At 40.2% G+C, this 60948-nt stretch overlaps 1 protein-coding gene across 2 annotated transcripts; it reads left to right on the top strand.

Moving 5' to 3' along the window:
* Positions 1–7920: 7920 nt before the first annotated feature.
* On the top strand, positions 7921–38558 carry SLC18A1 (solute carrier family 18 member A1). Of its 2 annotated transcripts, none has more exons than XM_020969638.2 (16): positions 7921–8055; positions 9724–9838; positions 10685–11048; positions 12128–12186; positions 19267–19350; positions 19989–20081; positions 21232–21321; positions 21539–21582; positions 25418–25478; positions 25561–25656; positions 30091–30169; positions 31468–31519; positions 32840–32903; positions 33356–33475; positions 33794–33927; positions 34657–38558. In XM_020969638.2, the coding sequence occupies exons 1-16, from the start codon at positions 8044–8046 to the stop codon at positions 34729–34731; spliced, it is 1542 nt and encodes a 513-aa protein (XP_020825297.1). In that variant the 5' UTR covers positions 7921–8043; the 3' UTR covers positions 34732–38558. The 2 variants fall into 2 exon arrangements, with proteins under 2 accessions (XP_020825297.1, XP_078005752.1); XM_078149626.1 differs by lacking the exon at positions 7921–8055 and adding an exon at positions 8397–8490.
* Positions 38559–60948: the final 22390 nt, after the last annotated feature.

Raw genomic sequence — 60948 nt, 5'->3', positions numbered from 1 at the left:
CAGAAGGGTCTAGTTCCTGCTTCTGGAAAGAATTTAGACCTGTATGTGTGACAGCTCCATTAAAAGAGGGTTCACCATGGTTGTTAGCTCCCTGTACCAGAGTGAGATTACATAACAAGAGTGGGAAAATAGTGGGCCATGATGTTCAGCCCCTGGGCAGAAAGCCAGGGAGTCAGGAGTCAGGAAAGAACTATGGCTTCATTGAGGGTGCCATGATATTCTTTGAATCATTTTGTGCTTAAAGAACTTGAGGAGAAAATATAATGAGGATACTCCATCAGTAATGGCAGTTGGAAACCAATACCAGGACTTAGAGAATGGATCAATGAACTGGAAAGGGCTAGATGTGGGAAGTGAAGTCAAATAGGAATGCTGATGGAAAATTGAAACTCATCACAAATCCAAGTCTGAGTTGTAGGTTTCAAAGGGTTCAGCATCAGGTGACAGATGATGTGATGCATGAGTTCAACAAAGAAAATGGATTCAGTTTATTGAATCCAACTGGTGTGTGGATGCATTTGATTTTCCAGGCTAATTTTATGCTGGCTAGCTCTGTTCTCTATTTGTCCATTTCCCACCCAAGTGGCCCTCATTAACCTTCATGGAAACTATATCCCAATCCCTATCAGCTAGGAGATAGATTAGTGATGGACTTGGAGGACAGACCCAAATTTAAATTTCTGTTTTGTCTACTTATTTACTTAGCTGTGCAATTTTGGGCAAGTAACTTAACCTTTCTCAGACTCAATATCCTCATATGTAAAATGAGGGAAATAATATCATGGACCTCATGGGGTTGTTGTAAGATTCAAATGAGAATATATGTTATGTGCTTTGCAAACCTAGCAATTCATGGAAGGTAGAGGACTACAAGCTGCCCACACACAAAAAGTCAGAAGCTCTTACATGTATCTTCCTAGATCCCTCCCACTACCTATTATCTAAGCATGTCTATAAAAGGAGATTTCAACCTAAACTACCACCTTCTTGCCAGTGTTATGGTGGCCTGCTCTTGCCAGCCCCAGAAAGGTTGGAGACAAATTCTATGCTCTATGGAGGATCTGGTAGCCTCTAGTGGATGGGTAGGAGGATATTGCCTCCTTTTAGAAGCTGATTTTTTATGCAAGAAACAGTGATTTAAAGCTGGATGGGGCCCCAAAGGATGAAACTGAAGCCCAGAGATGGAGAAGAAATTTGCCCAAAGTAACATAGGTTGTGATCTGACCTGAAAAGAAGGAAGGAACAGAAATTTAGGAGTTTGTTAATAAGAAGGGGGTAGATAGGTTAGTTAGAAAAACAGGCTGCAGCCAAAACATCAAGTGTATTTCTTGGGGAAACCCAGAAACATTCACTCATCCATTTTATTTCATTGCTAGTAAGAAGTCTTCCTTCTCACTCTTAAGGAAATTAACATCTTTTATACAGCATGAACATGACTATTTGGCTTCACTAAGGGTGAGGACATATACCAAATAAGGGAGTTAAAACAGATAATCTCTAATTATAGGTCATATTTACAAAATACTTTACGGGTTGTGAGGCACTTAACATACATTATCTCATTACATCTTCACAATAACCCTGTGAGATAGTTGCAATTATTATTTTGTTTTCCTTTAAATCTTTTTTTTTAATTAACAAGCACTTATTTTCTTTCTCCCACTCCCAATTAAAAAAAGCAAAACAAAGAAAAACCCTTGTAACATATATGCATAATCAGGTTCCTATTATTATTATCCTTTTGTTATTGTTGTTGTTTAGTCATGCCTGACTCTTCGTGACCTCAATGGCTCTGTGACCTTCAGTCTGCTAGGCAGCATAATACCTCTCCTTCCCACAGCTTCTTTTGGAGCCCACCAAACACTGGGCTAGCTGTGGCCATATAGCAGAAAAAGGTAGGGCAAAGAAGTCAAGAGTGAGGAGAGGGCATAATTTTCTCATTCTTTTTCTTAGGCATTTAAGTCCCACTTAATTATAAGTCTCCTTTAGGGTCTCAAAATTACTAGTCTCCAGAGACTTTCTGGGAGGAAAGGTTGAGTCACTGATATCAGTCATGATTGAGTACTTTCTATTTACAGAACTCTGTGCTTGGTTGTGGGGGACTCTAAGCTTAAAATAAGATCTTGACTTGCAGGTATTTACATTTTAGAGAGGGTAGACGCAAGTTTTAACTAGCGACTAGTGTTGCTTGTTTTGTTTTGTTTTGTTTTGTTTTGTTTTGTTTGTTTTCACGCAGAAGGCAAGTATGTGCTCTCAAATCAAAATTTTAAGATACATTTCCTTGAGACCTCAGGATGTGAGGTGCCAAGAGGGGAGAGATAGATATCCCAAGTCACCAGTTTGTGTGAGAATCCCAGAGGCTGGGAATCTGCTGTGGTTGAGGCCTCTTCCAGCAAAGGAAACAGGGAGAGAGACCTGGCTATCTCAATCATTAAATAGCTAAGAAGTCACAGGAAGCAAAACATGGACTGTCATGTTTCAGAAATGTCAAGGAGACTAGTGCAACTGGATTCTCACTTATATGGAAAGGTCGGTCAGTCAGTCAACTAGCATTTATTAAGTGGTGACTGGGAAAAGGAATAAGTATTTATATAATACCTACTATGTGCCAGGCTCCATGCTAAGTACTATACAAGTTTTGTTTGGTTTGATCCCCCAACAACCTTGGAAGGTAGATGTTATTATTATCCCCATTTTATAGTTGAGGAAACTGAGGCAAAGAGATTTGCCCAGAGTCTTACAGCCAGTAAGTATCTGACACTGGATTTAAACTCAGGTCTTCTTGACTTGAAGCCCGGAGTTCTATCCACTGTTCCACCAGCTGCCACTGTTGGGTAAATCCATCAACTTAGTCACTGTCAATAAGCCAGCACCAGTCAGACAGATTTCGCTGCAGCTTATTCAGTCAGTAAATAATGATCACTATACAGCACCCCACAAAGATATCACAGCCTTTTTATACCATTCAGTTACATTAAGTAATGTTCAATGGAATTTTACAGATAGGAGGAGAAGATTAATATTTCCACATCATGAAAAACAGGAAACTAGTCAGTTAAAACTGGAGCTTTCATTGAGGTCTCAAGCTTGATTTTGCAAACTTCAAAAGGGTACATGACGTGTTCTTTAAACAAATTGCCACAGGAAATTCGAGGTGGAGCCTGAGTCAGAGTTTTTCTTATTAAACTACTTACTGTATTCTAGGCACTGTGCTAAGTACTGGGGCTACAAAGAAAGGCAAAAAACAAAACAAACTAACAAACAAAAAAGCACATTCTTTGCTCTCAAAAGCTCACATTCTAATGAGGGAGAGAATGTGCAAACAACTATGTGATAATAATAATAATTATATGGTGCTTTAACCTTTGCAGAGTGCTTTGCAAATATGATCTTATTTTATCATTACAACAAACCTGGAAAGTAGGTGCTATTATTATCTTCATTTTATAAATAAGGAAACTAAAGCAGACAGGGAATCTTAGAGGGAAGGAACTAAGATTAAGGACTGGGAAAGGCTTGTTGCAGAAGGTAGGACTTTAACTGAGACTTGAAGGAAGGTAGGAAGCAGAGGGAAGGAGGGAAAGATTCCTAGGCATGAGGGGCAGTCAATATAAGAATGCTGGCAAGGTAGGAAAGGACCAGGTCATAAAGGCTGAGGACTTTAAAAGTTAAACAAAGGATTTTATATTTGATCCTGAAAGAGTAGAGTGATTAGTATTTATTGAATAGACAGTGACATAGTCAGACCTGAGTTTCAGGAAAATCTTTTTGAATGGAGGATTGACTTTAGGAGGAAGAAACTTGAGGCACGGAGACCAACCAGAAAGCTGTTACAGTTATTCCTTCCACATCACCACTTCCCTCATTGTGGTTTTGATATATGGTGGGTGGGCATACGAAATCAAATAGGAATGTTGGGGGAGTTTTGTGGAAGCTGCAGATGACACATGAAGGTCAGCAGATTACACAGAGCCCATGACTAAATACTTAATCCAAATTTTACAATAAGACACTATAAACAGCCCATAAAAGAAAAAGAAAAAAAAAATCAGACTTCTTCTCTGGTGTGAAGGGAGGGCCAAAAAGATTTACATAGATTTTCTAGATCCCTAACCCCCATGATGTGGAAAGAATAATTATGTATAGTCTAACCAAAAGGTAATGAGGGCCTGCACCAGGATGGCGGCAATGTCAGAGGTGAGAAAGAACCATATAGATCAAATATTGTGAAGTTAGAATTGACAGGACTTGGCAACAGATTGTAAATAGAGGCTAAAAGAGAGGAAAGATTTGAGGATGACACCTACATTGTGACCCTGGGTGACAGAAGGATGGATGGTGGTACCTTCTATAGTAATAGGGAAGTTAAGGAGCAGGGAGAGTCTGGGGAGAAAGATAACCAATATACCTTTTGACATGTTGGGTTCAAGATGTCTATGGGACATCCAGTTTGAGATATCCAATAGGCATTTGATGTGAAAGTAAAGGGCAAGAGAAAGGTAGGGCTAGAATAAATAGATCTGAGGATCATCTGCATAGAAATAATAGTTGCATACAGGCTTGGTGCCTCAGTTTCCTTATCTATAAAATAAGTACATCATCGGTTTCAAGTCTATGATCCTCCCAAGTACATATAAAGTCCTGTCATTATCTTTTTATTTTTTTGGTGACTTTTTGTTGTATTTTCGGTCTATCCACTGTCCTTCCCTTCCCCAGACCAAAAAATCCCAGATTTCTATAATGAGCTCTGTTCGATTTGCTCTGAAGTACTTAATTCACCTCACAGCTCCCTCTTCTCCTTCTGGTACAGAACCACGCCCATCGTGTTGGTGCAACTCATGTCATGTCACCCCAGTCCTCTTTTTGGTGGTCAAAGAAGGAAACTATCTTTTGTTCCCCACATCCAATGAGTTTGGGACATGGACATCTGCTTGATGATAGAAGAGGAAATCTGAGTTGTGGCTAAATATTTGACTAGCCGCAGCAGCAGGAAGTAATAAGGCACAACAGTGTAACTCCTGATCTAAGCAGTATAGTCATTTACTCAGTAAGGTCTGGCAGAGACTGTGTCAATTAAAGCTAGAGGTGAGTGTAATCCAGTCAAACCCGTTGCCAGGCTTGGGAGGAAGAGGCTCCTCTGAGAATACCATGAAAATTACCTGAGCTGTTGAGACACCCAAACCACTCCACCTGTGTGGAAGACTGGTAACTGAACATCCGAACTTCCTCTTCCATGGACCATAGAGTCCCTTGCTCTTATAGCTAACCCTCATCCAAGCAAATGGTTCAGTATGTGTTGTTGAGACTGAGCCTTTGAGCTCAATGTGAGAACCACTGAACAATAATGAGAACTATTCCCAATATTAATGCTCTAAGCCTGTAATGCAATCCCTCTTCACCTTCACTTCCTAAGCTTTCCTCAAACCTTGACTCAGGGGTCACTTTCTAAATTAAGCCTATCCCGATGCCACTATTTGCTAGTATCCTACTCTCCCTCAACATTATTGTATATTTAATTTGTTTATGATTTGTGTTCTTCTTCATACATCAGAAACTGGCATGATTTGATCAGTGGGAATGACATTAAAGAAAAGGTATTTCTGTTTTCTTTGCTGCTGCGCCTTAAGGAGCATGAGACCATTCCATCTCACTTGTGGCTGAAACCTTTCCTACGTGTTGTCTCCTCCATTAGAATTAGAGTTCTGTGTGTGTGTGTGTGTGTGTGTGTGTGTGTGTGTGTGTGTGTGTGTGTAGGGGGAGGGCTGTCTGACTTTCCTTTGCATATAGTAAGTGTTTAATAAATGTTTTATTCATTCATCTGCCAACATGTTGTTTTTCCACAATAAAATGCAAACTCCTGGAGGGTAGTGATTGTTCCATTTCTGTCTTTTTATGCCTGGTGTCTAATGCAAAGGTCTTGGCACATAGAAGAGTAAGGGAATAGGCATTTGTTAAGCACCTACTATGAGCCTGATGCTGTGCTAAGTGCTTTAAAATCTTCTCTCATTTGATGTTATCTCACTTGGTCCTCACAACAAGCCTGTGCATTAAGTGACATTATTATCTCTGTTTTTTTTCTCAGTTGAGGAAACTGAGGCAAATAGATTAAGTGACTTGCCCAGGATCACATCTTAGAAGTGTCTGATTCTGGATTTGAACTCAGGTCTTTCTGACTCCAAGCCCAACATTTTCTGTCTACTGTGCTACCAGCTACTGGGTGGTTTGTTAAACATCTAGATCCTTAGTTATTGCTTATTGAGTGAATGAACTATTGATACCTGGAATCACAGAAACACCTGCAGATGCTACTGTGAGCCACACTCCGCACCACCATTTTGAATTGATGTCTTAAAAAAAACAATTCATGGCCATTTTCTGCTATATGCCCCTCATTTCCACATCACATTGAACCCTCCACTGTGACAAAGGAAAAGTTAATCCCGAAGGAACAAGAAAGGAATCAAGTCAGACAGTGCCTGTAACATTCTTCCCCTACAGTTCACCACACTACCAAGAGGAAGAATATATGTTAAATATTCTGTTTTTCAGAACCATGAGTGTTCATTGCAATTAATCTAAGTTTAGTAGTATTGCCATTTGCTGTCTCAGCAGACAGGCTAGACCATGTGGACGCTAACTGATAGGCCTCAAACCTGTGGTGAGTTAGAAAGATGTATACCTCAAACATGCAAAGACTTCCTTTGGTGGAAGGGATGAATGAGAACAATTTGTTCCAATGGTCATGAAGGGAGCATCTAGGTGGTACAGTGGATAGAGTACTGGCCATGAAGTCAGGAGGACCTGAATTCACTTACTAGGTGTGTGACCTTAAGCACGTCACTAGACCCCAGTTGCCTCAAAAAAAAAAAAAAAAGAAAAAATGGCCATGAAGGTGGCTGAAGCAGGAGCAGAGGAGGGCTTAGGGGTTGATTATATATCAAAGACTCCAAGGTCATCTACTACACCCTGGACCATCACCAGTTGTTTTGATTGTTGTCCTACCATTGGATTTTGATGACTCTGGAAGACAGAGTGAGACTGATGACTCTGTGTAACTGTCTCACTTAAATCCAATTCATGTGCAAGTCAAGATGTCACCTGGTGATGTCATTGATCCTCTTAAAAAATGAAGGATGAATGAAAGAATGAACAAATGAATGCTTGTGTATATTATTTTCTTGGTTCTGTTTTCTTCACCTGTGTGAAGGTGACTAGGGATTAAGCTGCTAACATTTTTGAAGAAAAGACAGCAGAAACATAATAACTGCCTTCAAATATTTGAAGGACTCTTAGATGGAAGAGGGAATAATCTTATTCTACTTGGCCCCAGAAGGCAGACCTGGGTGCAGCCTTGAAAGGTGCAGAAGTAGAGTTAAGCTCAATAAAAGGGAACACTTCCATGCAATTAGTAATGTTCTAAAGTCCAATGATGCTTTGGAAAAGCATGAGGTCTTCAAACTGGTGTTGAAGGACCACTTGTTAGACATGTTGCAAAAGGGATTCCTGTGCAAATATAATTTGGACTAGATTATCTCCAACATCTCTTCTAGCTTTGGGTTTTGTAAATCATATCCTGCTCAAGTATTCTGAGTCCACAGCCTGAGATAATTGTAGGTGGGCAATTATTTGAAGACCTTTTTATTGTTCTGCAGAACTGTGTGTAAATTAATTTTTCACTGACTCAGAGATTGCCTTGTGAGGGCAGTTGAGCCTCTAAAACATCTCATCTATTCTAAAAACCTATATAAGGAGAGACTTGGGCAATAGTTAAGAGTCTGATGATAGATAAATATTGATGAAAGCCAGCTGAGAGTCAGTGTATCTTTGCTTAGGATAATCACTCCTTTTTTTTTTTCTTCTCTTCCTGGTCCTGCCTTCCTGCCTCTGACGTAGGATGCTGAGAGTCTAAAGGGAACCTGTTGGAGGTTCCAATTAATTCTTTGCAGGAGAAAGACACTCACTGTCAGATAAAATAAATCCATCTATATTGCCAGTTTCATAGAACATAGTTTCTGCTATTAACAGCTAGTACTTCAGGTCACAATGTGCTTTAAGGTAAGAATTTTATTCTCTTGGATATAACATGATCCTTGCTTGTGATTCCTCATCCAAAATACAAGAAGGATTTGGCTTAAAATCTATGTTACTCTTTTACTTGTTTCCTAATTCCCCCTTGTTCCCTTTATTCAGGTATTTCTCATCTCTTTTCTTTCTTTCTTTTTTTGTGTCTCTCTGTATCTTAGCCTCTTTGTGGCTCCGTTTTATGTTGCTGTATCTCTTGGGCAACTTTTTTGAAGCCTGATCTCTGCATATGAATTAAAATCATAACTGAATTCATGGAGTTCTCTGCAAAATTATTTATTAAATTTTATTTTTTTATCAGGGAAAGGATTCTGGTTCTGGCACTGAAGTTAATGCCATCATTGTCGCATAGTGGATATAGACTGTTGGACTTGAAGTCATAACAAAAGTTCAGATCCTGCCTCTGAGGTTATTAGATGGATGACCATGGACAAGTCACTTAACTTTTCTGAGATTAAGTTACTTCTTAGACGAGGGGGTTGGACTAGATGTCTTTTTAGGTCTCTTCTAGGTCTAAATTTATGATCCCATGTCAATCACTTTGTAAATCAATTGATCTAGTAGGTATTCTATAGTTTCAAGAATATTCTACTTTCCTGTCACTTTTTATAACAGAATATATATTAACATTTGAGGAAAACAAATTATTGTTGGGATCTTAGAGGAAAACTAATGCAAATTTGAGGCTGCTTTATTCATTTGGATCCCTGCCCAAACAAATAGTTGGTATAGAGTCCCTGACAAACCCTAACACTGATCTTATTTTTCATTTTTAAAGTACATCTTTGATGCTACCTCAGTCATTAAGACAAAAAGACTCACAAGGAAAACGAAATTTGCCCCCAGAAACTATTCAATCAGCAAAGATTTAACGTGATCATGAGCCAGTGCAGGATAATTACATGAAATCTACTTACATTAAAAAAAAAACTGACCATGGAATTCTGTAGTTTAACTACACCAAATAACAAAATCTGTCTGAGGAGGGTCTTACAGTAAAAACAAGGAGCTGAGATGCTTGACCTCTTCTTGTAGCTTTCTTACTGCTGCATAGAGAAGCACCATGATGTAATGAAAAGGGAATTGGGCCAAGAGGCAGAAGCCCTGGATTTTTGTTCTAACTCTGCCCCTAAGTAGCTGTCTATCCTTGGGCATATCATTTCCCTTCTCTAGGTCTTAGCTTTCTCACTTGTAGAACGGGGTGGGAGAGTGGTGGATGAGACGACTGCTGAGATTCTCTCCAATGTTCACATTCTATGATGAATTTTATGATTTAAGCCACTATTGATTTTGATATCTCAGTCTCCCCAGTGTTGTTGGATTAGTCTGTATCAATTGCTTACCAAGAGGGTGCTCTGAGATTCAAATAGAGTAAATGGTACTTATGGAGGATAATTAGAAACAGTAAAAATTTAGTTTAGTTAGATATTTAAAAGCTAAATATATAAAAATAAAGTCAGACTAATAGACTTGGAGTCCATTATATTTTGGATAGCTATCTAACAGAGAATTTTGGCAATAGTAGGTTTCTTCCCATTCCCACAAATGAAATGGGAGACCTTTAGCTCTGAGAGAATTAGATTCTGGGGTAGGGGTGAGGGGGAAAGACAATAGCAAGCTGGACTTTCTACCACATTCTAGGCTATCTTCTGTACTTCCTGCCGATGGCTGAAGGAGGGAAGAGAGTCCCAAAAGCTGGTGCTGGTGGTGGTATTTGTGGCACTCCTGCTGGACAACATGTTACTGACTGTGGTGGGTATGTTCTGGGATCATCCATGGGCAGGGTAAAATTGTCCTACAGTTTCATCTGTGCTGGTCACATCTCTTACCACAGGAATACTAGCTCAGAGGGTGATGCGGTTTAGGAGGGAAGGATAAATACTGGTGCTTCTTAAGCATTCCAAATGGAGGGAGTCAGCATCAAGGCAAATGGATGTGAAGGGAACTTCAGAGAACAGAGAAGGAATTAAAGCAAATCCTGGCACTAAGGCAGAATTGCAGAGTTCACCAATAACTCCATCCTCATCCTTTTATTCCCCCTTCATCATCCTCCCAACGTGCCCTGTAGGTTTATACTCTCTCCCCAGCCCCACCCCAGCTGCCTATTACTTCCAAATGTGGTACCCTAACAGAGATTACCCTTCCTGTTGTCTGGATTTTCCCAGCTTCCATCCCATCAAATTGTTTGTCTAGTTTCCCATTCCCTTTGTGCTTTGTTTCCCCACTCCAGACTGTAGTCAGATAATCCAGTTTGACTTAATCTGTTCCCATGCAGTAAGAAATGCCAATATGTTGTCACCTCTGGGTAACATACTTTTGAACAGTGACTTCCTGGATGTTTTATTAAAACATCTTATCTAAGTCTGAAGGAGCAACTTTAAAAGTAGATGCTTTTAGGCACAATGACAGCCAGAATGGTTTTAGGTAGGCAAGCCCTTGTTGCAGGCACCCTTTCAAATCTCATCACATAGACCTACTTTACATGCACAAGTAGCCTGCTTTTCCAGCTTTTTATCTGGACCAGATAGAGGCAGAATCACAACCTGCCCTGTCATCGGTCACCTACCCTGTCACTTACCATCTGTCTTTAATTGGATTCTAGTGCCCATCGTTCCTACCTTCCTTTATGCAACTGAATTCAAAGGCGCCAGTGTATCAGAGACTTTGCCCTTTGGCAGCAGTGCCCCAGGGATTCTCCACAATGCCGACTTTTCTTCCATCTTCTCCTACTTTGATAATACTACAATGGTGGTTAAAGGAAGCAAACACTCAGAAAATGAATGGATGAATGGTACCTTTAGCACCCTATCTCCACAAGGCATTGGACCCAGCTCGGCACCTAGGAACAATTGTCTGCAAGGTACTGAGTTCCTGGAGGAGGAAAATCTACGAGTTGGACTTCTGTTTGCCTCAAAGGCTATAATGCAGCTTCTGATCAACCCCTTTGTGGGGCTCCTCACAAACAGGTATACTTTAATGGGGATCCCAACATCCCAAGGTGGTTGGGAGCTCAGGCACCTATTTCTATCAAGAGATATTATTTTTAAGCTAGAGGAGGAAACTGGGGAATTTCAGCATTTCAGGTCCTTGTGGGGAAAAAGAAAACTTTGAATATTTATAATAATGAAATACTCAAATCACAGTCCTGAGTCCCGGATCTGTTTGCAATATCCAGTGGCTTGATGCCTTCTAAGCCCCTAATCAGGTTTGAACCAAGAAGGGAGAAGACACAGGATGTGCCCATATCATGTCAATGCTCTAGAGCAGGGATGGAGAACCTGCAGCCTTGAGGCCACATGTGACCCTCTAGGTCCTCCAGTGTGGCCCTTTGACTGAATCCAAACTTCACAGGACAAAATAAAGTTTGGATTCAGTCAAAGGGCCACACTGGAGGACCTAGAGGGCCACATGTGGCCTCAAGGCTGCAGGTTCTCAGCCCTTGCTACAGAGTATGATCTTTAAACAACAAGGGGTTGGGAATAGTCAGAATTTCACTGTCATGACCTGGAGTGTTGGCAAACATGAATAAGGTTATTCTGAACTTTCAAAGATACACACATACACACTTTTATATATAGCTATATAAAAGTATACATGTGTATGTGTACATATATCTGTATATGTAAAGATAGACATAGACACATGTGACGATAGTGAGGCAAGAATATGTAATTACACAGCTATATACAAAAATTTGAGGTTGAATCTAGATTCATGCACTGGATGGTCTTTCATGCACAAATACACATGAACATGCTAACCCTGCCTGGGATATGAGTGCATGAGTATGAGAAAGTACATAGAATATCCTCAGACTTTGTTATCCCTCTATCCCCAAAAGGTCAGCATGACAAGGTGGCAAATATAATGTAGACATAGATATCAATAGACAGTAGATATAGATATCCCTCATTATTATCCTACTTTCTCTTTTCCTTCTAAATGTGTATGTGTGTATGCATGTACATACCTACAAAATATCCAAACTCCCTCTAATGCGAAACATATAAATCTCTTAGAGTTGCTGTTTTTGCTTCCCTCTTAGGATTGGCTATCACATCCCAATGTTTGCTGGCTTTGTCATCATGTTTCTCTCTACAGTCAGTAAGTCTTGAGCTTCTCTTCTTTGACATCCTTCAATTCTATCTTGTGAGGCAGGGTCAGATTATTTCAAAGGAGAATCAGAAATTTTAATTCAGGGTCCTTGAACAGGCACATCTGAATTTTTTGCTGCTTGTGTGTGTGGTGGGAAGAAGGGATGGAAGGTAGGGTCCTGGCAGGAAGAGAATAGCAAAGGTTTGCCACCTCTTCAGATCCATTCTAGCAATGTAGCATCCTGGGATTTTGGAAGGAGTTACCCAATTCTGAAATAAAGGAGAGACACTGGAGAATGGGAAGTAGGAAAGGAAAGTGGGGGAGGGGGGAGGCTGTCTAGGTGGTGTAGTGGATAGAGCACCGGCCCAGAATTCAGGAAGACCTGAGTTCAAATCTAGCTTCTGGCACATAATACTTACTAGCTCTGTGACTCTGGGCAAGTCACGAAACTCCCATTGCCCAACCAAAAAAAAAAAGTAGGGAGGGGCAACAAGGACTCTTACCTTTGCCTTAGGAAATCATGATCACCGTTAAAATGTGGAACCTATGTGTCGGTTGACTGTGTGTGCTCACATCTGTCTATCTGTTTAATACCCTGGATGGGGTTAATATAAGAATATCACATTTTTGAAAAGGGCAAGTTACAGGTTTATGTTTAAAGTGAAGGTTGGTGAACAGAACATGAAATTACAGCTAATGGTAAATTTCCAGAGAGTCTACCAACAGTCAAAATAAAGTTGATAAAGGTTATAGGCAGTTAAAGTTCAATAAAAAATGAAAGAGAAAGACAATTAACCTCTTAGAAGTAAATATGGTATGTATTTCTAATAAAAAGGAGATTCGAGGAAGACAAATAAAATGAAAGAAATGAAAAGAAATGGTAAAGGTCAATGCCTGGGTGATTAATTTGTGAATAGCCAGATTTTAATAAAGGTACCAAGAGGCAACTGAGGTTGTTGTTGGTAAGCTTGAAAAGTGAATGAGGTGTAGTGGATTGAGTGCTGGGATTAGAGCGCAAAAGACTTGGGTTTGAATCTTCTCAATTTAGCAGTTGGGTAATGCCAGGCAAGTCTCTAAGCCTTCTGGAGCCTGTTTCCTCATATGTATGGTGAAGTTAATGATAATAACACCTACTGCACAGAGTTGTACTAAAGATTAAAGGAATGAATGCACCTAAACCCCTTTACAAGCCTAAAAACACTATATAAATGTGAATTAATATTAGCTCTCCCTTACCCAATCCATTTTCTCCTTTCTCTTCTTCCCACCTCAGCTTCTTATGTTATTTCATCCCCCATTTCACTTTTTCACCTTCCCTCAAAAAATCAACTTTCACAAATATTTGTTGCTCACCTACTATGTGCAAAGCACTTTAACATTTCTACCTTTTTGTATCCCTAGAACTTAGAACAATATCTTGTCCTCCTCCTTATATTTATTTTTTTTAATTGTAGGGACCTATGATTTCATTGACATGAGGAACTCCTGATATAGAAATTACTTTCACTAAAGCAGATTGATATCACCTGTAACTTATAGTCTTAGATAGTTAGTTACCTGGGGCACTGAGCAGCTAAGTAATTTAGCCGTGTTCAGTGATTCAGCCATGGTTAACCATGTGGTTAACCATGTTCAGCCAGTCAGTGTCAGAAGCTAAACTTGAACCCAAGTCTTCCTAATTGCAAGGCTGATTCTTTGTCTCCTGGTTCTCCTGTCTGCTCCATGATGTCTGTCTTCTCACACACACTAAGTGCTTAGCAAATGTTTGTTGATTTAATTGAACATCTACTGTGCCCTCAGAATTACAGTAGTTACTATAAGATGAAAGAGTATATCACTAAGCCTCATATAAATTTCAAATTCATATGGTGAGTATTTTGGACAGATAGCTTTTATTTATTGGTGCCACTGATCTCTTAAGCTTTATTTCTCTTTGATTTGCCAATGCAATTACATATTAGTCTGAGCAAAGGCACAGATAATGTACCTTGGAGACTGCAAGAAGCCTAATTCCCCAGTAGGCAGTGGGATTGACAACCCTGCCAGATGTTAAATGCCAATGGAGTTGAGAGAACCAGATAGATAAGAGTGAAATGGAAGAGTCAGGGGGAAATTTCACAGAGAAGATAAAACTTAATCTAAGCCTTAAAGGATGGGCAAGATTTGAAATGCGGGCAGAGAAGGGGAAAAGAACGTTCAAGATAGGGTGAAGATGCAAGTGAATAAAGGGACAAAAGCTATGTTGACTCTTAGGCTTTACATAATGTCTATAATAATAATAATGATGATGAATATATTAAGCATGATGAACAAAGAGGTTAAAAATGTATAGAAATACTTTTGGATCAAATAGATCTAACTTCAAAAGCAATAATAACGACCAAAACTAGGTATTTGATGAATGTCAATCATTAATTAATAAGCATTCAAGCACTTTGTAAGTGCCAGGCCATGTGCTAAGCACTGGGGATACAAAAAATTTCAAATCAAATTGACAAATATTTATTAAGCACCTACTATGTGCCAAGCACTGATAAATGCTGGAAATTTTTTTAAAAGGAAAATAAATAAATAAATAAACAATCCCTGCTCTCAAGGAACTCAGAATCTAATGGGGGAGACAACTTTAAAAAAATGTACTAACAAAATGTATACTGGAGAAACTAGAGATGATCTTAGAAGGAAAACACTAGCATTAAAGGGGATTGGGTAAAGCTTCTTGAAGAAGGTGGGATTTTAGCTGAGACACAAAAGAAGGTGGGGAGGCCAGGAAAGCCAGGAGCTAGAAAAAAAAGAAGGGAGAGAAATCAGACTTTAGGGAACAGCCAATGAAAATTCTCAAGGTTAGGAGATGGAGAGCCTTTTAGAGGAATAGAAAGGAGGCTAATGTCACCAGATTAAAGAGTAAGTGGAGTGAAATAAAATATAAGAAGCTTGGAAAGGTAGGAAGGGGCCAGGGTATGAAGGGCTTTGAAAGCTAAATACAGGCTTTCAAATATATATAAATATATACATATACATATACTATATATATGTATATATATATATATATACACATACACACACACATATATGTATATATGTATATATAATATTTTATTTTTTATTTTATTTTATTTTTCCCCAATTATGTGTTAAAAACCATTTTGAACATTTTTTTTAAAGTTTTGAGTTCCAAATTCTATTTCTCTCTCCCTTTCTCCCCTCCAGCCTTCCTGAGACAGTAAGCAATCTGATATAGATTATACATGTGCAATCATGTAAAATATTTCCATATTAGTCATTTCATAAGACTCAAAAGAAAGAAGGAAAGAAAGAAAGAAGAAAAGAAAGAAGGAAAGAATGGAAGAAAGAAAGGAAGGAAGGAAGGAAGGAAGGAAGGAAAGAAGGAAGAAGGAAGGAAGGAAGGAAGGAAGGAAGGAAGGAAGGAAGGAAAGAAAAAGAAAAATAGCATGCTTCAGTCTGTATTCAGATAGTATCAGTTCTTTCTCTGGAGGTGGATAACTTGCTTCATCATGAGTCCTTTGGGATTGTCTTAGATCATTGCATTGTTGAGAATAGCTAAGTCATTCCTAGTTCTTCATCATCCAATAGAGATTTTTATATTCTGTCCTGGAGGTAATAGGGAACAATTGGATATATCATGTGTGTGTGTGTGTGTGTGTGTGTGTGTGTGTGTGTGTGTGTGACACAATCATACTTATGATTTAGGAAGATCTCTTTGATAGCTGAGTAGAGGACGAATTAGATGTCAATAGTCCAGGTGGAAGGTGATGAGGCCCTTCACCAGAGTTGTGGCAGTGCCAGAGGAAAGAAGTGAAAGTATATTTAAGATAAATGTTGTGTAGGTAGAATTGACAGGACTTGGCAAAAGGTTGGATGTGAGAGGTGAGCTTTAGGACTCAATTCCTAGGTTGGCAAAAGCAAAAACATGGTCTTCGATCTAAAGGAGCCTATATTCAAATGTAACTGAAAGTGTTTTATCTCCAGATGCCTATGAATTAGTTATAATTTCAGATCAAAATCACAAGCTGTTCCATGGATGATACCCACATAAACTCAAGCAACAAGTTGTTGACAAAGAAGCATAAGTCAAATGGCTTAGTTCATGCAAGATTTATTTATGGAAATGGAGGCTTATGATAGCGATTTAAGATTAAGATCATGTCATTACCACCAGAAATTTCAAAAATGATATCCATAAGAGGCCCAGACTTGTTGACGGATGAAGATTGTGCAATAAAGTGATGGCACTGTGCAATATATCACAGCAGGTCATGAAAATTTTGTATCTACAGGATATCTAGAAAAACATGATCAGGTGGCTAGAATTATATACCAGAAGTCTGTTAATTTAACAGACAACAAATGCCCATACTACAAATACAAATCCCAAAATATCCTTGGGAATCCAATAAATTGTACAGGAACCAGAGCACTATCATGGACAAAACTGTTGTCTGCAACCACTGAGATATAACATTGATCCATAAAAATTTAAAACCATTGCTAATGGATGTCACCATGCTAGGTACCCATAATCTCCAAACTATGTGGAATGAAAAGTTCTCAAAATACAGAGACCTTGTTGAAGAAATTAAAACTGTAAGCAATAGGATGAGGATATGTCGTCCCTACCAGACTATCAGAAGATTCATTAGGTGAGTTTACAGAAAAACTTAGAACCAAATACTCTCAGTTAGTTACATTTTATCCTCCTGAGCAATAGTCCACAGAACATTTAGTTATAAAAGAATAATACCAGAATAGCAACATGTCTTCAGACCATTTCTATTTGAACCCCATCAAAAAGATGAGAATGAGATAATAATAGTTCAGACATACAACATTTCAATATATTTTTATTGATATAACTTGGTTTTGCATTTTTAAATTTCCTCTTTATTTCTCTCCTCACCATCCCACAGAACTATCAGTTAATTAAGACTTTTTTTGGGGAGAAGAGGAAAAAAACTTTCAGCAAAACATTAATCAACACATTAAAAAAAAATCTGACATTATATGTTGTGGTCCATACCTGTGGACCTCTACTTCTGCAAAGGATCAGGTCCTCTCGTATCTCATCTTTGGGAACAAGTTTGTTCTTTATAAAATCACAACATTGTTTCAATTGTTTCGTGATTGTTCTTTCATTTACATTCATTGTACATACTGTTTTTCTGGTTCTGCTTATGTCACTTTCCATGATTCTCATGTTTATCATTCTTTTGTTTTTGAAAATTATATTTCATTTTTTCCATTATCAAAAATCTACCTTCCTTACTGCCCAACTATTTCCCCCAACTGAAAACAAAACCCATTACAAACATCTATAGTCAAGCAAAAAAAAATTTCTCATTGGTCGTGTCTTTAAAAAAAAATGACTCGTTCTACACTCTGAGTTGCTTCACCTCTCTATCAGAATGTGAGTAGTACACTTCACTATTAGTCTTCTGGAATCACGTACCACAATTTGTTTAGCCATTCCCCAACTGATAACCATCGACTTTGATTCTAGTTCTTTACTGTCATAAAAAGTACTGCTATTCAAGTGGATTTCAGAAAAACCCAGAAAGATTTGTATAGACTGATCCTGAATGAAGTGACCAGAACCAGGAGAACATTGTACACAGTAATAGCCACATTATGTGATGACTAACTTTGAGAGACTTAGCTCTTCTCAGCAATGCAGGAATGTAAGACATCTCCAAGGGACTCATAGTGGAAAGAGCTATCCACACCCAAAGAGGGAATTGTTAGCCTGGATGCAGATCAAAGCATACTATTTGCTCTTTTTTTTTCCTTTTGTTTTGTTTCTTCTTTCTTGTGGTTCCTCCTATTGGTTCTAATTCTTCTTTATGGCATAACTAATGTGAAAATATGTTTAATAGGAATGTGTATATAGAGCCTATATCAGACTGCATGCTATCTTGGAGAGGAGGGAGGGAAGCAAAAGGAGAAAATTGGGAACTCAAAAGCTTATGGAGGTGAATGTTGAAAACTAAAAATAAATTTAAAAAAAAGAAAAAAGTACTGCTATAAATATTTTGCCATATATATGCACTTGCTTTTTGTCAACTGCCTCCTCGGGCTATGTAACACTAGAATCTCTGGCTCAAAGTTTTTGGGCATCTGATTTATTTAAATTTCTTTGGAATACTTTTACTAATTCACAAGTGCACCTCAGTTCACCTATCTCTCTATAAGACCTTGAACACCGTCTATTCCCATCTCTTGTTATCTTTGTCAATTTGCTGAGTGTGAGGTAAAATCACAAGTTTGTTACGGCTTTTATTTCTCTTAGTATTAGTGGTTTGGATCATTCTTTCATATGATTCTTACTTCGACAGTAATTTTGGTTACAAAGGTCTTTTGGGTCCATTTCCTCTTCAAAACAACTTTGTGGGAGTAAAAAAAGGTCAGAATTGGGGCATCTAGGTGGTACAATAGATAGAGCACTGGCCCTGAAGTTAGGAGTACCTGAGTTCAAATCTGGCCTCAGACTAAACACTTGACACTTACTAGCTGTGTGACCCTGGGCAAGTCACTTAACCTCAATTGCCTAAAAAGAACCAAAAAAACCAATAAAAAACAACAAAAAAGTCAGAATTATTATCCCCATCTTATAGGTGAGGAAATTAAGATTCAAAAGGTCACATCCCTATTAAATAGTAGAGCTGGAATTTTAACACAGATCTTCTGGTTTAATATTTGGTGTCCTTTTCAATGACTCCTCTTTGCTAGGAATAATTGAACATAAGCCAGACAGGTCATTGTCATGGTCTTTTATTATATGTGTCTCATAAACTAACCCTTGTTCCACTTAACTCTCTGATAGATCTCCCCTACATTAGGTTGGAAGCTTCTCAAGTTCCTGAACTGTCTTGTATGGCTCACAGTTTATGGCACAGAGCTGCTCACATAAAAGAAATAAATCCCCTTTGGTCTGACCTGGTTAAAAGATCTTCCATTATAAAGCAAGAATGGGTATGAAGACCGGGTGACACAGTGATTGTTCTTAAAACAGTTCAAGGGCTTGGATCCATTTGCTGATTTGGCTCTTCTCGGTGGTCTCTTCTCTCTGCCCAGTGTTTGCTTTTTCAGGCACCTACACTCTTCTTTTCTTGGCCCGAACCCTTCAAGGTATTGGATCCTCTTTTTCATCAGTTGCAGGTAAATCCAACACTTTCCTTCTTCTTCCTCAACCTTCCCTTCCTCTCTTTTTCCCCTACCCTATATTCCACTCCTCTCTTTCCTTTCAGTTCCCTTTCCCAACCATGAACTTCAGATCCTTACATATTAGCAGTAGGATTAGAAGCTAGAGACCTCCATATCTCAAGTAGAAGAAAGAGCACTGAAGCTAGAGACAGAGAAGACCTAGTTTTGAATTAGCTGTGTAATCTAGGAGAGTCACCACCTTCCTGTGCCTCAGCTTCCTCATCTGTAAAATGAGGTGGTGGAGTTAAATGACTTGTGAAGTCCCTGTCAGCTTTAAATCCTATGATGCAAAAGAAATCTTGATTTTGAAGAAGGTATTGGAGTAAAACCTAGTGGGAGATAGCAAGAATGGGATATTGGAATTCTTTTTTTTTTCCCTAATTTAAGTTGACAAGACTGGCTTGAGGCAAGATTGTCAAATTTACCTTCAGCATGCCTCCTTCTCCTGTCCTGTTGCAACCCATCCATTTCGTGTTATAGCTTTCAACATCCACCCCCTTCCCCTGTTGTTCTTTCCCCATAACCTCCCCCATCCTGCAGCTTCCTAGGTGCTGAGAACCTGCTTTCTTATCCTTTTGTTTTTCCATCTGCAGGACTTGGGATGCTGGCCAGTGTATACACAGATGATTATGAGAGAGGGAGTGCTATGGGCATTGCCCTGGGTGGTCTGGCTTTGGGGGTGTTAGGTAAATACCTCTTTATTTCCAAATATTGGTTAGAAAATTAATGATTGCTTGGGACCTGGGGTACACTGACTGGGTCATTCCTATATTCAGCCAAGGTGAAGGCAGGTCCTGCATGGGATGGGTAGGTAAGTCAGGAGCAACAGTCTTCCGCCTAGCCAACTTTTTTAGTAATCTTCTCTGTTACATAAAAACAAAGAAATAGAATACCTTTAAAAAAGAACAAATAAAAGTCCATAAAATTATTGAATCCTGATTCTATAACCCAATATCTCTCCTCATCTTTTTTTCCTTCTCTTAAGCAAGGTGATGTTCCTTGAAATGATAAGCTGCTATTTCGCTACCTGGCTGACTTTCCCACAAGTTTTTTTCCCCTTCCTGAGGCTTGGTTTCTTCATTTGTAAAGTGAGGAGGTTGTACTTGATATTTGTCAAGATTCCTCGAACATCTAAATCTATAATCTACTGGTCCTGTGATTACCCCCAGGTCTTATCCTTTGCTTATCATCCCTGGTTTTTTAGCTTATTCCTTAAACAATTTCCTCTTGTGGCAAGATCAAGAGACTTGAATCAGGAGGTTAGGTTTAAGTTCTGACTCTGTTTTTATCAGCTGTGTGACCTTGACAGCAAATGCCCTCATCTTTCTGAACCTTCATTATCTCATCAATAAAATGAAAAATGTGGAAGATGAGAACTAAGGTATTTTACAACAGTGTATCAAATTCAAATAGAAATGGGGGCCACTAATCTGTACATAAAAATCCTTGCTGGCTGCACATTGACTTTTTAAAAAATGTAATATTGTCTATGGTTTACTGTATTTTTATTTATTTTGTTAAATATTTCCCAAGTACATTTTAATTTGAGGGAATTTGAGTGTTTTAGCCCATGTATGGGCTTCATCTTTGACACCTCTGCTTTGTAGCTCTGGTAGTCCACAGTCCAGCAAATAAGTCTTTATTTGAAGATCTGCTATGTGCCCAACACTGCGTTCAGGATGAAGAAATGTAAGGCACACTCTGTTCCCAAGGAGCCTGAAGTCTAATAGGGGTGTTGAAAGAGAGAGATCTATTTACGCAGACACAAAACACTATTAAGTGGTACCTTTCAACCCAGCCTCTGCTGCACCTCACTGCTATCCCTTTGCTTTACAGTGGGGGCTCCCTTTGGAAGCCTGATGTATGAGTTTGTTGGCAAACCTGCTCCCTTCCTTATTCTGGCATTGCTGGCCTTGATGGATGGAGGTGAGTGAGCCATCCTTAAAAGTAATGGGTTAGAAATATTTTGTATCACGGTGCTAGCTATGGGCTATAAGAAGTTGCTACTGAAACATTTTGACAAAAGTCATGGCTAGAGTCATCCAGGGAAGAAGGAAGTAGGTCCCTGAAACTGCTATTGACTCTAGTGACGGCTGAAGTCTCAAGAAAAACGCACATACTGAAATTTCTTTCCCCGTTTTAGCTCTACAACTCTGTATTCTACAGCCCTCCAAGATCTGCCCCGAGGTAAGCGGTACTTGTATTGCTGTTGTTGTTGTCGCTGTTGTAGTCATTGCAGTTACTATTCATCTCATTCTTATCTTCTGTGTATGGAGTTCAGATAGAAATGTCCTTGGAAAAGTCATTATTCTGCTTCATTATTTTACGTTTAATGTTCTATGGAATTTCACAGGTGCATAAAAGAATTGGGTTTTTTGTAAGTAAATAAGAATAGTAATAGTGCATTTTGGTTGAAAGGAACCTGGCCCCAGAGTCAGAGGACTTGGCTTTAAATCCTGTCTCTCTGACAGTACCTGTATCAACTCAGACAAGGCATTTAAACTCCTTGGACCTTACTTTACCCACCTGTGAAAAGAACAAATTGAAGTAGATGGCCTCTGAGGGCCCTCTGGCTCTAGATGCACGATCCTAAGGTTCTACTGAGATGTGGTAAGCTCATCCCCTTTAGACTCACTAAAAGTATCTTCGTGACAATTCCCGTAGCAGATAGGAGAGCATTATTATTTCTATTAGTAACAATAATAATTCATATTTACATAGCACTTTGCAATTCATAAAGTGCTTTCTTTTCCCCCTTGTCAGGTGGGTAATGTGATTGACTACACTAGGCAATCTTTAAGTGCATACTACGTGCCAGGCATTGTGCTAACCTCTGGGGACACAAGCATAAGAATGAAACAATCTCTGCCGCCTTATCATCCTCAGTTTATAAGTGATGAAACTGAGGCTACTAGTCAGAAGGCTAATAAAGTATTTAGAATCTACGTCTTCTGACTATGCATCCAGTACTCCTGCCGTTAGATGACTCGTATCTTCTACTACAAACTTCATTAGTCATTGCCAGTGGTACACTGGGGAGCTGATATGCTGGGAAGATCATACTAACTCGATCATTGGATCTTACATCCAATTGCAGGTGAATATGGTGAAAGGAGGTGAAGAATACTGATGTTTGGGAAATGAGGAAAGTAGGATTGCCTGATTTTTTTGCACCTGGGGTAGCTTCAGATGAGAAAAGAGGAGAGTATGAGGTTGTGTAAATTTGTAGGTTACGGAAGGCTGGACACATTGCTGGATAAGAGGCAGGCAGGTTTGAGAGAAGCCACTCAGAGTGAAGAATGCCTTACTCTTGCTAAGAACTCCAGATCAGCACAAATTGGTATTACAACAGCATGTGGGATTATGTCATAACTCTGTGACATCTGATATCGATGCTATTGTACCTATAAGGGAAAGTCACAGAGAGAGGGGTCAGTACTCAATGGGCAAAAGGCTAGAAATTAAAGCAAGGATGAGGGTCTCATCTGTCCTCCCATCCTTATCCTTCACCTGAGCTAAACAACTCTGCAAGGTTTTGCCCATAGTGTCCAGAAATCTCTTGACTTCTTGAGATGATGACAACTCCTAAGACACAGACATTTTTCTTTTAGGATTCCAGGGATTATGGCAAGTGCTACCAGAGAATAGGATGTCTGGGTAGGGTAGTGTTTAGTGTACCAGGAAATGGAGATGTGACAAGCATTTGAAATCTGTGTCCCACGCAGAGAAGTAAACTGATCACTCTTCTACAAAGACTCTGAAAATTGGAATGGCTTCATTTGGCTAGTTAAATTTTATAACCCTCCCCCCACCTTAAGTCTGGATCCGAGATAAAATTGCTCTCCAGTTTTCCCCTGAGTTGTACCCTGCAGATAAAAATGCCCCAAAGCAATTTATCAGGCTGTGTCTGGTGGGGAGTGACCTTTGTGTGACTAATGGTTTGATGGGTATCAGTTCTTCCACATTGTCAGAGTACACCTGAGAAGCAAGACACATAATAGGGTATCCTGGGGGTGGGGGTAGGGGGGGAAGCCACTGTACTGGGAGTCAGAAGACCTGGGTTCTGGTTTTGGCACTGCCATTAATTGGCCATGTGACCTTGAAGATGTCACTTTTCCTGGCCCTCAGTTTGCTCTTTTTTAAAAAACAGTATTGAATTACATGAACTCTAAGTTCCCTTCCTGTTGAAACATTTTATGATTCTAAAATGGCAAGGTGGAATGCCCAGAGGGCACAATAGCATGATTAAAATGTAAACCAGTTCCCTTACTGGATTCTAAATTGTAAGCAGCTAAGCTGGGGTCTCTGTGGGCTATCTACCTACACAGGAAACTGGAGACCTCAAAAAGACAGAAATTTAGACCCTAGCTCAGCGACAATGGAGGCATTTCACTACATAGAGGTCAAAGGACTTGAGTAGCAGCTCCCTCCAAATGTTCCTCACATTGTCTACACTTTACCTACACTAATTCATTTGAACCTCACTATAACCTAGTGAGGTAAGCATTATGAGTATTAATACTCCCTTACAGTAGGTGTTGTTATTCAGTTGTTTCAGTCCTATCTGACTCTTTGTGACCTGCTGTGGGGTTTTCTCAGCAAAGATACTGGAGTGGTTTGCCATTTCCTTCTCCAGTTCATTTTATAGATGAGGAAACTGAGGCAGAGAGAGAGACTTATCCAGAGTCACACAGCTAGTAAATGTCTGAGGTGGGAATTGAATTCATGTCTTCCCGACTCCAGTCCCAATGCCCTATCCACGGTGCCATCTAACTGCCCTTAGAGTAGGTAAGAGCATGAAAAAACAGTTAAGCATTTTCCATGTGCCAAGCATTGTGCTAATGAACACTGGGGATACAAAGACCATTTTTGACCTCAAAGAGCTTCCATTGCAAAAGAAGGGTAAAACCCCAATAGGGAGAGCAGTGGTGGTCTGAGAGGGGCATTTTGTTTGGAAAGTCACAAGGCTGGTGAGTAGAACTATAGTGACAAATAGAGATAGGAGTGGATAAACACCCTTTCCAGGAACAATAGTAAGGATTGATTTGATTTTGGCTACTGAAAAGAAAAGAGTGTGGGAGGAGGAGGAGAAGGAGGAGTGTACTCAGCTAAGGCAGAAGATGGCTAGGGGGTGGGGTGGGGAGGAAATAGAAACCAGGGCTCTATCTACCTAACGTGGGCCTCTGTAAGGCACTCACCAAGCAGGATCTCCCAGTTGTCATACAGCTAGTAAGCTAGTAAATATCAAAGGCAGAATTTGTTCCTAAGTCTATATAATAATAACAATAATATCTAGCGTTTATAGAGTGCTTTAAGGTCTGAAAAGCACTTTACAAACATTGCCTTATTTTGTCCTCACTATCATCCAAGGAGATAAATGCTATTATTATGCTCATTTTATAGGGGAGGAAACTGAGGTGGACTTGTCACTTACAGCTAGTTTCTGAGGTTGGGTTTGGACTTCCTGACTCCAGGTCCAGGACTCTATTAGTTGCACTATCTAGTTGCCTACAGGCAGCTATCTGACCCCCAAGTAGAGTACTCTATCTGCTGCTGCAGGAGTTTGGAACTAGACCAGGGATGGGGAACCTGCAGACCACATGTGGCCTTGAGGCTGAAGGTTCCTCACCCTTGGACGAGACATTATCCTGGTTCTGTCCCTAACTAGCTATGTGACCTATTAGATTATAGTTTCTATGAGATTTAAAATCCTTTGGGGCTGGGACTAGGTCTTTAAAATCTTCACATACCTCATAATACCTAGGAAGCTTGGCATCTTGATCACAATAGATACTTACTAAACATTTGTTGAATAAATGAATGAAAGGATGGATGAATGACCCTTCACTTACTCACTTTGAGCTTCATTTTGTTCATTGGTCAAATAGGAATAATACAGACTGTTTTATCTAGTCCATACACAGAAGATTATAGATGCAGACATGTTTTAAGAAAAACAAGTTGCTACTACAATCAGAAAGAATTTTCATTTCCTTCAGAGGGATTTTTTTATTTCCCCCAGAGTTCCAAAGGCACTCCCATCTTAACTCTTCTGAGAGACCCTTACATCCTGGTGGCTGCAGGTAACCTTCCCAGCTGGGATAGAAAGGGAGTTGGGGGCTTTGGCTGGGGCAGCTGGACAACTCATCAGAACCATCTCTGCAGGTTCCCTCTGCTTTGCCAACATGGGAGTGGCCATACTGGAGCCTACACTGCCTATATGGATGATGCAGACCATGTGTTCCCCCAAGTGGCAACTGGGTAAATATCAGATCCTTAAGCCATCTCAGCAGGAGTGTGGAGCAGGTAGTGAGGGGAGTGGTCTTCTTTTGTTGGCTTGACACTTTCCAAATGGGCCAGTCAGTCTCTTTAGCTGGACTCCAAAAATGGATTGTCTCCTTTGATGGGGCAGTAGCACTGTTTTCTCTCCTATGCCTGGTATACATGAGCTAAGTCTGAGTACATTAGGGAGGGAGAGAGGGAAGGGAGGAATAGACATTGCTGGGCCTAGACTTTGGATTTTTGGGAAAGGAAGCAAAAATGAAGTGGTTCCTAGCTGCTGGAAAGAACAAGGATCTGCGATAAAGTGAGAAGCCCTAACAAGCCCTAACCAATTCAAAGGTAAATGTGAGAAGGAGAGTGAGGGACAACATTTGCTAAATGATGGAGGGTAGGAAGTATTAAGGCTTATATTAATGTTACAATCCATTATTTCTTCCCCCCCCCCGTCTACTCAAATCACTAAATAACCCTCCCCTCTCCTTCATCTCCCCTCTCCTCTTATGTTAATGCACCTACCTGGCATAGTGGGTAGTGCACTGGACTCAGCATCAGGAAGACCTGAGTTCAAGTTCTGCCTTAGAGATTTCCTAGTTGTGTGATCCTGGATATGTCATTTAAACTCTTGTGGAGCCTCATTTAACTCATGTTTAAAACTGGGATAAACAGTAATACCTTTTTCACAGGATTATTGTGGGGATCAAAGGAAACAATATGGATAAAGTACTTTTCAGAGCTCAAGGTGTTTTATTAAAAAACGTTAGCTCTTCTTCTTAGGTCTAGCTCTTCAGGCCACTCTGTTGTGAGTTCTTTTCTCCTTCAAGGTAGACCTTGATGTGTGTGTGTGTGTGTGTGTGTGTGTGTGAGTTCATCTTGCCTGTGTGAGAATGCCAGGGAAAAGGGATGGGATTTGGTAAGAAGGGGGTGATTTTCCCTTGTCTGGAACTCTGTTCTCCCTTGGGCAAGGCTGTGGATCCAGGGCCTAGTAGCTCAACTTCCCTATGCTTTTGACTACCTTTCAGGAAGAAACCTCTATGACACAGTTTGGGTTATCAGTGAGGCCCCAGCCTTTTCCAGGAAGTTCAAGGCAGAGGGACAGGGAAGGCTACGTGCCAATTAGTCACAGCTGCTGAAGTCAAGGCTGGTGGCAGTGGGGAGGGGAGAAGCTGATAGAGATGCGATGCTTGCTGAGTGCCCAATATAATGTTCCAAATCTAATTTTCAGGGGGAACAATGTGAGGTTAGGCTCCCGTCTGTACTCCCCACTTTCTCCTCAATTGAATTTCCCTCACCAGAAGCTGGCTCTGGACTTGACCGTTAATCGAGTTAGGCCCTATTCAGGAGGTACCATTTGTACAGGTAATATTCCCCCTGGCTCTTTTGACTCCTGGTGGGGGGTGAGTAACAGATACAAGCTTCCCTGAGCTGTGGCCACCCTGCTTGGGAACAAGTCATGGGAAGGCCTGAGAAAGCATTTCAAAAAATCACAGGGTCATAGATAAAAGCCATTTAATCCAAACCCCTCATTTTATAGACGAGGAAACTGAGGAGCAAGGAGGTGAGGAGACCTTCCCTTGGTTACACAGGGAGTGAGCATCAGAAATAGCATTTGGATCCAGTTCCTGGATTTTCAGAGGCTGTGTTTTTATTCTAGACTAACACATAGAATTCTAGAGCTGGAAGGTACCTCCTGGCTACCTTTATCCCCTTCATCTTCCAGAGGAAGACACTAAGCCCTGGGGAGGGAAAGTCACTTGGTCAAGGTCACACAGTGAGTGAGTAGCAGAACTAGAATCAGAACCGAGGATTCCCAGTTCAATACTTTCCCCACCACATCATACCACCTTTGGCCTTCCAGATGCTGCAATCATTTTGTTGAGCAAGGACATTGATGCATTTGCACATTGCTAAAGTAGGAAGCAGTTACCTCTTATAAGCCCTTTCTCTAACATTTTGCCCTGAATTCAGCCTAAAAGAAACAGGGCCGTGGTACAATCTATTATACCTGAGTATCTGAGACACGCTAAAAAGCAATGTCCTACCACTACAAAGGGTTTGCCGTGCAGTCTGTCCATGGCTATAAGCAGCATCCTCCCACTCTGGCACCTCTTTATTCACAGAATGCCAGTCAAAAGGGAATGGATTACACATTGCAAGATGTTGTCAAACTGTTTGTTCAGGTTTATGGAGTAGGATGAAGCAATAACCGAGATGTCAGAGATGTATCTAAGAGACCAGAAGGTTTCCAGGAAGAAACTTCACCCAAGGCACAATAGGACAGCTATTGCCTTCATTAAAAAGAGTAATTATTACAGACCTACAGGATCAGCTAAAACAGCTGTCATTTAGTGTAGATAAACCATGCCAGAGGCACTCTGTTTCCTGTCTGTTGAAAGTATATATTGAAAATAAATAAGTCACACCCAGTAACTTGTGAAACATTTATCTCTGGCCTAATTACAATTTCAGTGGTTATTTATCTTTTAAAGTATGGCAATATTGCTTCCCCTTGACCCAGAGAGAAGTAGGAAATGGGGCCTAAGACACAGAGGAGGAAACCAGGCCCCTGATTTGGACTGCTTATTTATTCCTGGTGTGTGTAGTCCAAAAGGACTTATTGCATCTCTCTCTCTCTCTCTCTCTCTCTCTCTCTCTCTCTCTCTCTCTCTCTCTCTCTCTCCTTCCCTTTTCTTCTCTCCCTAGCTCCCACACATAACAGGAGATACACACAGTATCTTATTTTCTCATAAAAGTGCTGGATAGCATAGGACCCAATAAAAGCCATTGAGTTCCAATCATGGGTTAACATGCCACTGCTTCTCCCAGCCTTGAATTCTAAGGCTACGTCTTTCTCTGGGTGTTGCAGCTGCCCTTTTGGGTCAGTTCAGATTGGGAGAACACTGGACAGATGAGAGAAGTGTCTTTTGCTTAAGACCCTGACACTTCCTGTTTGGTATGGTTTCTCTTACCTGTAGCTTTGGACAGCCGTCTGGTAAGTGTGCCCTTGTACAGAAGCACGGTCAGGAGGGAAAGTGGATAATGGCTCCATGAAAATCCATCCACACTTCTGGGGTTTGGAAAGTGGGGTGTTACTTAAAACTCTGAGCTTTGCTGCTGTTGAGTCAAGGGCATCACCTTCATAAATGGAAGTGTTCTTGAGGGCTGAAGATCCAGGGACATTAGAAGGGGAAAGAATAATAACTGGCATCGTATAGTGCCTTTCCATTTGTAAAATACTTTTATAATTCATATCTCATTTGATTCTCACAACAATTCCACGAAAAAGAAAGTGCTAGTATTAGCCAAGCAAACAAGCAATTATTAAGCACCCACTATTTGCTGGACACTTTTTTGGGGGAGGGGGGAGTTGGCAATGGGGTTAAGTGACTTGCCTAGGGTCACACAGTTGGAAAGTGTCAAATGCCTGAGGCCAAATTTGAACTCAGGTCCTCCTGATTCCAAGGCTGGTGCTCTATCCACTGCACCACCTTAGACATTTTCTATGCCCTCCCAAATCCCTGTTTTCAAGGAGCTCAATCTAATGGGGGAGGGGGAGGGGACCATGTAGAAACAAAACATATTGGAAAAATTGGAGATGATCTCAGAAAGAAAGTAATGACATTAAAGGGGATTGGTAGGTCTTCTTGAAGAAGGTGGGATTCTAGCTGAGACTTGAAGGAAGCTGAGGAAGCCAAGGGAGAATTACAGATTTTAGGGAACAGCCAATGAAAATGTCCAGAGTAAGTGATGGAAAGTCTTTTTAGAGGAATAGCAAGAAGGCCACTGTTGCTGGGTTGTGAAGGTATAAGAAACCTGGAAAGATAGGAAGGGGGCAGGTTATGAATTATATTTGACCTGGAGGTAATAGGGGATGGGGTGACATGGTCAGATCTGTACTATTATCACCCCATTCTACAGATTAGGAAACTGAGGCTGTAAGAGGCCAGCAACTTCAGTTCCAGTTACAATCTGGACAATGACAAAAAAAAAATTACCAAGATACAGAGATCTGATTCCTAAATCAATGTTCTTCCCACTACACAATGGTAATAGTTAACACAAATAATAAGCATTTTCCTCTGCCTCCTAAGCAGGAATGTTCCCTACCTCTTTTCACTCATTTCACCCATGGTTTGAAGCAAGAACTACAGTGCTCAAGTTAATATTTTCCTGCGTATCACTCATTCTATGCCACAGGTCGAGGTATAGGCGGGAAGGCAACATACCTGCTTTGCACAGGGATTTCCTTTGTTGTGTGAGGCCCAGAGTAGATACGGGGTTTGTAAAATAGAGAAAAGATTTTCTCTGACCATCCTAGGGAGCAAAGTGTAAGACAGGGGCATGATTCCTTCGAAGGGAGAAGTTCCTATAGGAGCAAAAATGAGAAAACCCAAAGAAGTGTTTTTCTCTCTGTAGGTCTAGCCTTCCTGCCTGCCAGTGTGTCCTATCTCATTGGCACCAACCTCTTTGGCGTATTGGCCAACAAGATGGGTCGGTAAGTAATCTGTAAGATGGAGAGGATGTGGAAAGGCAAGATAGTGATTGTAGCATCTGTTAAGGAGATCATGGAATCACACAAAGTTAGAACTGAAAGGAACAATGTAGGAAAATCTTCCAAACAACTTTGTTGTTGCTGTCCAGTGATTTCAGTCATGTCCAATTGTTCATGATCCCATTTGGGATTTTCTTGGCAAAGCTATCAGAGTGGTTTGCCATTTCCTTCTACAGCCCATTTTACAGATAAGGAAACTGAGGTAAATAGGGTTAAGTGACTTGCCCAGGGTCACACAGCTAGTAAGTATCTGAGGCCAGATTTGAACTCAGGAAGATCAGTCTTCTTGACTGCATGCCTGGCACTCTATTCACTTCACCACATAGCTGCCTTCTTAACTTCTTAACTACCTGAAAAGTGGAGTGTGCTCCCTCACAAGGTACTGGGGTCTCCATCACTTGACATCTTCAAACAACGGGTGGACAGCCATTTGTCTGGGATATATTATAGAAGGCTCTTGTTCAGATATTAATGGCCTCTGAGGGTCTTTTTATCTCAGAAATTTTGGAGTTTCTTCTAAACAACATGATTTTCCATCTTAGACTGAAAAAAGCCACCTTGGATGTGATTGAAGGGAAGGCCACATAGGGATGGAGAATGTGTCCATTGATGTACTTACTGAGCCCCTACTATGTCTGTGGCACTGTGCTAAGACCTAAGAGGGCCATAGGAAATATAAGACCCAGTTTTTATTCCTTAGGATCTTATGATTTAGTCGGGAGTGGGGTTGGGAAGGATATACTCATAAAAAAAGGTCACTAAGAACGCAAGCAGCACATGGCCAGCAAATGCCAAAAGCAGCAGTGTAGTCAGTTTACTGGGCATCGAAAAGGAAAAATACATCATAGGTTAAGGTGATCTGGGAAGGACTTACTGAGGATTTGTGCTGGGCCTTGAAGAATGATTAGGACATAGATCAGTGAAGGGAGAGGGAGGGCATTTCAAGGAGGGGAAGTGACCTGAGCAAAGACTCAAGAGCCAATCTCACAGCTCAGATACCCACCACATCTCCTCTAGGAAGAAAAACAGAGAAGAGTATCCTTCCTTCCACGAGGTGAAGCACTGTCCACATCTAGTCAGGTCTAGAGATGTTGCTTTGTTTATATAGAAAGTAGTTTCTGGAAATGGTACCCAGATAGTGTACTTACTGGCCATCTTTGGTAGGGATGGGGCTGGGGCTGGGGCTGGGGCTGGAGGTGAATGATGTCTCCCTAAAGTAGTTGCTTGCTTCCTTTTTATAGATGGCTCTGTTCTTTGATTGGGATGTTGGTAGTAGGTACCAGCCTGCTCTGTGTGAGTATAACTAGGTGTCTTTGGGTTAGGGGGACCCAGCTTCAAAGACAATTCTTTTGAGAAACAAGGCAGGACAACAAATATCCATCTTCTATCCCCTGGTGGAAAAACCTTCATTGAAACAAAGGCCTTATTCAGGGAGGGGCTCAAGATCTGGGCGAGAGGTGATGACGCAGGTTGAAACTGGTTTGGGTAACCACAAATTACAATTCTGTCACGATTCAACATGAGACTTGAAGGTGGGAGGGGAAAGAAGGTAAGAAGGGGATAACTTAGTGAGGGAAGAAAAAGCCAGAATGACTGAGAATCAGTGCACTATAGCCTGGGACCTACGGGTTAATGATGTTTCAGAGAATTCATACTGAGATATCCTTTATTCAGTCCTTCCCAAGACTAGAAGAATGGTGACAATAGCTGAAATGGAAAGATCCCTTCCATCCAGAAGTAATCCATTGTGACAACATTCCAAATAAATCAGAGAAATAGGAAAATGATTGTTCTCCTTAAAAGAATCTCCTTTTAAAATGCAAATGTACCTGATAACAAATTATCAGTTGTTAATACTTTACTTATCAGTTAATATGTCATTGGAGATTAGTATACTTTCAAAAGAATGGGACAAAGACTAAGTATGGGGGAAAAGAGGGAACTAGCCCTGAGAAGTTTGTGTGTGTGTGTATGTTGTTAAAGGTTCTAAATTTTTTTATGTCATGGTGACTTTTGGCAGTATAGCGCAAACTATCAAACTATGGACCTCTTTTCATAATAATATTTTTAAATACATAAAATAAAACACATAGTATTACTAAATAAATCAATTATATTAAAATAAAATTGCAAACTTTTTTTACAATCCAAGTTCATTGACCACCCCCGTCAAAAAAAAAATCTATCCCTTGACCTCAGGTTAAAAATCCCTGCCATTGGACATAAAGGTTAGGGTTATTTTTCCCTGGGTCACTCTGTACCATGAAATAATTTTTTATCCTATTTTTAGTATGAGATGACATAGACTGTCAGCCCCTGCTGTAGTGTAGTTCTTTTGGTCCAGTGTTTGTTGAAGACTTACCTACTCCCTTTACACACACACACACACACACACACACACACACACACACACACACAAATACAATTAGGAACTTAATGAAAACTTTTTGATGATAACAATAACAATGGAGAATAAGAAGGTGAAGGTTTAGATGTGGAAAGAATCTATGGTACAGAGCTGCCTACTCCCTTTATATAACCATCAGAGCCCTTTGGATAACACTCATAGGATGTCACACCCTGAATACTCTCTGCTTTTGTTTTTCCTCAAAGGTTCCTCTTGCTCAGAATATTTTTGGTCTCATTGGTCCCAATGGGGGACTAGGCTTTGCTATTGGTAAGAACTTTGTCTCAAAGGAGGCTAAGCGTGCAATTCTTCCTCCATCTCCCTTCCCTCTCCTCCCTACTTCAGCTTTCCTGGGCCTGAGAACTTGCCTTGATATCGAGTTCTGGGTCAGCTGGTTTCCCTGATCCTTCCTCTGGTCTAGGCTGGGTATGGGGAGTGAATGAGGGAGAAAGAAGAAATGAGGTAAAAGCAGTAGTGAGGAATTGCTGTTTGGGAAAGACCTGGTAATTCCTTCCTGGGGAAGGGAAGGTAGAGGAGAGGAGGAAGGAAAGAATTGAATTGGAAAGGGGATAGAGTAGAGAGAAAATGAAAAAGAGAGAGCCCAAGGAAGGAAGTGGAAAAGCATATAGGCAAAATGCAGAAGGAAGAAGGCTGGGTAGGACAGAGTCCAGCGGGCCAGGAAGGATGATAGTGACTGACTGTGTTGTCTGCTTTGGGCACAGGCATGGTTGACTCTTCCATGATGCCCATCATGGCACACCTGGTGGACCTTCGCCACACATCTGTGTATGGGAGTGTCTATGCCATCGCTGATGTGGCTTTCTGCATGGGATTTGCTATTGGTATGACCCCTGTAGAGACGACAGTCTAGACCTGCTTCCCCATAAGCTCTTATCCCTCTTCCATCTCCTTATTCCCACTTTGATTAGTCAGTCAGATTAAAAATGTAGAATATCCAAAGCACTCTTTGTCACTCATGGCTGACCCTTAATCCTGGGACCTTTAACTGATGTGAGTGTCTCCTTTCTGTATCCTTCCTATTTGCCAACAGCACAGTACCCGTCCTTTTTCTGGTCTGTCTGTATCTATCAATAAATGCTACAATATCTATATTTCTATGACAATGAATCTATAATAAATGCTCGATTCAACCCTTGCAGGTCCATCTACTGGGGGTGCTATTGTCCATGCTATTGGTTTTCCCTGGCTCATGGTCATCATTGGAGTCATCAACATTGCCTATGCTCCACTCTGCTACTACCTTCGAAGCCCCCCCGCCAAGGCAGAAAAGACCGTAAGGGACTGATTCTAACCATGCTGACAGAGTCTTTCTTTTCTATTTTCCTTCTTTTTTTTTCCTCTTCTTCCCTTTCCCTCACATTTCTTTGCCCTCCTCCTTTTCTATCCTTTCTCTCTTAGCTCATGAGCTTTTTCATCTTTTTTCATGATAATTATGAGGAGAGACATCATAGGTTAGTAGGTAGAGGGTTGATCTTGTAGTGAAGAAGTTCTGGGATCAAGCCGTCTGTGACACATACTAGTTGTGTGTGATACAGGGACAAGTAATTCAATTTTTGAATTCCCTGGGCAACTCATGACAGTGAGTTACCCAGAAGTGGCTGAGACACAGTGGTATATGAAGTTTGCGCATTGGGAACTCACACTGATGAAATCACACATCCACAATAACAATTATTAGAACAATAATAATTCACCTTTCTGTTGAAGGTTTCTGCCTTTCTCCTTCAAGGTTCATCTTATTTCCTCTTTCTTTTTTTGCCTCTCCCTGTGGGTTCACAGAACATAGAAGTATAACTCAGTGACATCTGAAGGTTGACTGCTAATCGTGAATTTAGTTGAGCTTGAATGGATGCAGGAAGCCTAAAAAAGCAGATCTTGGGCCCTTTCAGACTTTGATGTGAAAATTCACTTTGCAGAGACTTTGGGGATAGTTGGAGGGTGGCTGAGAAGTAAGGTCTATAGACAAAGTGGTAGTATTTTCCCTTTCTCTCTCTTTCTACAGGCAATTTTGAACCAGGAATGCCCAATGGAGACTAAGATCCATGGAATGCAGAAGTCCCAAAGGAATTTCCTCTAAGTGATGGCAGTGAAGAGGAAGCAGAAAGTGAAGAATAGTGGGAGAAAAGGAGGCTCCTGCTTTGGTGGGCATTGCTCCATTATTGATGTCTCTCTCTCTTCTCCTTTCCCTGAAAAGTCCAATCTTGAAAGATACAGAACAAAATGCCTTCTAGATACTCTGTCCAGGACTCTTCTTTCCTTTCTATCCCCACCTGGGAAGAAAAAAAAAATTGAGACCTATGGGTTGTATTAAGCCAATTGCCTTTTTCCTCCAGATACTTTGCTTGACCCATCCTTCTAGTTAAGGGGTAGAGAGGTGATTACTACCTTATAAGGCTATTATGAAGCTGATTAATATAAGCAATGTCATCCATTGCTAAAGATTGTTGGAGGAGGGTGCAGGGAGAGCACTAATCATAAGGAGGTACCCAGAGAGCACAGTGGGCCTCTGTTCTTTTTGTGTTCCCAACCGACACTGGACCTGACTGCTTTTCATATGTAGCACGTTGCAGTTGTGCTCTGGTCATTGACATGATGGAACCCAGGTACATTAATTTGTTTTTAAGGGGTTGTAAGAGGTTTGTTACAAAATCTCTCTAGCTCAAGAAAAACCCCAGGAACATTGATATCTAGCTGTTTTACTCCAAAAGGGCCTCAGTTTCCTGGCAAGCATTCAGGATAAGAAGGCATTGGATACAGGACAGGTTTTATTTAATGCAATCCAAAAAACACATAATAGCTCATACTGGAGCACTGCATCTGGCTACTTACTATCATTGTGAGCAAGTTATTTCTCTCCCTGGGCCTGAATCCTTTCTTCTGTAAAATGAAGGAGTTGGACTAGATGACCTCTAAGGTCTTTACAATTCCATCCTAAGACTTTAGGATCCCAGGGACATGTTAAATCTTATCTTATCACCCCTGAGTTGATCCCTAGGGTTGTAGGAGCTTGGAAATTGGGAATTTGAGTTAAAGCTATAACAAAGACTTTGTTCTGGGGCAGTTCACAAAGAGAATTCACACATTGTCCAGGGGCACAAGGAGGTAAAAGGGGCTGCCCACTGTGCTCACCGCCATGTAATTCAGGGGCACTCCCTATGTGCTGCCTTCCTTTCTAGTCTTTGGAGGCACTTGGTTTTCTCATTTAATAGGCTCCCATCTGGCCTTTTCTGGCGGGGTGGAGAAGGCTGCTCATGGATCTTACTGTCTGTTTCATAATAATAATAATAATTAATATAGTACCATCTATGTGCCAGGCACCATGCTAAGCACTTTACAAATATTATATCCTCGTCATGAATCTGCTGTTTCTGAACTTATGGTTGTAAAATAGATTTCACCACCAAGCAAATAACATTACCCTAGAGCCCTTAAAGCTCAAACCCCTTATGTTTTCACTGTTTTCATTGAAAATAGAGGATTTAGAGTTGGACAGGACCTTAACAATCACCTTGTTAAAACTCATTTTACTAAGAAGAGGCTCATTTTACCAAGACTCATTTTACCAAGAAGAGTGACTTGCCCAAGGTCACATAAGTAGTAAGTAGATGCTGGGATGAGTATCTAAAGCTTTTGGCTTCAAATCTGTAGCTCTTTCCGTTAGACAATGTTTGTTCCTTGTTCTTACTTTGCCCCAGAATTTGATATGCTAGAAGTCTTAACTTTAAGTATCTCAAGAAGTGAAAAAAAGGATACCCAGAAATCCACACAGGAGCAATACAATTTGTGATGAGAAATTTTTCATACTTGTTAATGAAAAATTAAAGGTGAGATTAATAAAATTCAGTGTAAGAAAACTGTTGAATTAATAAATAAAGCAAGGAGTTGGTTTTATAAGATAAAAACCAATAAAGTAGATAAAACATTGGCTAATATGATTTAAAAAGAGAGAGAAAACCCAAATCACTATTATTAAAAATGGAAAAAAGTGAGTATACCACCAATGAAGATAAAATTAAAGCAATTATAAGGAGTTATTTTGCCTACTTACATGCCAATAAATTTAACAATTTAAATGAAATGGAAGAATATTTACAAAAAACTGAATATTTGTTACCTAACAACCCTATCCTTTCAAGCTCTATATAGAAAAAAAAACCTGTGTATGTGAATATAATCATTATTAAAACTATATCCCGTCAATTTCTACAACATTTATTGAACACCTGCAATATGTAGGAGTTATAAATGCTAAGGCATAGAACATGATTCCTGTTCCCAAAGAGTCACAATCTAGTTAAGAACACAGGACAGGAACATATTTTTTCCCCCCAAAATACCAAGTAGCATACTGTAAGTGATAATAATACTAAATAACATTTATATGATGTTTTAAGGTTGTAAAAAAGTTAGCATGTATTGTCTCATTTGATTTTCACAATAACTCTATGAGGTAGGTATATTATTATTTTCATTTTACAAATGAGTAAATGACTTGCCTGGTCTTCCTGACTCCAAATCTAGCTTTCTCTTGGCTCTGTCAGACTACCTCCCATTAGTACCCAATTAACCTTAATTGTGCCATTATTGACAAATGAATAGTATATACCAATAAGTAATACAGAAGGGGTTCAGAGGATAAATACTGTGTTTCTGTGAGTCAATGATTATTAAGGGCTAGAACAACCAAGAAAAACTTCATGGAGGAGATAGGATTTCAAACTTGGCTGGAGCAGGTTTATGTAGAAGTAGTGGGAAATAAGATGGTAGATGTAGGGAAGAATTAGATTGTAGAAAGTTTTGAATGCTAGACTACACTTTAGATTTTATCTTGTGAGTAGTAGGGTGCCATTGAAACTTTAAAGTGGAATGATAGGATGAAAGAATTAGAGCTAGAATGTTCCTTTTGAATGTTCCCAATCATTAATAAGAAAAATGCAAATCAAACCAATCTTGAAATTTTACCTCATACCCAGCAAATTGGCAAAGATGACAAAAATGGTGATAGTCAATGTTGAGGGAATGACAGGCACACTAATGCCTTGTTGGGGGAGCTATGAATTACTACAACCATTTTGGAAAGCATTTGGAATTATACAGACAGAATGACTAAAATGTCATACCCTTTGACCCAGAAATTCCATGGTTAGGCAAATACTTCAAGGAAGTAATAAACAAAAAGACAGACTCCATATAGACCAAGACATTTTTAGCAGCTTTTTTTTTTAGGCAATTGGGGTTAAGTGACTTGCCTAGGGTCACACAGCTAGTAAGTGTCAAGTGTTTAATCTGAGGCCGGATTTGAACTCAGGTACTCCTGACTTCAGGGCCAGTGCTCTATCCACTTCACCACCTAGCTGCTAAAGCAGCATTTCTTGTGGTAGGAAAGAACTCAAAACAAAGTAGATACCCATTGATTAGGGAATAGCTAAGCAAACTGTGGTAAATGAATGTAATAGAATATTACTGTGATGTAAGAAATGATGAACATGATGTATACAGAGAAACATGGAAAAATCTACATAAACTGTTGCAGAGCAAAGTAGGCAATGCTAGCAAGACAATATAGGCAATGACTACCACCACGTAAATGGAAAGAAGCGACCACAGGGAAACAATCGATAAATGAAAACTGTGAAATTATAAAGAACAAGCTTGGCCCCTAAAAAGAGATATTAGGAATTACCTTTACATGATCCTTTACAGAGATAGGGAGATTCATGGGTATAGAACATTGTATATGACATCATTTTGTTATTGTTGTTGTTTTATTGGTTGATTTTGCTGATTTTTTTTCCTAGTCTTTTCCTTTTACACGTGTTTGTCATAATGATGACTCTCAGAGAGGGGAGAAAAAGGGATATAGGGGGAAATCCAGGCAATGTAAGGCAAGCGATACTAATAAAAATTTATTTAAAAAAGAAATATTTTGTTCCAATTTTCTTGTCTTATAGATTAATAGATGTTAGAAGGCATTTTATAGATAGGAAGACTTAGGAAAAGTTAAATGTCTTTCCAAAGGTCACACAGGCAGTAGAGCTGGGCTATAAACCCAGGTCTCTGACTCCAAATCCATCACGTTTTTCCACAGATAGATGCTGGATAATTGTTGTATTTCTGATTAGTAGCCTGGGTTAGATTCATTGTACAAATTCTTCCTTAGCTCCCTCTCTAATCTCTGCTTAAGTATCAGAAATCATTTACAAATTCCGCCAGAACAGAGACTCGCCCAATTGTTTTCCAGGTCTGAGAATCTCTCTCTTGACTAAATGCTTACCAGTGGGACAATGTACCTTCCTTTCCCTGCCTGCACCTCCCCCCTCCTCTTTTTTGACCAGACCTGTGATTTCATTAATAGGGGAAAATTCTGATGAGGAAACCCCCTCTACCAATGTAGATTGGTAAATGAACTACAGCTTATAGTGAAAAAGAATTGTCTTGAATACTGAAACTTTCCCAGGTTATCAAGTCAGTATGGGTCAAAGGTAGGACTGGAATCTAGCATCTTCTAGATTCCGAGGCCAGAAACCCAAGGCTGGACTTCTGGTAACTGGTCTGGCTGGGGATCAGAAAGGAAACCAGAGAAGAATTTGTGCAATGAATGCACTGTACCCGATGTTGTTGCTGTTCAATCTCTTCATGACCCCACTTGAGGGTTTTCATAACATAGCTACTGGAGTGGTTTGCCATTTCCTTCTCCAGCTCATCTTATAGATGAGGAAACTGAGGCAAACAAGGTTAAGTGACTTGCCAAGTATCACAGAGCTAGTTGCTGAGGCCAGATTTGAACTCAGGTCTTCTCGATTCCAGGCCTACTGCTCTATCCACTGGACCAACTAACTGGACACTACACCCTATAGTTCTCCTTTATGGGTATGTTTTTAGGTGCTAGAATCTATACTCATTGATTAACTTGGCCTAATTAACAAACCAGACAGAGACGATACAGACGAACTAGCAGGACAAATGGCATTTACCCTAGACTTTAGAAAGAATTCAAGGGTGGAATCTGGGATTTGGGCAAAAGGCCTGTTCCAGAGGGTTGGGGATCACCAGTCTGGTATGATTAATTAAGGGCATGCATTAATTGGTTCACATTAAAGACCTTGGCCTAATAGCTACTGTACTCCAACTGGGCAATGAAATATTGGGTATGGGTCAAGAAGAGTATTAGAAACTAAATAAAAGCTAGTATATTCTATAAAACCACCATGTGGCCACACCTGGATTACTGGATTACATAACAAAGGCACAGGCCATTGAGTTGGAGAAGTTTCAGAGAAAGACCAACAAAATGATTAGAAGAATTGGTCCCTGGTAGAGAGAAGGGAGGAGTTGCTTTCTGAGGTCATTGAAGACATTGTTTTATTTGGGAAGACACTGACTAAGGGTTGGGTGAATTTGGATTAGTCATCAAATCCTATTATGTTAGAAGGTATAATATCTGATATTTGCATAGGGCTATGTGGTTTGCAAAGTATAAAGGATCATAAATCTGGAGCTGGTAGAGACCTCCCAAGTCATCTAGTAATCTACCGCCATTGCCAATCCTGCCCCACCACCATTTTGCTGATGAGGAAACTGAGGCCCATGAAGGTTGTGACCGGTCCAAGGAAGTAAAACAGAGGTAGGATTTGAAGCCAGAACCTATGACTCCAGAGTCATGGGAGATCATGAAAAGTTTCCTGCAGCCAGTGATTGTGTTCCCCTCCTCAGTTACCTCTGCGGCTCCCTATTACTTCCAGGATCAAATATAAATTTTTTTCTTTGACATTTAAAGCTCTTCTTAACTTTTTTTTTAACCTTTTCAGCCTTTTTATACTTTACTGCCTTTCATACATGGGGATGAATGAATGAATTAATATTTATTACTTGTTTTGCTTCAGGCACGACTCTGATCTGGGAACACAGATACAAAATGGAGGGGTCCTTACTATATACACACTACCATCCATCCTCACTGGCCTACTTGGTACCCCTCCCCCACATGGCCCCATTTCACATTTTCATACGTTTGCACTAGGGGCCACCCATACTTGAAATATTCTCTCTTTTCATCTGCAGTAGAATCCTTGGCTGCCTTTAAGTCTCACCTCAAATGCCCCCTTCTACAGGAAGCTTTTCATGGTGCCCCAGCTGCTAATACCTTTCACACTAAGATTACCTTCCAAATATTTTGGGGATATCTTGCATGAACCTATTTCTATACACATTATCTTGCCACATTAGAATGCAAGCTCCTCCAGGGAGGGAAGGGATTGCCTTTTCTTTTTCTTTGTATCCTCGGTGCATAGTATGGTATCTGGCACAGGGCTGGGGAACCTGTGGCCTCGAGGTCACATGTGACCTTCTAGGTTTTGACTGAGTCCAAGTTTTACAGAACAAATCCCTTTATTAAGGGGGTTAGTTCTGTGAAGTTTGGATGCAGTCAAAGGGCCGCACTTGAGGACCTAGACGGCCACATATGGCCTCGAGGCCCCAGGTTCCCCAGCCCTAATCTGGCACATAGTAAGTACTTAATTGGGGCAGCTAGCTGGCACAGTGGATAGACAGCCAGGCCTGACGTCGGGAAGACCATCTTCCTAAATTTGAATCCGGCTATGTCCTATCTATCTGACCACTACTCCTTATTGATTTCCTTTGATGGATCTCCATGCAGGTCATGCCTGCTAACTGTGGGTCACCCACAGTGCTTTGTCTTTGGCCCTCTTCTCTTTTCCCTCTATACAATAGGACCATTTAGTGGTCTCTTCAGCTCCCATGGATTCAGTAATCATCTCTATGACGAGGATTTTCAGATCTACCTATCCTACTTTAACCTTTCAACTGACTTCCAGTCTCTCTATATCTAATCCGTTGCCAAGGTCTGTGTATTTCATCTTTGTAATATATCCTTTGCAATATGTCTCTCAAATATGTCCTCTTCTCTCCTCTGACATCTTATCCCCTCATGACTGACTGGATTATTGCAAATAGCTTCTCTCTCTATTCCAATCCATCCTTCATTCAGCCACAAAAGTGATTTTCCTAAAGCACAGGTTTGACTATTTCACTCCCCTACTCACTAAACTTCAGTGGCTCCCTATCACTTTTCACAAAATCTTCTGTTTGGTGTTCAAAGCCCTTCACAATCTGGTTACTGGCTCACTCTACTTTTCCAGTCTTTTTCTACCCTTCTCACTCCCCTATACTCTTTGATCTGGTGACATTGGCCTCCTCACCGTTCCTCAAATAAGATACTCCATCTCCTGACTCTGGGAATTTTCAAGGGCTGTCCCCAATGCCTGGAATGTTCTCCCTACTTCTGGCTTCCTTCAAGTCTCAGCTAAAACCCCACCTTCTCTGGTAAGCCTTTCCTAATCCCTCTTAATTATAGCACCTGCCTTCTTTTGATTATTTTCCATTTGTTTTGTATATAGCATGCTTGTACATGGTTGTTTGCATGTTGTCTCCTTCATTAGAGAGAAGGGAGGGCAGGAACTGTCTTTTGCTTTTCTTTGTATCACCATTTAGCACAGTGCCTGGCAGTTAATGAATGATTATTGACTGATAGATACAGGTGACTGATACAATTAGGTAGTTTCAAAACTGGTTAAATGACTACTCTCCAAGAGTTCATTGTTATTCAGTTGTTTCAGTAGTGTCTGACTCTTCATGGACTTATTTGGGGTTTTCTTGGCAGAGATACTGGAGTGGTTTGCCATTTCCTTCTTCAGCTCATTTTACAGATGAGGAAACTGAGGCAAACAGGGTTAAGTGACTTGCCCAGGGTCATACAGCTAGTAAGTGTCTGAGGCCAGATTTGAACTCAAAACTTCCCAGCTCCAGGTCTAGCAGTCTATCCATTGTACTGCCTATCTGCTAAGAGTCTTTATTAATAAATGTTAATAGAGATAAAACATGAAAATGTCTCTAGTAAGATAGTCCCAGGGATCTGTCCTTGGACCTGCCCAATTAACCTTCTTGGGGTGTAAGGTCCTTTAGAAATAGTATGATTCATTATATAATCAAGAAGATAAACAGAAGAAAGAAAAAAAAAAGATGGCAGTTCAGAACAGTCGACTCTGATTCAAGGAGGGAGAAGGAAGAAATAGAGATTTATTGAGGGTGGGGAGGAGTGCCTGGCGTTGTGTGAAGCTCTTTACAAATATATGATATGACAAAGCCAGATGGCCTTCTTCCCAGTACTAGAACAGGCTCCTTTGATGTAGAATTTGCCATAGGAAATACTCATGTCCACATGCTTTTCTCCTCTTTCCCTCCCTCTCACTCCATCTTTGCATGAAGTCATCATTGGTAACCACTAGTAACTGGCCAGTAGGCAATGACACCTCTGGTTACAGAAACCCATGAAACTGAGATTTTTGCTACATTTCAGACAAAATGCTTGGTAAGCTGGGTACTGAGAATTTGAATACTTCTGAAAGTTCCAGAGTGATTTTCTGATGTTCATTTGGTAGAAAAAAACCCAAGCAAGGAAGCAAGTATTCATTAAGCACCATGTGATAAGTGCTTTACAAATACTATCTCATTTAATAGGTTCTATTACTCCCTTTTGATAGCTGAGGAAATTGAGACAGAAAAAGGTTTAAGTGCTTTGCCCAGAGTTCAGCATTTGATGCAGGATTTGAATGTAGATCTTCCTGGCTTCAGGCCCAGTGATCTATCCACTGTGCCACCTGGTGGGCATCAGGCAGATCAGACTTTCTGATACATATGCAATGCTTGCATTTATCAGAGTGGCTAAAAGTAGCTCAACTTGATTTTGAGCTGAAATCTTATGGAATGCTTTTCTCTTGCTCCTTTAAAAAAGCAAGTGGGAGTTTTGTGAATCCATTTGGATGAGAGGCCTGGATGACTACATGTCAATTTATATTCATATAGAGATAAACAATCCTTCTAGCCATTATTCAACTCTGTCCAATGCTTTCCTGCCAATACCTATACCTGCAAAGGATAATAATGGACATTTATGATGCTATTTATTTTTTAAATGCTTTAATGGTCACCCCCCCTTTTTACATGTACAGGGAGTGCCGTTTCAAGCTATTAAACGTCATATCTCACTAAGACTTTCGGGACACTTTTGGTGTTGTCTCATTTGAGACTCCTCATAACCCTGTGAAGTTGACACTACCAGGTTTACTATTCTCTTATACAGATGGGGACTGAGAGACATTAAATACTTGTACAATGTCACACAGCTATTCTGTGTCAGATGTAGAATTTGAACCTATCTCTTACTGACTCCAAAGACTTCCTTTCTATAAATATGTTACATATGTAAGAGATTATTTATGATTATTACTTTACTTCTTAATGCTTTTGCTTACTAATACTTCCATTTCTATAGGGTCCCACGTGGGCAGTTGCTCAGGGAGAGGGCAGATGTGGCTCCCACCTGGTTCCCCCCTCTACACACACACACACACACACACACACACACACACACACACATACATACTACTACTACTACTGCTGCTAGCACTACTACTACCTGCCTTCTTTGCTCCTCTGACTGAGGAACTGACAAAACCAGTGCAGTCTAGGTATTCTATAAACTCATGCTATTCAGCCTCAGCCAGAATCTTTGTAGACACTATTATAATAGCCGCCTAACTGCTAGAAACTGAGACAGGATTTCAATTCCTTCCTCAAGCCTCTCCCCTCTCCAGGCCATCTTTTCCCACATTGCCTGAATCATTATAGTAATTCACAGCTCTGCTCCTGTCACTTCTTGACTCATAAGCCCTCTGTGGCTCCCTATTGTTGACCAAATCAAGTTCAAAATCTTTATTCCAGCATCCAAGTCCCTCCACATTCCTTTCCAATCTGCCCTTTTATCAGTCATATTTCAAATACTTTTTGCCAATCAGTAGGCTTTGTTAATCATATCTGTTTGAATCTCTGTTTCCAGCTCTACATCTGGGTCTATATTTGTAAAGAAATCTATTTTTTTCAAGTTTTTCAGAGCTCTAGAGCAGTGGTTCCTAAACTTATTTGGCTTACCACCCCCTTTTAAAAAAAATTGCTCAGTACTCCCCTTGATGTCTACTTGCTTCAACCCTTTAAGGGTTTGTTGGGTTTTTTTATTTCATTTTTTTTTGAAATGACACATCTTAAATTTAATAATTTATTGTAAATTTGTGGGCTTTTTCCTGCGTTGGAATTTTGATGATGCAATATTGTGCCATGTAACTATATAGTATCGTATTATAAACAAGTTATCACATGTATGTATTCCTGCCGGGCTTCCAGACAATGCATGACATACTCGCCTGCCAACGCTTGCTTGTTAAGACTCGTTGGTGGACTTGACCACTGATGGGTTATAACTTACATTTTGTATGTTTATTTGGAAAATAATGTAATCACTATGACTTTAACTCTGTTATACCACAGATGAAACATGTACGAATGGTTTTTCAAAATTTTCTTCTCTTCTCTCCTTTCCTTTTGCTTCCACCATCCCCTTATTTTTGTCGAACCTGAGGCTATTACAGCTCCCCTTCCCCTGATCATTCCAGGGCCCCCCGGGGGTGGCATCACTCTGAGAAACTCTACTAGTGCCATATATCAGAAGGGGATTCCCTGTTCTCCATAACTTGTTCCTATTCTATCTTCTGCCACCTTTTTGCCTTTGCTTATATGTGGACAAACAATAAACAAACCTTCATGTGTTTATATTACTCCCCATACACAACAGAATGGAACTCTGCTCATCCTTTTGTCTTTACTTATTACCCATGCATACAGGGAATGGGAATTCCCATGTCTCTCTCCACCCTACACTCCCCATTTTACCTGGAAAGTCCCTTCTTTTAAGTGCCACATTTTTCTTAAAATATCAAGTGACCTCTCTCTGTCCTAAAATTTCTCATAATATTTCGCTTGAAACTCAACTTTTTCTTTATCCCACTCTGCTTTGCATCAAATTTCTTAAGATCAGTTTAGAGCTGGAAAAGACCTTAGAGATCACTGAATCCAAGGGTTTTTAAGATTTTTGCATCCTGGACCCCTTTGGCAGTCTGGTGAAGCCTTTCAACTCCATTCTCAGAAGAATGCTTCTAAATGCATAAAATAAAATACACAAAATTACAAAGGAGGCAATTACGTTGAAATACAGTTATCAATATATATGTTTATATGATTATTTTGAAATACAGTTATCGATGTATATATATGTGTGATATAATTATATTGTATGTATATATAGTACTTAAATATAATTATGTTATATTTCAATAACCATATGCAGATAACTATTTCAGTGTATTATATCATATACAACATTACATTATATATTATATTACATATTATATTACTTATGTTATATATTAAAGTTTATATACCCCTGGTTGTTCGATCCCTTATTTTATGGAAACTGAGACCCAAAGAGTTTAAGTGACTTACCCCAGGCTACAAAGGTAGTAAGGCTCAAAGGTGGAGTTTGAACCGAGGTTCTCTGAATCCAGAGCCAGGGATCTTTCTACCATTCCACATTATTTATGCTCATGTCATTTCCTCTTTATTAGACTGTAAGATCCCTAAGAGGAGCATTTCCTTGCATTTCCTTGCATTTCCAGTGCTTAGCACAGTACCTTGCTCTTAATGCATAATAGATGCTTAAAAAATGTTCGTTCAATTGAAACAAATTGAAAGGGAACACTAATCCCAGGATTCTAAGAAACCAGTGGGTGTACTACCTATGAGTGTGGTAATAGTCTATCACATCCAGCAGAGGTCAGTAGAATACAGGCTATAGCAGACAGCACTTAATCCTCAAGTCTGCTTTCTGAAAAGCCTTAGGCAAAATTGTAAAGTGGTTGAAGTTTATCTTTAGTTCTTTTCCCTGTTGGTCCTCCATCACGGCCCAGACCTTAACTAATCAATCTCCTTTTTTATCTCTCATTCCTCAATCAACAGAATTAACCTTTTAATAATAAAATCAGAGAATCTCATCGAAGTAAGGGACCCAAGAAGTTATCTAGTCCAACCAGTACAGAACAGGAATCTGTTCCACAGTCTTCCAACAAGTACTTGAATACCTCAGGTGATGAGAAACTCACTACCTATTGATTTAACCCATTCAATTTCAGACAGTCTTAAGTGTTAGGAAGATTTTATTCACATCAAACAAAATCAGATCCTCTGTATTTCTGACTATTGTTCATAATTCCTCCCTTTTGGGTAGAGCATAACATATCAGATCTGTCTTTCATGTGGCAGCCTTTTGAGTCTTCCTGAGACTTCTCTTCTTTAGGCAAAAAATCCTTAGTTCCTTCAAAAAAGCTTAAGTCCCATCATCATTCTGGTTATCCTTCTCTGGACACCCAGCAGCATATCAATGTTCTCCCTGAAGGCACCTAATCAGAACGTTTATTAAACCACTATTATATATGGATAGCTAAGTGATGCTGTGCACAGAGTGCTGGGCCTGGAGTCAGGAAGACTCATCTTCTTGAGTTCAAATCCGACCTCAGATACTTACTAGCTGTGTGATCCTGGTCAAGTCTCTTAACTCTGCCTCAGTTTCCTCATCTGTAAAATGATCTGGAGAAGGATATGACAAAATCACTTCAGTTGTTCATTGTTGGCCCTTCATTTTTTGAAGGTGACCAATGACATGGGTGATGTCTTGACTCTCACGTGAACTGGATTTAAGTGATGCAGGGTTGTTCAAAGTCATCATCCTCACTCTCTCTTCCTGAGTCGTCAAAGTCCAGTGACAAAACAAAAGTCAAGATGCCTGATGATGTCCCAGGATGCAGTGGATGATTTTGGCATCTTTGATGTCTGACCAAGCTTGAGGCACTCCATAGAGCTTGCTTCAGCTGCCTTCATGCCTCATCCATCCATTCCATGGGGAAAGTCTTCACATGCTTGGAGTAGATATCCCTCTAACTCCCTGACAGGTCTAATGCCTATTGATCAACTTGGTTTAGCCCATCTGCCCATTCAATTTACTGGGGTGTGGCTGCTACTCACACTACAATTTCTTATAGCCAAGGGTGAGAGCGGGGTGGACATAAAAGTGGGTAGACACCAAAGGTAGTGGAGCAGCCCTAAAAAGGGCTTGGTAGCCCTCACATCAGAGGGCTAGTCCCATACACTCCATGAACCCAGCATCTCTGCCAAGAAAACTCCAAAAGGAGTCATGACGTGTCAGACGTGTCTGAACAACAACAAATATATGCCCAATGCTTCATTCACACTGATTTAGTGAATGATTGAAAGGAGAGATGGGCTGTGTGACTGTGGTCATAAATTGTCTTGAGTAAAGAAGGGAGGCCTTGATCTGATTGAAAGTGGACAATCAGTCAGCAACCAACAAGCATTGATTAGTTGCTTAGTAGGGACCTTGTGTTGTACTAGGCACCAGGAATACAAAGGCAAAATTAAATAATCCCTGTCCTCAAGGAGCTTACATTCTACCTAGGGAGACAAATCTAAATATATTAGTGTTGAAAAATAGAGAGGTAGTTGGATGTCTTGTGTAGAGCTGGCCTCAGAGTCAGAAAAACCTAAGTTCAAGTGCTACCTCACACACATACTGACTGTATAACCCTGGGCAAGTTACTTAACACTTACATACTATTCTCTCAGACTTTAAACTGCAGAGATAGTGGTGACTTGCATTAATTACTAGAGTAAGTGTTCTCACTTGGGAGTTCCTCATTCCAATAAAATCACAGGCCATTCCAAAATAAATACAAGGGAATTCTTGAGGAAAAGGCACTAGGAGCTGGAGGGATGAGGAAAGGCAGACAAAAATATGGGACTAGAGCTCTGGAGAGCTTGAAAAATATAAATTTATTTGGAAATAGAGACTCAAATGTAGAGCTGGAAATATAGATTTGCAGAGATGTGATTAACAAAGCCATGGGACTAGATGAGATTACCAGAGGAGAGAGGGTAGAAAAAGGAAGGAAGACAGTGGAGGACAGAACAGTGGGGACCACCCACAGTTAAGGAGCAACTAGAAAATGAGAAGCCAGAAAGGAGATGAAGAAGGAGAGATCACAGAAGCAGCAGAACAGCAAGAACGTATTGTTATAGAAGCTAAGGGAAGAGAGAGTGTTGAAAAAGAAATGGTGGGTAACAGTGCCTGCCAGATGGTATAAAGGCAGCAGGCATTGAAGAGCACTAGGCTTAGAGTCAGGAAGAACTGAGTTCAAATGTGGCCTCAGACACTTACTAGTTGTGTGACCCTGGGCAAGTCACTTAACCACATCTGCCTCAGTTTCCTCAATGGTAAAATGATGATAACATGAGTACTTACCTTGCAGAGTTTTTGTATTTCTGGAATTCCATGAGTATGAGCTTCCAGCAAAGCCCAGTTTTAATTTCAGGATTGATCTTTCCATCTTGTCCATTGTCTTGTTCTTACTAATTGAAATGTGAAGTGACTCGATCATAATATTGGAAACTGGAGGGGAACACTGATAAAAGTTTAACAACCAACTCTCTGGAAAAAAAAATATGCATACAACACACTTAATTTTAATTTTCATTATTAACATTTTCTCCATCACTTTCTTAAGTCTAAGCAATCAACAAAATAATAAATCAAGCATTGATTCGTAGTGTGTTGATTTTTTAAAAATTTATTTATTTTTAGTTTTCAACATTCACTTCCACAAGATTTTGAGTTTCAGATTTTCTCCCCATCTCGTCCCTCCCCCCACCCTAAAATGGCATGCATTGTGAATACCCTTTCCCCTAATCTGCCCTCCCTTCTATCTCTCTCCTCCCCTTCTAGCATGTTGATTTCTGATGTGTACATGCTCACACTGAAAATTTAACAATCAGTTCTCCCAAGACTATACAAGCTGTTTCTAGCACACCCCTGGTGAGGTGGGAGTGTTAGCAGTTCCTTGTTGTGGCCTCAGTTCCTCCTTAGTATATGCAGAATCTCTAAAGATGTTACCTCTAGGAGGCAGTTTGGTATGGTAAAAAGACTGGGGATGTAGAGTCAGAGTATCTGGATTTTTATCTCACTTTTGCCACTTCCTACCTGTGTGACCCTGAACAAGACACTTAACCTCAGTAGGCTCCAGTTTTCTCATCTATAAAATGGGGGGATCCCTTCCAACAATAAATCAATGATACTATGAAAACTGAAGTGAGTCTCTAAGCCCACCTATTAATACTACTTAGAAAAGAGCAGAGATGCCCAAGATTTAAGCGGGAAAAAAAAACCTCAGCAAGATCTCATAAAACACCCTTTTATGAGAAGGTATAAAAGGGTCATAAGAGATACAATTATTTCTTATTAATCTAATATGTAATGGATGTTCTCTTAGACTCAGTTAATTTTCTTCACATAATTGTGTTCCAATTCAAGAGTTCAATTTCTATTCATTATTGCTCTGACCATGAGTAATGAATGAAGTGAGGAGTAAAGAGAATTCTCAGGGGCTCTAAGAGTGTTGAGAAGCAGGCCTTTGTTTGATGATGAGACGGTTGATAGAGTACTGCAGGATAAGAGCCATACCAGTATTAATATTCATGCTTTAAAGAAACCAGAAGACATAAAGAAGGGGCAGCTAAATGGAAGGCTGACTCACAGATTGCGAGAGGCAAGGCATCAGTCTCATCCTTTGTCTCAAAGCAGCATAAAACATCATTTCATGGGACACTTGGTCTTTGGACCTTGCAGTGCTCATGATGAAAATAACCTGCTGCTATGATAAAGGAAATTTATACATCCTCTTTTGCAAAGGATGAAGAAGCTATCATGCAATGTAACTAGGGCTGGGAGGGAGGGACATAAGGAAAATAGCACCTTGTTTTGCCTAGAGGCATCTACGTGGTAGATGTACTACTGGATACGGGTTGGACTTGGAGTCAGAAAGACTTGAGTTAGAATTTGGGCTTAGATGCTTACTAGCTGTGTGACCCTAGGCAAGTCTTTTAACTTTTGTATGCCTCAGTTTCCTTATTTTTAACATAGGTATAATGACAGCAATTATTCTCCCAGGAAAGATGTTGTAAGGCTCAAATGAGATAATATTTCTAAAATACTTCGCAAGCCTTAAAGTGCTATATAAATGCTAGTTTGAAGTCTTGTTTATCTCATTTAGTGATTTCTTCTCATACATTTCAATTGAATAAACTTTTATTGAGGACCTATTATGTGCAAGACCCTATGTTGGGTACTATAGAAGATAAAAAAAAAAAGAAATAGTTCTGCCCTCAAATAGCTCATAATCTACTAGGAGAGATAAGATATCTGCAAATAAATATGGACATTACATGTTAAGTGTAGGTAGTGTTCCTGGGGTGAAAGCAGTAGGAAAGATAGATTGTGGCTAGATCATGGAAAGCATTGAATATCATGCTAAGGAATTTGGACTTTAGTCTTTAGGTAATGGGGAGACATTGAAAGTTTTTGAGCAAGGGGTTAAAAAAGATAGAAACCATGGGTTAGAACACTTAATTTGACAATGGCATATAGAATGGATTGGTATATGTTGGGAAAGACTGCAGGAAGGAAGGGAGGTCAATCAGAAAGCAATTGCAGTGGCAGAGTGCGAGAGAAAGGGGAGAAAAAAGGGTTGAAAGTAAACTCTTAGATGTAGGGTCAATGAAGAGGGGGAAATCACTGAAATTTCTAGTGTGAGTAATTGGAAGGATGGTAATGCCTTTAACATAAATGGGAAAGTCAACATGGAAAGCTGATTTGTAGGAAAAGAGTATGGATTCAGTTTTGGACATGTTGAAAATGAGTTGCAGGAATGGAGAAAGTTGCAAATAAGCATCTGCAGTTTCAGTGAGCTTCTGACCCTTCCTCATCCCCCATTTCATCTCTCTTTTATGTGTGGTCTTCCCCCAAGGAGAACATAAGCTCCTTGAAGTTGGGGATTGTCTTTCCTTTTGCCTTTCTTTGAATCCCCAGGTACTTAACACAGTACCTGGCACATTGTAAGTACTTAATAAAAGGTCTAGTGACTGTGGAGGATGCAGGTCAGTAGACCATATATTTCCTGCTATTCGTGAACTTCCACACTAATTCCAGAGACAAGACATCCCCATATATAAAGTTGGGTTACAACACAGAACTTGCTAAATGAGTAGTGCATGTTGAGAACCCAGAGGAGTCAGACAATATTGCCAATCTAGTAGGAAAAAGAAAACCTGTAGAAGAGCTGGGACTTCCTATGGACCCTGAAGGATGAGTAAGAGTTGAGTAGTTTCATTGGTTTCCTAGGCTCATAGAAGTTAGAGCTGGAAATGACCTTAGAGATTATAAAATTTACACACTCTTCCATTTTACAGATAAGTAAACTGAGGTACTGAGAAGTGAAATGATTTTCCCAGGTCACATATATAGTAAGTGACAGAGCTGAGGTTTGAACTCAGAACCTCTGCTGACAAATCCAATACTCATAGAAAGATGAACAGGTGTGCATTGGAGGTGGGGTGAAGGCCAGGGAAATGGTCAAGGAAAGGACAAGGTAGGAATGTAAAATGTACTCACAAGGGAATTTAAAAAGAAAAATCTGACGAGGGTCTGAGTTGGGAAAGTGGTTGAACATAAGTCTGAAAATATGGGTAGGGCAAGATTGGGGGGGGGGGAAGGTTATATTTCTAGATAAGCACTTCATCCTATCAGCAAAGAGGAGTCATTTAGGAAAATTTAATTTGGCATCCTGCTCAGATTGTCTTGACTGGAGATAGTGAGAAGAATTAGGGGATTACTACAGAACTCTTGGCATATTTCCTTTTTCTGCCAGATAATTTGATTACATATTTTCAAAGCCAAGTAGGAAGAACCTAATATGTTCACAATAGGTTAGAGAGTTAGTTTTCTTGCTAATTCTCATTAAAGAACTGCTGCATTTTCTTGATAAATGTCACATCTATCAATTTCATTTTATATCCACATATGTCAAGCTGTACCCATTGAGAAGTCCTCATAAATAACACGAGGCTTAAATACCAAGCCCAACACCTGTCTTTCTCATTCCAGCAGAGGAGCTCACTATTTACTTCTTAATTTAATCACGAGGCAGTTAGGTAGAGCTGGGCCAAGAATCAGGAAGTCGTGTGTTCAAATCTAACCTGAGACATTTATTAGCTGTCTGACCCTGGGTGAGCCCTGTTTATCTCAGTTTCCTCATTTGTAAAATACGGATGATAATAATAGCACCTACATCCCAGGGTTGTAGTGAGTATCAAATGACAATAATTGTAAAGCACTTACCGCAGTGCTGTAGGAAGTGCTATGTAAATGTTAGCTACTATTGTTATTGTTATTGTTATTGTTATTGTTATTGTTATTGTTATTATTACCAAATCGGAGAATCATAGCAGTTTAGAAGGAACTGTACGGGTCACCTCATCCATCCTGATCTGAACAAGAATTTCCTCTGTAATATATACAACGAGTAGTTATCCAGACACCATTCGAAGAGCCCTAGGGTTAAGGAATCTTTGTCTTAAGGCAACCCATGCTCCTTTTGGATAGCTGTAGCTGGTAGGGAGTTTTTCTTTATGTTGACCTATATATAAGCTGCTTCTTTGTAATCTTGCTCATTGTTCCTAGCTCAGCCCATTTTGGCCAAACAGAACGAGTCTATTTTTTTCTTCCACTTTTTCCACACCTGACAGGCTTCAAGTAGTTGAAGACAGTTATCCTATGCTCATACCCTCTCCATTCTGCACACGTGCCCCCAACCTCATTACACTTCAGAATCTTTTCAGGCTAAACAACTTGAATTTCTTCACCTTATCCTCCCAAGGTGTTATGGTGTGGTCTTCAGCTCTCTCATTCTCTTGGTTGTCTGCATAAACTGAGATTTCAGATCTAGAAACATAGACATCTTGGTGATTGTCCCTAGTTCAATCCTTTGGAGTTGAATAGAACAAGACTCATTTCTCATATAATGAGCCTGAATGCTGCACCAGAATCCATGAAGTGAAAAGACCTAGAGGAAGGTCCCAGGTACATCCTCTGAGAAAGATTTATGGAAGGATATAGATAAGAGTTGAAAAGCAGCATGGTTTAGTCTGGGGCATCAAACTCAAAGAGAACGGGCATCACTAAACTTACACTGGGCAGCTGGGTGGCCCAGTGGATACAGCGCTGGGCCTGGAGTCAGGAAGACTCATCTTCCTGAGTTCAAATTGTCCCCTGACACTTACTAGCTGTGTGACTCTGGGCAAGACACCTAACCCTCTTTGCCTCAGTTTTCTCATCTGTAAAATGAGCTGGAGAAAGAAATGGCAAACCATTTCAGTATCTTTGCCAAGATAATCTCAAATAGGGTTATGAAGAGTTCATGACTAAACAACAATAAAACCTACATAAGGATCACTGTGGTTATATATTGACAGTTTTTAAATGCACCTATTTTTATTGTATTTTATTTATTTTGCTATTTCCCTATTATATCTTTTTTTTTTCTTTTTGGGCAAGGCAATCAAGGTTAAGTGACTCGCCCAGGGTCGCAGTTAGTAAGTGTCAAGTGTCTGAGGGGGAATTTGAACTCAGGTCCTCTTGACTCCAAGGCCAGAGCTCTCTCCACTGCACCACCTGGCTGCCCCTCCCAATTTCATCTTAATGTGGTTCAGGCCACACTTGGGAGTGTTGTGAACCTCATGTTGGACACCTCTAGTGTAGTGGCAATTCTCAGAGACAGGAGGACTTAGGTTTAGGTCATATCTCTGAGCCATTACTAGCTTTCAATCTTATCTTAGCCATTTACTACCTGGGTTACATCTGTGTCAATGGGGCCCAGTTTCCTCTATCCTAATATCCTTCCAAGCCTAAAACCCCTATAATCCTATTGCATCCCCTTCCACAAGCTTCCAGGTATTGATTGCATAGCCTTCTTTGGAGAGGTCATTTCCACTTGTTGGGATGGGACAGTATGAGATCTTGCAGCCCTGTAAAGTTTAGGGACACAGGAGTGTCAGACAGACAAGGGAGGAAGACAGCCTCAACAGCAGAGGGGGCCAGGTAGAAGGGCAGAAACAGATAGGTTTGCAGCCAGAATATTAACAAATTTCCCTTTGCCTTCCACATCAACTGTTAATTCAAATGGTTGAGGGGCATCTACATCCTCTCTCCTACTTCTTCATCCACGTAGAGATTTATCTTGTTATTATTCATGCTGACTTCTTATTGCTGAAATGATATTTTGTAAGCCTGATTAATCTTTTGATAAAATATTTGTTCTTCATTGTCTTGCACTGAGTTATGTCATGAAGGCTGAGAGGGCAAGGGGGCAGCACTGAGGAGGTCTGGCTTTTCATAGACTCTGTTAAGTTAGATCTCTTCTGTACTGGCTTGTCAGTCAAAGGTACTGCCTAGGGGCAAGCCAGTTTTTATCACAACTTTGAAAACCTTTAATCTCCCACAGAACACAGAGAATTCCACATGCACTTGGAGAAAATTATTTCCCCATTGTAACTGTATGTGGAGATCAGTAGGAGCAATGATGTTCTTGAGGCAGTCCCCATGTCCCTGAAGCTGGAGAAGGCTAGAAGAAAGGCTATGAGGGGTCTCATGCTACTCTCTGAGTAAACCACATTTCTAACATCATTACAAAATGGAACATAGTATACAAAACAGTCAGATCTTGTTTATCAGTCACTCAGTCATTCAGTCACAAAGCATTTAAGTGGCTTCTATATGCCAATCATTGTGAAAGGGATGGTGGTATGAAAAGAAAAATGAACTAGCCCCGACTTCCAAGGGGCTTATCAGCTAGGATTCATTCATGGGCTGGATTTGCAGTCACAAGAGACCTAGGTTCTATTACAGACATCAATTGTCACTACTCATATGATGCACAGGCAAGTCATTTCACCTTTTCTATAAAATATATTCAATGTCTATACAGCCAGGTAAGTGGTACTGGACCTGGAGTCAGGAAGACCTGAATTCAAATATGCTTCATATACTTATTACCTGTGTGACCCAGGGCAAGTCACTTAATCTTTGTCTGCCTTGGTTTCCTCATCTGTAAAATAAAGGTAATAATAGCACCTACCTTCCAGGTTGGATGTTGGAAGACCAAATGAAATATTTGTAAAATGCATTGCAAAACTTAAATTATTATTTAAATGCTTTCTTCCTCCTCCTCCTCCTCCTCTTCTTCTTCTCCTTCTCCTTCTTCTCCTCCTCCTCCTCCTTCTTCTTCTTTTTCTTCTTCCCCTTTCTAGTTTGTACAGGCTACTCAAAGTCAGGGCTTCTCACTGCAAAGTCCTCTATGAGCCATAAAATCAGCCTGAGGTTGACATTTCAGTTTGATTACTGTGTTTGTGCTTGACTGCAGATTGAGATGAACCTTTTTGTTTCCACGTTTCACCCCTCCTCCCTGATTCCCATCCCCAGTATCTAATTCCCAGTGTCCAGCCTCCAGACACTCAGTGAGTAGTATTTGTTGCCCAGCCCAACTTGAAAGTAACAAGGGAGGGGCAGCTAGATGGTGCAGTGGATAGAGCACCAGCACTGGACTCAGGAGGACTTGAGTTCAAATCCATCTTCAGACACATAACACTTACTAGCTGTGTGACCCTGGGCAAATCATTTAACCCCCTTGCTTAACCAAAAAAAAAAAAAAGACACAAGGGGATGACAAATCATAGAATAGTGAAAAGCATAAGATTTATGGTTAGAAGGGACCTCAATGATAAGCTAGTCCAATCCTTTCATTTTGTAGAGGGAGCTAGAGAGGCTGAGCTCTGAGCTTGGAGTCACATAAAACCTGTGTTCTATAATGAGTATTCCTCCAATCGATTAATTTTTATCATCATAGGCAAGTCACAACCTCCTTGAGCCTGAAATTCTTCATCTATAAAGTGAGAATAATAACATTTGTAATGCCTAAGTCACAGGGCATTTATAAAATTAATCAAGATGTATGTAAAGTGCTACACAAACCTAAAGATATTATAATAATAAGCAAGCTAAAAGTATATATGTCTGAATGGAGTATTTGCTAAGTGCCCAGCACTTTGCTGAGTACTAAGGAAGGTGCCTGCTCTCAAGGGATTATTAGGGAACAAACCATGAGGCATATTGATTGTAAATGCAAAAGAACTTCATAAAAGGGACAAATCATCAAGGCCTCAAGGAAAAGATGCTGAACTTGGGAGCCAGAAGTCTTGTGCCTGTCCTTGCAATCCAGTGACAGTGGCTTCCATGATATTCCTTGAATAAGACATTCCATGCATTTCCCCTGGCTGTTCCTCATGCTTGGATCTTTCTCCCTCTTCGTCTCTGCCTCCTGGCTTCCCTAGTTTCCTTCAAGTATCAGCTAAAATCCCATCTTCTACAAGACCTTTCAATACCTTAATTCCTTTAATTCTAGTGCTTTCCTTCTACTGATCATCTCCAGTTTATCCTGTACTTAACCACAAGCAAAGCAGAATTGCAGTAGCTCAGAAGAAACACAAGGTGTGCAAATTTAGACATCTCCATCCCAAATGTTCACATGGGCTATTCATGCCCCACCTGTGGTAGAGCCTTCCAAGCTCCTATTGGTCTGATCAGCCACAGTCAGATACCTTGACACCAACATTGTGATGTCATTTTGGTCCTTTTTGAGGACAACAACCAACCAGCTTGTTTGTATGTAGTTTTTTGCATGTGGTCTCCCCCCCTAGATTTTGAGCTCCGAGAGAGAGCAAGGACTATCTTTTGCCTTTATTTGTATCCCCAGCACTTAGCACAGTGCCTGGAACATAGTAGCACTTAATAAATGCTTGTTGACTGACCCACTGGTTCTCCCATTTACTAAGTTGTGTGATCTTGGAAAGTTACTTCATTTTTCTGAGCCTCGAAAGTTTCCTAATCGGCAAAGTGCCCATAAGAATATTGGTAGTAACTACTGAATAGGATTGTCATGTTGTAAGCCTTCAACCACTATATAAGTGTCCATGGGAACTACTGTAAAATTGGGAATAATAATAGTAATAGGGGCTTTGGGTCATGATATTGTCAATCAGTGATACCGGTCACTTACCGTGGAGGCACCCTGCTTCTCAGTTCTTACCTCCTCATCTCTCCTTAGTCAGACAAACCATCTCTGTATCTCTGCTAGGACAGTCATTTCTTCTGAATGGGTTAGTTTTGCTGGGCATCTCCATCTCATGGAAACCAAATATATCTGCTAACATTTTTTGGTCTTTAGCCATTCATGGCCTTTTAGGTCCATGAGTGTAGCCTTTTAACTGAGTCCAAGTTTTGCAGAACAAATCCTTTTATTAAGGGGATTTGTTCCCTGAAGTTTGGATTCAGTCAAAGGGCTACATTTGAGGACCTAGAGGGCCACATGTGGCCTCAAGGATACAGGTTCCCCACCCCTGTTCTTTCATCTCTCATATGCAATGGTGAAGCCAATCAATAAATATTTGCTGAGTATTTACTATGAGCCAGGGACTGTGCTAATTGCTAGGGACATAAAGGCAGTCCCCTCTCTGAACTGGTTAAATCAGTTGAATTAGTTTACACTGGTTTAGCTGTTTTGATCCTATTTGAACAGGACTGAGATGGATTTAACTAGTTAGAATTGATGTAAGCCAATTGGAACCGGTTGATTGAACTGGACTGAACCAGCTTAAACAAATTGAACCAGTTTCAGCTGGGATTGAACCAGTTTGAACTGAATTGAACCAAACTGGTTTGAACTGGATTGAACCAGTTTAAATATATTCAGACTTGTTCAATCCCATTCCAACCAATGTAATCCAGTTTAAACCTGTTCAATCCAACTCCCACAAAACTATATAATTTAGTGTTAGAAAAACACTTTTAAATTCTTTTTCAGTTGATGGGAACATAAACCTACAAAACTCTTTTGGAGTTACTGCCAAAAAAGAAATAAAAAAGCCTACTTAGGAACTACATTGAATCTGAGCAATGAATACCACTTGTAAGGGTGGGGTTAAAATCATGCTTTTTGGCTCTGGAGCCTCAACCAGGTGCAAACGCTTTCTGAATTAACTAAATAATTAAAAATTAATTGGAGCAGGGCCTGTATACCTCCTTTAATTAATTGAAGCCATTTTATGAAAGAATAGGTCAATCACTTAAGCAAATTATACAAAAAGGAGATTGTCACAGACCTTAAGGAAAAAAGAGATTCTGAACATCTGGATTCCAGAGGTGGAGCAAGCATGGTAACAAAGGTAAGACTAAGCTATGGGAGAAAACAAAGAGAGTCATTCCTCCATGAGCATCTCAGAATGGAGGACAATGCTGGGGGAAGTCACAAGACAAAGTCAGCTCTTTCCGTGACTTCTCCTTCCAATGCCTATCTATCCACAGGCACTATAATATAATCAAGTATTTCCAGTAAATGGAATTTTGCCTCAACCACAGGAAGACCAGAGGTTACTAATGACAGATATGAATGTAAGGCTAGGCAGAGGGACCAACCTCTGGCTCTGTGTTAGGAATTTTCCCAACTGGGGGGCTTGAGAAATTATGACTGAACTTACAACTTTTTGTCTAAAACAAATTCCCTACAGCTGAAGAAGAGGAAACCCAAGTGGGACCTTAGGGGCCATGTTATTGCCCTCTATGCTTAAAATAAGCTAAATATTGTAATAGGGTGTTGCATCACTTTGCCCTACAAACTTCTTTGATTGAGTTGCAAATAATATTGAGCAAGAAGAAAATGTAAAATATCAGAAAAGAAGGCAAGGGCATTGCCCTCTTCTCTCCTGGCCCATATTCCTGCCTTAATTTTGTGTATCTGCCAAACAAATGAAGCCAAAATGAGCATAATGGCAGAATTTGCAGCAAAGAATGTTGGGGAATGGGGGTAGAGCTAAATCAGCAACAGCTTGATTGGTCTGTAAAGGTGTCCTGCTTGGATTAATTTGTCTGCCCAGCTAAACTGTAAGCTGCCTGAAATCAGGAATCCTATTTTATCCTCCTCTTGTGGACCCCACAAGGGATCTGGCAGAACTGAGATGTTCAGGAAATGCATGTTCAATAAATAATTGGAGTACTAGTTGTTCTAAGTTAATGGTTGAAGAAGGAAGAAGGGAATATAAGGGAGACTGGCTTCTTCATGCATTTCAATATGCCACCTTCAGAGGGAACTCTTACATCACAATTGTAACATGGCCTGATTTGGCTACCTTGATAGCTTCCAGCTATAGCTGACCCAGAGGGCCCAGTTTTAGTTTTCAAAAAGCTGCCTTAGGTAAGGTGTGTCCTTAGCAAACTATAGACTCCCTCCCTTCATCTCCTGTGACTCAGTGCACAGTCTTCCTTTCCACACAGTCTCCCTAAGGTCTCACATTAGACTTCTCCTTAAGGCTTGATTCCTCTAGGCACACTCATAGTCCCCACCCCAGGCTTTCCTTTCCTTGTTTTTCCCCCATCAAACTTTCCAGACCTCTGTGAAATCTAATCAACTAACTGGAATCACAGACTCTGGGAGATGAAAGGGCAATTTCTTCCAATTCCAATGAATGCTAAGGTGGTCAATGAGGACATGGTTTAATCATCTAATCATCTTGAGTGTTGGTATTAATATATCTATTTTACAGTTGAGGAAACTGAAGCTTACAGATATGAAGTGACTTGTCCATGGCCATATCACACACACACACACACACACACACACACACACACACACACACGTATGATAAGACAAGTGGCAGAATTCAAACCCACTTCTTTTGCCTTTAGGTCTAGGACTCTTTCCAATTAAATTGCTTAATGTGATTTCTCTTGGATACCTGATATTTACATTCAACAGCCAGTCAGTCAATAAACATTTATTAAAAATACCCACTACGTGCTAGTTTTGGGGCTAAACTTTGGGGATACAGAGAAAGGCAAAATACAATTGTAATGGCTGGCCATTCTCCAAAAGCTGGGGCTTACAAGGAGCTCAGTGTAATGAGGGAGACAACATGCAAACAGCTATTTTACAGGATAAAGACAGAATGAATTGGGGACAATTAAGAGAGGGAAGACACTAGAATTTGGGGGAATGGGAAAGGCTTTATAGAAGGTGGGATTTTAGCTGGAACTTAAAGGAAGCCAGAGAATCCAGGAGGCAAAAATGGGGATTGGAGAATGTTCCAGGTATGCAGGGAAAATGCCAAAGTCAGGAGATGGAGTGTCTTGTTTGAAATATAGCAAGGACGCCAATGTCACTTTATCATAGGACCACAAAGTAAGGAAGAGGGGAATAAGGTATAAGAAAATGGGACAGGCAGAGGGTGGCCAGGTTATGAAGGGCTTTGAAAGTCAAACAGAGGATTTTCAACTTGATTCTGGAGGTGATAGGGAGCCAATGTAGTTTACTGAGTATGTTTG

The sequence above is a fragment of the Phascolarctos cinereus genome, unplaced genomic scaffold, assembly GCF_003287225.1.
Source record: "Phascolarctos cinereus isolate Bilbo 61053 unplaced genomic scaffold, phaCin_HiC Scaffold_2;HRSCAF=192, whole genome shotgun sequence".
Taxonomy (NCBI): Eukaryota; Metazoa; Chordata; class Mammalia; order Diprotodontia; family Phascolarctidae; genus Phascolarctos; species Phascolarctos cinereus.
This window is presented reverse-complemented; position numbering and strand designations above follow the sequence as displayed.

Excerpts from the sequence above, each read along its gene's own strand:
- SLC18A1 (XM_020969638.2), top strand. Across the intron at positions 19,351-19,988 it reads CTCTTTTTCATCAGTTGCAG|GACTTGGGATGCTGGCCAGT; the intron begins GTAAATCCAACA and ends TTCCATCTGCAG. Across the intron at positions 21,583-25,417 it reads CCTCCAAGATCTGCCCCGAG|AGTTCCAAAGGCACTCCCAT; the intron begins GTAAGCGGTACT and ends TATTTCCCCCAG.